A 54,991-nucleotide genomic window follows, 5' to 3' on the forward strand; every position below is an offset into this window, starting at 1 on the left:
TCATTATATCGTTTCACATAGTCATATCTCATATGCTCATTGCTTTTATCATATCATTTCTCATACATATAATAATATGATTCACTTTCAAGTATCACATACACATGTTCTTATAAACTCATAACTTCTTTCACATGTACCTGTAATCAGGTAGCTTCTTTTCACGTAGTTCATGTCACTTTCATATCATTCATTTATCACATAATCTATATATACATTTCTTCACTTATCTCATAGTTATGTATCAATACATATATTTAACTTATATCTTATACATGTGTGCAATTATCATGGACACTTAACATTATCATATAACATTTCATACATTGATACATATCAATATCCAATTATACACTAATCATCATTTTAGACCAAAAGAATTGTCTATTTAAATTCCCCTTGAAGTGCATCGATATATTCTACAGTGCATCGATGCATTCTTTAACATGTGCATCGATGCACTACCCATGCATCGATACCAAATTACCTTCGATGTTTTCATTTTAAATGGATGCATCGATGCACTCCTTATGCGATGCACCAATTGCATTCGATGTTTCTTCTTTAAAGAGTGCATCGATGCACATTCAATGTGCATCGATACATCTTGCCCAGAATTTGCATTTTAATCCCAAAAATCCATTTAATTCAACTCAAATGCTTCATATTTCATCCCCTTTCATATTCCTAACTACATATACTATTTGCACTCATTTCTACTCAATAATCACTTCTTTACCTCTATATCCTATCCATAAGAAATTCAAGAATCATACCCAAATTTTAACATGTTACAAATCCAATTCTAACACTTCATACATGTTAATTAGATTGATGACAAGTCAAATCACTCTAAAAACCTTATTAAAGAACCCTCTTTCAAGATTTCACTTATTCCTTTTTTTTCTTTAATTCCCTCTATTCTTTTCATCTTATTGTTTCAAGATAATTTAAGCTCTTCTTATGCTTAATTATCACATAATAATCAAAACTCAACCTTAAATTTCAGCTAATAAACAACAACAAGAAATCTTACCTTTGCTTGAGCTCTCACGTGGAGGAGGAAGAAGAAAGGGAGAAGAGTTTTCCAGATAACTCTTCCACAAGCTTATCTCTTAATAAGAGATGAGATAATTATCTTTAGTAACAAAGACCATTTTGCCTTTAATCTCCTTTTAGGAAATATCTCCACATAAATTATTGAACTATTCAACTTTTCTACTTTTATCCCCAAATTCTAAAATTTTATAATTTAGTCACTAACCCGGTATTGAGGATGTTACAAATCTCTCCTCCTTTTAAGAAAATTCGTCCTCGAATTTTCATTGTACATACTAATAAAAACATATATTTAAGTTTATGTTGCTTTCACAACTTTATCCCATCTTTATAACTTTAATAATCAGTTTTACTTATACAGAACCTTATTCTTCACCATCTCTTGCACTTATATTTTTCTTCCTCAAAGCTCTCTTTAAAACTGTAAATACTCTTCTCTTGTCTTCATCATATCTATATAATCCAAATACAAAACCATATTCAAATTCATATCATACTTAATTAACTCACTTTATCTTTCTTCCAATCTTTTTAACTCTATGACCTTTACTCTTACGGCTAGTCAATAACAACTGTTCAATCTAGAGCACAAGCCCTAATTAACCAATCATATACATCCAACCTTTCATCATTTCTTAATCTTATATGTACTTTAAGGCACATGATCTTTTCATATTACTTTTATTCTCTTCTCTTTACTTTCCCTCAAACATAAGAATCGTTATTCCTTCACTATATCACATTCTATGATCAACACATTTTTCATCGTGTAATATTATTAGCCAACGCTAACTATTTCTTCTAGAGTACAAACCCTTATTATTTTCACATTCTTGCTTATACACAGTACTACCCCTTGGTTTCATATCAATAACTCTAATTTCATTCATCTTATAAACGTATCACTGATGCACTTATTCTTGAATCCTTTTTCAAATTCTAACCACATCACTTGATCTTTTAACGTTCTTATGATGACATTTGTTCACCATATTCTATATTATCCACGTAATAACGAATTTCTCAATTTAATTTCTCCACTTTGGAGAAATGAACACCTTCTAGCATTATCTTAATATCATTTATCCAAAGGTTTGTAACAATAGAACATTCCTCAAATTCACCCTTGAGCTCGGGTGCTCATAACTCTTTTAACTATTTCGAAACATTCATTGTATGAGTTAACGAAGTATATAATTGAAAACACATTGGAACACCTTTCCACATCATGATTCATTCTCTAATCATATACAGGCATTCCATGAGGTTTTCGCTCTTCTAACTGCATGGCCAAGGCAGGTGAATGCTATTACCTTCAGGTCTATCGCCTTGTGCTTCACTTTGGAAGCTCTCATAGATTCATGTGCTCATATCATTCTTCTATCATACATGTGCATATGATCATCCAAATTCATATATAACATATGTCATTTGCATATGTTCACATATTTTTTATATCATATAAACAATATATCATAAATCATTCTCAAGTATTCACTTATCTTATAACGTAACAATTTACTATTAACAAGACCAGCACACTCCTTACCCTATCAGATCAGAAAATTTTTCACTTTGTGTTGGCATGTGTACTTTTTAAAACACTTTTTGACTTCGTTTTTAACCTAGAATCGGCTAAACCATAGCTCTGATACCATTAAATGTAACAGCCCCAACCCGAATTCGATCTGGATCCGAGTCTGAGGTGTCACATTGACTTTTCAAAACATTTACTTGTATAAAATAGTGAGTAATCTAAAAACTTTTATAACATATAACTTATTCAAAACGTTTACAAAACTATTCAGCTTATACAATTCAAATCTTTTAAATACATGCCAACTAGAACTTTTACTATAAAATACATTTAAATCATTATTTTCTGATCTGAAATTTTGTAAGGAAAAATGCTGACCTGACTTGCACCTCTACAATCCATAAAGTTGTAAGAACCTGCGTGTGAAACACTCACACGCTAAGTCTATGACTTAGTGAGGCGAATAAATATATAATGTAAACCTAACTTGTAATCATGCATGAACAACTATTATATTATCTACACATATATCAAATCATCGCACCTCATGCTTTCATAAAATTACTACATCTCATCATTTATGTTTTTATCTTGCTCCTATACTATTATACTTCATATCTCTTACATAATTCTATAACTTATAACAATTATTATATCATCTATATAAGTCATTTATACTCACTCACATATACATCAACATATATTCATGTAAATATACAATAATCCATCACACATATATCATATCATGCAATTCATATACATATATCACATACATGATTTCACAATTACTCTTATTAGCCCATGTACACATGTGAGAACTGTAGATATGAGTCTATTGAGGTTGTGCACTATGCTGTCACCACAGCTCAATAATTCAACACTAGGGCGCGTAGAATTTGTCCGAAGGACCCATAGATGTCCCAAAGGACTACAGATAACACATATGTCCCGAATGACCACTATGTCCCGAAGGCGCATAGACCCTCGACTTTTGGCATGCCAACTATACCTAGCTCTCTAACACTTACATGGGCATTCTCTTTTTATATCGTTCACATAGTCATATCTCATATGCTCATAGCTTTTATCATATCATTTCTCATATTCATATAATATATGATTTACTTTCAAGTATCACATATACACATGTCGTATAAACTCATAACTTCTTTCACATGTACCTGTAATCGGTAGCTTCTTTTCACGTAGTTCAGTCACTTTTCATATCATTCATTTATCCATACATAATCTCTATCATATATACATTTCTTCACTTATCTCATAGTTATGTATCATATTACAACATGTACCTGTAATCAGGTAGCTTCTTTTCACGTAGTTCATGTCACTTTTCATATCATTCATTTATCACATACATAATCTCTATCATATATACATTTCACTTATCTCATAGTTATATCATATTACATAATTACTTATATCTTATCATGCATAGGGACACTTAACATGTATCATAAAACATTTATTCACTCATATCATTAACATATGTAACATCAATAACACAGACATAACATATCAAACATATGTTCATATATGAATCATGCATTCTACTATAGAAACAGATTTGTCACAAGTCTTATTTCCATTAACAATACACTATCTAATGTGCACTCACTTGGGCCTCACTACGTTCCAATACACTTTATGATTTTCCTCTCTTTCGATCGAATCTTAACTTGACAATCGACCCAGACTTGTTTGTGCTCGATATCTATATAATCATACATTGATACATATCAATATCCAATTGATATACACTAATCTATCATTTCTTAGACCAAAACAATTGTCTATTTCAATTCCCCCTTGAAGTGCATCGATGTATTCTACAGTGCATCGATGCATTCTTTAACATGTGCATCGATGCACTACCCATGCATCGATACACAAATTACCTTCGATGTTTTCATTTTAAAGGGATGCATCGATGCACTCCTTATGCATCAATACCCATGCATCGATACACAAATTACCTTCGATGTTTTCATTTTAAAGGGATGCATCGATGCACTCCTTATGCATCAATGCACCAATTGCATTCGATGTTTCTTCTTTAAAGAGTGCATCGATGCACATTCAATGTGCATCGATACACCTTGCCCAGAATTTACATTTTAATCCCAAAAATCCATTTAATTCAACTCAAATGCTTCATATTTCATCCCTTTTCATATTCCTAACTTACATATACATATTTGCACTCATTTCTACTCAATAATCACTTCTTTAACCTCCATATCCTATTCTCCATAAGAAATTCAAGAATCATACCCAAACTTTAACATGTTACAAATCCAATTCTAACACTTCATAAATTTTAATTAGATTGATGACAAGCCAAATTCACTCTAAAACTTTATTAAAGAACCCTCTTTCAAGATTTCACTTATTCCTTTTTTTTCTTTAATTCCCTCTATTCTTTTCATCTTATTGTTTCAAGATAATTTAAACTCTTCTTATGCTTAATTATCACATAATAAAAAAAACTCAACCTTAAATTTCAGCTAATAAACAACAACAAGAAATCTTACCTTTGCTTGAGCTCTCACGTGGAGGAGGAAGAAGAAGGGAGAAGAGTTTTCCAGATAACTCTTCCCACAAGCTTATCTCTTAATAAAGAGATGAGATAATTATCTTTAGATAACAAAGACCATTTTGCCCTTAATCTCCTTTTAGGAAATATCTCCACAAAAATCATTGAACTATTCAACTTTGCTACTTTTATCCCCAAATTCTAAAATTTTACAATTTAGTCACTAACCCGGTATTGAGGATGTTACAAATCTCCCCTCCTTTTAAGAAAATTCGTCCTCGAATTTTCATTGTACATACTAACAAAAACATATATTTTAATGTTCTTATGTTGTTTTCACAACTTTATCACATCTTTATAACTTTAATAATCAGTTTTACTTATATAGAACCTTATTCTTCACCATCTCTTGCACTTATATTTTTCTTCCTCAAAGCTCTCTTTAAAACTTGTAAATACTCTTCTCTTTGTCTTCATCATATCTATATAATCCAAATACAAAACCATATTCAAATTCATATCATACTTAATTAACTCACTTTATTTTCTTCCAATCTTTTTAACTCTATCATTACTCTACGGCTAGTCAATAACAACTGTTCAATCTAGAGCACAAGCCCTAATTAACCAATCATATACATCCAATCTTTCATCATTTCTTAATTCTTATATGTACTTTAAGGCACATGATCTTTTCATATTACTTTATACTTCTCTTTCAATTCTTACTTTCCCTCAAACATAAGAATCGTTATTTTCTTCACTATATCACATTCATATGATCAACACATTTTTCATCGTGTAATATTATTAGCCAACGCTAACTATTTCTTCTAGAGTACAAACCCTTATTATTTTCACATTCTTGCTTATACACAGTACTACCCCTTGGTTTCATATCCATAACTCTAATTTCATTCATCTTATAAATGTATCACTGATGCACTTATTCTTGAATCCTTTTTCAAATTCTAACCACATCACTTGATCTTTTAACGTTCTTATGATGACATTTGTTCACCATATTCTATATTATCCACGTAATAACGAATTTCTCAATTTAATTTCTCCACTTTGGAGAAATGAACACCTTCTAGCATTATCTTAATATCATTTATCCAAAGGTTTGTAACAATAGAACATTCCTCAAATTCACCCTTGAGCTCGGGTGCTCATAACTCTTTTAACTATTTCGATACATTCATTCTATGAGTTAACGAAGTATATAATTGAAAACACATTGGAACACTTTTCCACATCATGATTCATTCTCTAATCATATACAGGCATTCCCTAAGGTTTTCGCTCTTCTAACTGCCTGGCCAGGGCAGGTGAATGCTATTACCTTCAGGTCTATCACCTTTTGCTTCACTTTGGAAGCTCTCATAGATTCATGTGCTCATATCATTTCTTCTATCACATATCACATGTGCATATGATCATCCAATTCATATCATATAACATATGTCATTTGCATATGTTCACATATTTTTTTATCATATCATATAAACATATATATCTCATAAATCATTCTCAAGTATTCACTTATCTTATATAACGTAACAATTTAACTTATTAACAAGACAGCACACTCCTTACCCTATCAGATCAGAAAATTTTTCACTTTGTGTTGGCATGTGTACTTTTTAAAACACTTTTTGACTTCGTTTTTAACCTAGAATCGGCTAAACCGTAGCTCTGATACCATTAAATGTAACACCCCCAACCCAAATTCGATCTGGATCCGAGTCTGAGGTGTCATATTGACTTTTTAAAACATTTACTTGTATAAAATAGTGAGTAATTTAAAAACTTTTATAACATATAACTTATTCAAAACGTTTACAGAACTAATCAGAGCTTATACAATTCAAATCTTTTAAATACATGCCAACTAGACTTTTATACCATAAAATACATTTAAATCATCTATTTTCTGACATGAAACCTTGTAAGGAAAAATGCTAACATGACTTGCACCTCAACAATCCATAAGCTTGTAAGAACCTACGTGTGAAACACTCACACGCTAAATCTTTGACTTAGTGAGGCGAATAAATATATAATGTAAACTCTAACTTTTAATCATGCAGGAACAACTATTATTATCATATCATACACATTATATCAAATCATCTAACTCATATGCTTTTCATATAACAATTATATACATCTCATCATTTATGTTTTTATATTCATATTCATGTATAAGTCATTATATCTCTTACATTCATATTCTATAACTTATAACAAATTCTTATATCATCATATATAAGTCATTTATGCTCACTCACATATACTATTATACTTCATATCTCTTACATTCATATTCTATAACTTATAACAAATTCTTATATCATCATATATAAGTCATTTATACTCACTCACATATACATCAACATATATTCATGTAACAGATACAATAACCCATATCACACATATATCATATCATGCAATTCATGTACATATATCACATACATTGATTTCACAATTATCTCTTTATTAGCCCATGTACACATGTGAGAACTGTAGATATATGAGTCTATTGAGGTTGTGCACTATGCTATAACCACAGCTCGTATAATTTCCAGTAGGGGCGCGTAGAATTTGTCCCGAAGGACCACGTAGATATCCCAAAGGACTACATATAACACATATGTCCCGAAAGACTGCGTAGACCCTCGACTCTTGGCATGCCAACTATATCTCTAGCTCTCCTAACACTTATATGGGCATTCTCATTTATATCGTTTCACATAGTCATATCTCATATGCTCATTGCTTTTATCATATCATTTCTCATACTCATATAATAATATGATTCACTTTCAAGTATCACATATACACATGTTCTTATAAACTCATAACTTCTTTGACATGTACCTGTAATCAGGTAGCTTCTTTTCACGTAGTTCATGTCACTTTTCATAGCATTCATTTATCACATAAATAATCTCTATCATATATACATTTCTTCACTTATCTCATAGTTATGTATCATATTACATAATTTAACTTATATCTTATTATCATGTGTACATATATCATGGACACTTAACATGTATAATATAAACATTTATTCACTCATATCATTAACATATGTAACAATCAATAACACAGACATAACATATCAAACATATGTTCATATTAATGAATTCATGCATTCTACTATAGGAAACAGGTTTGTCACAAGTCTTATTTCCATTAAACATAATACACTATCTAATGTGCACTCACTTGGGCCTCACTACGTTCCAATACACTTTATGATTTTCCTCTCTTTCGATCGAATCTTAACTTGACAATCGACCCGGACTTGTTCGTGCTCGATATCTATATAATCATACATTGATACATATCAATATCCAATTAATTTACACTAATCTATCATTTATTAGACCAAAAGAATTGTCTATTTCAATTCCCCCTTGAAGTGCATCGATATATTCTACAGTGAATCGATGCATTCTTTAACATGTGCATCGATGCACTACCAATGCATCGATACACAAATTACCTTCGATGTTTTCATTTTAAAGGGATGCATCGATGCACTCCTTATGCATCGATGCACCAATTGTATTCGATGTTTCTTCTTTAAAGAGTGCAGCGATGCACATTCAATGTGCATCGATACACCTTGCACAGAATTTGCATTTTAATCCCAAAAATCCAGTTAATTCAACTCAAATGCTTCATATTTCATCCCCTTTCATATTCCTAACTTACATATACATATTTGCACTCATTTCTACTCAATAATCACTTCTTTAACCTCCATATCCTATTCTCCATAAGAAATTCAAGAATCATACCCAAATTTTAACATGTTACAAATCCAATTCTAACACTTCATACATGTTAATTAGATTGATGACAAGTCAAATTCACTCTAAAACCTTATTAAAGAACCCTCTTTCAAGATTTCACTTATTCCTTTTTTTCTTTAATTCCCTCTATTCTTTTCATCTTATTGTTTCAAGATAATTTAAGCTCTTCTTATGCTTAATTATCACATAATAATCAAAACTTAACCTTAAATTTCAGCTAATAAACAACAACAAGAAATCTTACCTTTACTTGAGCTCTCACGTGGAGGAGGAAGAAGAAGGGAGAAGAGTTTTCCAGATAACTCTTCCCACAAGCTTATCTATTAATAAAGAGATGAGATAATTATCTTTAGATAACAAAGACCATTTTGCCCTTAATCTCCTTTTAGGAAATATCTCCACATAAATCATTGAACTATTCAACTTTTCTACTTTTATCCCCAAATTCTAAAATTTTACAATTTAGTCACTAACCCGGTATTGAGGATGTTACAAATCTCCCCTCCTTTTAAGAAAATTTGTCCTCGAATTTTCATTGTACATACTAACAAAAACATATATTTTAATGTTCTTATGTTGTTTTCACAACTTTATCCCATCTTTATAACTTTAATAATCAGTTTTACTTATACAGAACCTTATTCTTCACCATCTCTTGCACTTATATTTTTCTTCCTCAAAGCTCTCTTTAAAACTTGTAAATACTCTTCTTTTTGTCTTCATCATATCTATATAATCCAAATACAAAACCATATTCAAATTCATATCATACTTAATTAACTCACTTTATCTTTTCTTCCAATCTTTTTAACTCTATCACCTTTACTCTTACGGCTAGTCAATAACAACTGTTCAATCTAGAGCACAAGCCCTAATTAACCAGTCATATACATCCAACCTTTCATCATTTCTTAATTCTTATATGTACTTTAAGGCACATGATCTTTTCATATTACTTTATACTTCTCTTTCAATTCTTACTTTCCCTCAAACATAAGAATCGTTATTTCCTTCACTATATCACATTCATATGATCAACACATTTTTCATCGTGTAATATTATTAGCCAACGCTAACTATTTCTTCTAGAGTACAAACCCTTATTATTTTCACATTCTTGCTTATACACAGTACTACCCCTTGGTTTCATATCCATAACTCTAATTTCATTCATCTTATAAATGTATCACTGATGCACTTATTCTTGAATCCTTTTTCAAATTCTAACCACATCACTTGATCTTTTAACGTTCTTATGATGACATTTGTTCACCATATTCTATATTATCCACGTAATAACGAATTTCTCAATTTAATTTCTCCACTTTGGAGAAATGAACACCTTCTAGCATTATCTTAATATCATTTATCCAAAGGTTTGTAACAATAGAACATTCCTCAAATTCACCCTTGAGCTCGGGTGCTCATAACTCTTTTAACTATTTCGATACATTCATTCTATGAGTTAACGAAGTATATAATTGAAAACACATTGGAACACTTTTCCACATCATGATTCATTCTCTAATCATATACAGGCATTCCCTGAGGTTTTCGCTCTTCTAACTGCCTGGCCAGGGCAGGTGAATGCTATTACCTTCAGGTCTATCGCCTTGTGCTTCACTTTGGAAGCTCTCATAGATTCATGTGCTCATATCATTTCTTCTATCACATATCACATGTGCATATGATCATCCAATTCATATCATATAACATATGTCATTTGCATATGTTCACATATCTTTTATCATATCATATAAACATATATATCTCATAAATCATTCTCAAGTATTCACTTATCTTATATAACGTGACAATTTAACTTATTAACAAGATAGCACACTCCTTACCCTATCAGATCAGAAATTTTTTCACTTTGTGTTGGCATGTGTACTTTTTAAAACACTTTTTGACTTCGTTTTTAACCTAGAATCGGCTAAACCGTAGCTCTGATACCATTAAATGTAACACCCCCAACCCGAATTCGATCTAGATCCGAGTCTGAGGTGTCACATTGACTTTTTAAAACATTTACTTGTATAAAATAGTGAGTAATTTAAAAACTTTTATAACATATAACTTATTCAAAACGTTTACAGAACTATTCAGAGCTTATACAATTCAAATCTTTTAAATACATGCCAACTAGACCTTTATACTATAAAATACATTTAAATCATCTATTTTCTGATCTGAAATTTTGTAAGGAAAAATGCTGACCTGACTTGCACCTCTACAATCCATAAGCTTGTAAGAACCTGCGTGTGAAACACTCACACGCTATGTCTACGACTTAGTGAGGCGAATAAATATATAATGTAAACTCTAACTTGTAATCATGCATGAACAACTATTATTATCATATCATACACATTATATCAAATCATCTCACTCATATGCTTTTCATATAACAATTACATACATCTCATCATTTATGTTTTTATCTTGCTCCTATACTATTATACTTCATATCTCTTACATTAATATTCTATAACTTATAACAAATTCTTATATCATCATATATAAGTCATTTATACTCACTAACATATACATCAACATATATTCATGTAACAGATACAATAATCCATATCACACATATATCATATCATGCAATTCATATACATATATCACATACATTGATTTCACAATTATCTCTTTATTAGCCCATGTACACATGTGAAAACTGTAGATATATGAGTCTATTGAGGTTGTGCACTATGCTGTCACCACAGCTCGTATAATTCCCACTAGGGGCGCATAGAATTTGTCCCGAAGGACCACGTAGATGTCCCAAAGGACTACAGATAACACATATGTCCCGAAAGACCACTATGTCCCGAAGGACCGCATAGACCCTCGACTTTTGGCATGCCAACTATACCTCTAGCTCTCCTAACACTTACATGGGCATTCTCTTTTATATCGTTTCACATAGTCATATCTCATATGCTCATAGCTTTTATCATATCATTTCTCATATTCATATAATAATATGATTTACTTTCAAGTATCACATATACACATGTTCTTATAAACTCATAACTTCTTTCACATGTACCTATAATCAGGTAGCTTCTTTTCACGTAGTTCATGTCACTTTTCATATCATTCATTTATCACATACATAGTCTCTATCATATATACATTTCTTCACTTATCTCATAGTTATATATCATATTACATAATTTAACTTATATCTTATTATCATGTGTGCATATATCATGGACACTTAACATGTATCATATAAACATTTATTCACTCATATCATTAACATATGTAACAATCAATAACACAGACATAACATATCAAACATATGTCATATTAATGAATTCATGCATTCTACTATAGGGAACAGATTTTTCACAAGTCTTATTTCCATTAAACATAATACACTATCTAATGTGCACTCACTTGGGCCTCACTACGTTCCAATACACTTTATGATTTTCTTCTCTTTCGATCGAATCTTAACTTGACAATCGACCCGGACTTGTTCGTGCTCGATATCTATATAATCATACATTGATACATATCAATATCCAATTGATATACACTAATCTATCATTTCTTAGACCAAAAGAATTGTCTATTTCAATTCCCCCTTGAAGTGCATCGATGTATTCTACAGTGCATCGATGTATTCTTTAACATGTGAATCGATGCACTACCCATGCATCGATACACAAATTACCTTCGATGTTTTCATTTTAAAGGGATGCATCGATGCACTCCTTATGCATCGATGCACCAATTGCATTCGATGTTTCTTCTTTAAAGAGTGCATCGAAGCACATTCAATGTGCATCGATACACCTTGCCCAGAATTTGCATTTTAATCCCAAAAATCCATTTAATTCAACTCAAATGCTTCATATTTCATCCCCTTTCATATTCCTAACTTACATATACATATTTGCACTCATTTCTACTCAATAATCACTTCTTTAACCTCCATATCCTATTCTCCATAAGAAATTCAAGAATCATACCCAAATTTTTAACATGTTACAAATCCAATTCTAACACTTCATACATGTTAATTAGATTGATGACAAGTCAAATTCACTCTAAAACCTTATTAAAGAACCCTCTTTCAAGATTTCACTTATTCCTTTTTTTCTTTAATTCCCTCTATTATTTTCATCTTATTGTTTCAAGATAATTTACACTCTTCTTATGCTTAATTATCACATAATAATCAAAACTCAACCTTAAATTTCAGCTAATAAACAACAACAAGAAATCTTACCTTTGCTTGAGCTCTCACGTGGAGGAGGAAGAAGAAGGGAGAAGAGTTTTCCAGATAACTCTTCCCACAAGCTTATCTCTTAATAAAGAGATGAGATAATTATCTTTAGATAACAAAGACCATTTTGCCCTTAATCTCCTTTTAGGAAATATCTCCACATAAATCATTAAACTATTCAACTTTTCTACTTTTATCCCCAAATTCTAAAGTTTTACAATTTAGTCACTAACCCGATATTGAGGATGTTACAAATCTCTCCTCCTTTTAAGAAAATTCGTCCTCGAATTTTCATTGTACATACTAATAAAAACATATATTTTAATGTTCTTATGTTGCTTTCACAACTTTATCCCATCTTTATAACTTTAATAATCAGTTTTACTTATACAGAGAACCTTATTCTTCACCATCTCTTGCACTTATATTTTTCTTCCTCAAAGCTCTCTTTAAAACTTGTAAATACTCTTCTCTTTGTCTTCATCATATCTATATAATCCAAATACAAAACCATATTCAAATTCATATCATACTTAATTAACTCACTTTATATTTTCTTCCAATCTTTTTAACTCTATCACCTTTACTCTTACGGCTAGTCAATAACAACTGTTCAATCTAGAGCACAAGCCCTAATTAACCAATCATATACATCCAACCTTTCATCATTTCTTAATTCTTATACGTACTTTAAGGCACATGATCTTTTCATATTACTTTATACTTCTCTTTCAATTCTTACTTTCCCTCAAACATAAGAATCGTTATTTTCTTCACTATATCACATTCATATGATCAACACATTTTTCATCGTGTAATATTATTAGCCAACGCTAACTATTTCTTCTAGAGTACAAACCCTTATTATTTTCACATTCTTGCTTATATACAGTACTACCCCTTGGTTTCATATCCATAACTCTAATTTCATTCATCTTATAAACGTATCACTGATGCACTTATTCTTGAATCCTTTTTCAAATTCTAACCACATCACTTGATCTTTTAACGTTCTTATGATGATATTTGTTCACCATATTCTATATTATCCACGTAATAACGAATTTCTCAATTTAATTTCTCCACTTTGGAGAAATAAACACCTTCTAGCATTATCTTAATATCATTTATCCAAATGTCTGTAACAATAGAACATTCCTCAAATTCACCCTTGAGCTCGGGTGCTCATAACTCTTTTAACTATTTCGATACATTCATTCTATGAGTTAACGAAGTATATAATTGAAAACACATTGGAACACTTTTCCACATCATGATTCATTCTCTAATCATATACAGGCATTCCCTGAGGTTTTCGCTCTTCTAACTGCCTGGCCAGGGCAGGTGAATGCTAATACCTTCAGGTCTATCGCCTTGTGCTTCACTTTGGAAGCTCTCATAGATTCATGTGCTCATATCATTTCTTCTATCACATATCACATGTGCATATGATCATCCAATTCATATCATATAACATATGTCATTTGCATATGTTCACATATCTTTTATCATATCATATAAACATATATATCTCATAAATCATTCTCAAGTATTCACTTATCTTATATAACGTAACAATTTAACTTATTAACAAGAGAGCACACTCCTTACCCTATTAGATCATAAAATTTTTCACTTTGTGTTGGCATGTGTACTTTTTAAAACACTTTTTGACTTCGTTTTTAACCTAGAATCGGCTAAACCGTAGCTCTGATACCATTAAATGTAACACCCCCAACCCGAATTCGATCTGGATCCGAGTCTGAGGTGTCACATTGACTTTTTAAAACATTTGCTTGTATAAAATAGTGAGTAATTTAAAAACTTTTATAACATATAACTTATTCAAAACGTTTACAGAACTATTCAGAGCTTATACAATTCAAATCTTTTAAATACATGCCAACTAGACTTTTATACTATAAAATACATTTAAATCATCTATTTTCTGATCTGAAATTTTGTAAGGAAAAATGCTGACCTGACTTGCACCTCTACAATCCATAAGCTTGTAAGAACGTTCGTGTGAAACACTCACACGCTAAGTCTAGGACTTAGTGAGGCGAATAAATATATAATATAAACTCTAACTTGTAATCATGCATGAACAACTATTATTATCATATCATACACATTATATCAAATCATCTCACTCATATGTTTTTCATATAACAATTACATACATCTCATCATTTATGTTTTTATCTTGCTCCTATACTATTATACTTCATATCTCTTACATTCATATTCTATAACTTATAACAAATTCTTATATCATCATATATAAGTCATTTATACTCACTCACATATACATCAACATATATTCATGTAACATATACAATAATCCATATCACACATATATCATATCATGCAATTCATATACATATATATCACATACATTGATTTCACAATTATCTCTTTATTAGCCCATGTACACATGTGAGAACTGTAGATATATGAGTCTATTGAGGTTGTGCACTATGCTGTCACCACAGCTCGTATAATTCCCACTAGTGGCGCGTAGAATTTGTCCCGAAGGACCACGTAGATATCCCAAAGAACTACAGATAACACATATGTCCCGAAGGACCGCATAGACCCTTGACTTTTGGCTTGCCAACTATACCTCTAGCTCTCCTAACACTTACATGGGCATTCTCTTTTATATCGTTTCACATAGTCATATCTCATATGCTCATAGCTTTTATCATTTCTCATATTCATATAATAATATGATTTACTTTCAAGTATCACATATACACATGTTCTTATAAACTCATAACTTCTTTCACATGTACCTATAATCAGGTAGCTTCTTTTCACGTAGTTCATGTCACTTTTCATATCATTCATTTATCACATACATAATCTCTATCATATATACATTTCTTCACTTATCTCATAGTTATGTATCATATTACATAATTTAACTTATATCATATTATCATGTGTGCATATATCATGGACACTTAATATGTATCATATAAACATTTATTCACTCATATCATTAACATATGTAACAATCAATAACACAGACATAACATATCAAACATATGCTCATATTAATGAATTCATGCATTCTACTATAGGAAATAGACTTGTCACAAGTCTTATTTCCATTAAACATAATACACTATCTAATGTGCACTCACCTGGGCCTCACTACATTCCAATACACTTTATGATTTTCCTCTCTTTCGATCGAATCTTAACTTGACAATCGACCCGGACTTGTTTGTGCTCGATATCTATATAATCATACATTGATACATATCAGTATCCAATTGATATACACTAATCTATCATTTCTTAGACCAAAAGAAATGTTTATTTCAATTTCCCCTTGAAGTGCATCGATGCATTCTACAGTGCATCGATGCATTCTTTAACATGTGCATTGATGCACTACCCATGGATCGATACACAAATTACCTTCGATTTTTTCATTTTAAAAGGATGCATCGATGCACTCCTTATGCATCGATACACCAATTGCATTCGATGTTTCTTCTTTAAAGAGTGCATCGATGCACATTCAATGTGCATCGATACACCTTGCCCAGAATTTGCATTTTAATCCCGAAAATCCATTTAATTCAACTCAAATGCTTAATATTTCATCCCCTTTCATATTTCTAACTTACATATACATATTTGCACTCATTTCTACTCAATAATCACTTCTTTAACCTCCATATCCTATTCTCCATATGAAATTTAAGAATCATACCCAAATTTTAACATGTTACAAATCCAATTCTAACACTTCATACATGTTAATTAGATTGATGACAAGTCAAATTCACTCTAAAACCTTATTAAAGAACCCTCTTTCAAGATTTCACTTATTCCTTTTTTTTCTTTAATTCCCTCTATTCTCTTCATCTTATTGTTTCAAGATAATTTAAGCTCTTCTTATGCTTAATTATCACCTAATAATCAAAACTCAACCTTAAATTTCAGCTAATAATCAACAACAAGAAATCTTACCTTTGCTTGAGCTCTCACGTGGATGAAGAAGAAGAAGGGAGAAGAGTTTTCCAGATTACTCTCCCCACAAGCTTATCTTTTAATAAAGAGATAAGATAATTATCTTTAGATAACAAAGACCATTTTACCCTTAATCTCCTTTTAGGAAATATCTCCACATAAATCATTGAACTATTCAACTTTTCTACTTTTATCCCGAAATTCTAAAATTTTACAATTTAGTCACTAACCCGGTATTGAGGATGTTACTACCCCTCACGTCCAAAACACTCTTAAAAGCCAAATATATCTTCTTTCTTAATAGTCTAATTACACTTTTAGTCATTGGTCTTTTGTCCCTTATTTAAAAGTCCCCTTTTTGTGACTAATTGGGCCCCAAAACCAACCTAATTGAGTCCAACAACTTAATTAATAAAATTCACGAGGTCCACTTACCTCTCAGGTAAACCTGAAACTACTAGCCTGGAATCTGGGGTGTTACAAGCGATGAGCACCATTCATCCATACAAAGAATCCATGCATTTAAAATAAAGATATGCATTCATCCAAGGCAATCGAGGAGTCATGTTCGCATATTTGGGGAAATGAATGTCATTATTCATGAATGGTGTGGAGGATGAATTGTATTAATGCAAGTACATTCATGTACCAAGTGCATGAAGGGAGTCGATGAGTCACGTTCACACATGGTGCATGCATTCTAAATGGGGCCAAACCAATTTGGATATATTCCTTCAAATCCATGCAAGAAGATGAAACAATATGTTCCCACAGGGGGAAGTATTCGTCCTAAAGAAAATTCATTTCATTTAAGGATGGACATTCACTCATTCAAGGCTTTATCTTTGTTCACACTAGGCGTGCATTGAATCTATATGAAGGATGAATATTCATCCATGAATGTCCATTCATTAAAGGCTTTATGTACACACCAACGTGCAATGTATCCTAGGCACCTAAGGCTTGTAAATAGTCTTAGCATTTCATTTGTAAAGATAGAACATTAAACTTTGATTTATGAAATATTTGTGAGAGTTTTTATCTTTAGTTCTTAGGTGAACTTTATCTACTTATCAAGCTTATGCTTGTGGCATCACCCCATCTATTTCCACCCTGATACTTGTGGCTCCTATCTCCATTATAGATAGTGGGTCCAAGTCCGCTTATACCACCCCTTAAAGAAGCATATAAAGTATGTGTTTTTGTTCTTTAATAATTGTTCTTTTTTGAGTCTTCTTTGAATACCAACTTCAAAATTCCATCACCATCACAACTTACTTCTTCATCTATACCTTCTGTAGCCATCTCTTTTTGTCATTACATCTACTTCCATTTAACCATTCTTTTGAGCCATCTTGCTTGTGCAAGGATCCTTGTTGCCTTCCTAGATCGAGAAACAATCAAAGGGCAACCTTCATCAATAATAATATTTGTTGGTCCATTTGGTAATGGGAGAGACATTGATTTCTGGATGGATGATTGGGTGCCGAATGTAGGTTCTTTTGCTGCTTATCTCTCGCCGTCTCAAATGCTAAATCTCCCTAAAATGTGTGGTGGACATGGTCAATCCAGATAGTAATGGCAATGGAATCTCTTTCAACATTTGCTTCCTTGGGCTGTTTTATTGCGTGTGGCTGCACTCAAAGGCCCTAAGGCTTCCTTTAAGGGTGATTGTATTGGCTGGTCGGGTTGTGAGGATAAAAAAAATTCACCGTCAAACCAGCTTATATGATTCGTGGTGATATTTCGGACAGTTCGAACAAACTGATTTGGAAGCGAATTCACCATTATCATAGCATACAACGAATTAAGATCTTTATATGACTTGCTTGTCAAGGGAAACTTATGACTAACGAGGAAAGAGTGCGTAGGCACTTCACAACAGAGACTAGATGTCTGATATGCTATGTGGCCATAGAGGATGTTAACCATTTTTTGCATTTCTGTGCTCCTGCTCTTGCCTTTCGGACTGATCTTATCAAGGATAATAAGCTTATAGAATTTTTAAATATGGAGTTCCGCGACTGGATTGGTACTACTATCACAATGGGGGTCGATTATGCGGAAAATTTTCAAGATTGGAATCTATTATTCGGAGCTATTTTATAGAATCTTTATCGAACTCAAAATACCGTGATTTTTAATAATGAAGAAATGAGGGAAGGTTCAGTTATGGGATGCAGCAAACATCTCCTTGCTACTATGCAGAAAGCGTTGAATAGCATCACTATGGTTACCCATAGGGATATCGGTTCAATCACAGGCTCTAATCAATGGATTCCTCTCGTGAGGATTGGTTTAAATTAAACACCAACAGAGCAGTGAATCTGGAGAATCGTAAGGCTTTTTATGGAGGTGTCATTCGCAATAACACCTGGCAACAGTGAATGGATTTTACCAAGTTTATATGGGTGTGTTCAGTTTTAGAAGCCGAGCTATGGGACATTTATGAAGGGATGTGCATAGCTTGGGATTTGGGTATTCGCCATACAGTGGTTGAATCGGATAGCTTGAGGGCTATTCAAATGATGAAGGATTTGAACGAGTTATTACCACGTTCACCCAACCTCCACAAGAAGTCCATGAGTGGATGCATGTTGATGCTATTGTTAGAACACTTACCGGTCGAGCACATAAACTGACTGGGGATTAATTAGTTTCTACTAGTTTATGTCTAGTTCCATTTTGCTGGTTTCATTTCGTTCTTCTTTGCTGTGTATAGTTGTTGATCGAGAATTTCTCGCTCTAACTTTTGTAATACTACAAAGGTATTCTTTTTCTTCGACTTAGATTAGGAGAGTTTTTACGAGACTTTTGGTTGTATCCCTTTTTTATCAAATAAAATTATAAAATAGTAATTAATTATAGAATATTATTTTGTTGAGTTACCGATTATTAAAATTTATAAAATAATCATTCAACTATTAATTTAGTAATCAGATTTTAGTATATCACAATTAACATGTTAATGTCCAACTTAAAAGAAAGTCATTTTTTAATAAAAAAATTTGAAATATATGAATAGTCGGATGACCATGTTATAACTTTTAATTGTTAAAGAACTCAACAAAACATCATCTTATAGTCGAGAGACTATTTGTAAACTTTACCCTAAAAATTATTTTAAAAAAAGCCTTTAAAAATTAAAATAATCTATAATAATATCTTTGTTAAAATTTTAATGGTAGGTGAACCAAATAAAAAAATTATAATATTAATGACAAATTTATTAATAAATAACTTAATGATCAAAAACAGAAAAGTGATAGGTTGTGACTAAAGGGATAATTTTCCTTTTCTTAAATTTATTTATTTATATTTTCATTTATTTTGTGTTATCTTAAAATATCAAATTCAAACTTAATTGAAGGATTTATAATAATATTATAGATTTTAGAATATATATATATATATATATATATATATTATTTTAATTGATTATTTCTATCAAATAAGGCTATGGATTATAATATTATTACAACTTGTATAATATATTCTTGTTGGGAAGTAGAACATAGATGGCCGGAAGAAAAGCAAAGAATGAGATGGCTAACTTCCCATAAATAGACGTATGAGTAGGGGTGTTCATTTTTTGGTTTTAATCGAATTAAACAATCGAATTGAATTAGTTCAGTTAATTTGGTCGGTCATCGAATTAGTTCGGTCGAGGAACGGTTAATAATTTTTTTAGAATTCGGTTAACGATTAATTCGGTTCGAAATCGGTTAATTAACCGAAATTAAATTTTAAATATATTATATATAACATATAGACTCAATCCAAACTATTTAAAACTCAATTAATAATTTAAGATTCAATAACTTTTAAACCTAAATCAATATTAATTAATTTAAAAAATCCATATAAATTTTTTATTTTATAATTATATATTATTTAAATTAATTGTAAATTATTTTTTTAATTAAAATTATTCAATTTTTATATAATTTAGAAAATTTTAAAAAAATTTGGTTAATTCGAAAATTAACCGAATTAACCAAAATTTATTCGGTTCGGTTAACAGTTAAAGAAAAAAAATTCGATTAATTCGATTAATAGTAATTTGGTTCGGTCGGCCACCGTTTTAACCGAATGAACATCCTTATATATTAAGTGTCTAATCGAGTTGATGAATCTTATCTTTATCTTCACCGAAAGCAAAAGCGACCATTTTTCTTTTTTTGTCCTACATAGACGAAAAGATTAATATATGACAACAAATCTTCATCTCCAAAGGCTAAACCATATATGGCTGGCCTAGCAATTTCCAGAAATACCATTATGGTCATTGTCCTAACATTATTACACAGACAGAACTAATAGTTCATCATCCCAAATCAAAGTTGCCTGAGGCAGAAGAAAATACCTGAAGAGATAATATCCAATCTTCCACTGTATCTTTAATGGCGACCCGAGTTACAGTAACAGGACAAGTATGACGTATTCTATGTGCTCGATAAATTAGTCCAAGTGCAGTGTATTATCAAGAATATACATTTGTTAGAGCTTAACAATCATTATGATTTAGTATAGAAAAAGGATTTTGAAGAAAGATGTTCAAGAATTCAATTTTCCCTATAAGGATTACAAAAATGAAGCTAAAAGAAGTATTTTACAAGCTACCTTTCGGTTTTTATCTACTAATAATAACAGGTGACCATTGAAATTGTCAAAGATTGAGCAATACATTTTGCGACACTGCAAGATTCCAGGTCCACCTCAAGTCTAAATAGAACAAAAGAGTTTAGCTGACAATGGAGAAGAGGCAGTAAGTTCCACAAAATTCACAAAAAGCCTCATTCTTTTCTTTCGGTTGACGACATAACGTCAAATGATGGTTCAAGAAAGAATGACAAAGTTCAGCTATTATCCCGGCATCATCTCAATTTCAGTGGTATCCAAGAACAAAAAGAATGAGTTGTTAATTAATGTACTTACCATCTGCAACATACAACTTTGTATCATTTTTGGATCATTTCTTCAGCAAGCCTCATGATCTCTTCATTTCTTTTGCTCTTCGCATAACCATTAATCAACACCTTATAAGCCGCTAAATCAGGTTCAAAACCCTGGGTTATCATTGTATCAAAGACATCCTTTGCCTTATTCATTTCACCAACTGCGCAATACATTTTGATCATTGTCCTGCAAGTAAATCCATTAGGCTGCACACTATGTTGATCCATTACCTTCAATACTTCACGAGCTTTATCGTTTGTTCCTTGTTTGATAATAGCATCCAACAAAATGTTAAAAGTTCTAATAAAAGGAACAATATGCTCGGCGACCATCTTACTGAGCAGTCTTGTTGCTTCTTCGCATTCGCCTGATTTGCACAATCCACATATCAAACATTCGTAGGTGACAGCGTTAGGTTTTACATTTCTCTGACTCATTACTTCCAACAAGGAAATGGCTTCTTCTGTTCTTCCTTCCTTGCATAAAGTATCGATCAAAGAATTGAAAGTTACTGCATCAGGATGGACTCCTTCATTCATCATTCTATTGAGCAATCTTGTTGCTTCTGCCCATTTATTTGAACTGCACAATGCATGAATTAAACAATTGTAGGTGACAATGTTGGGTATTACATTTCTCTGACTCATTAGTTCCATCATGGAAATGGTTTCTTCTGTTCTCTTTTTCTTGCATAAAGCACCGATTAAAGAACTGAAAGTTACTACATCAGGATGGACTCCTTCATTCATCATTCTATCAAGCAAGTTTGTTGCTTCTTTCCATTTATTTGAAGTGCACAATCCATTTATCAAACAATTGTATGTGACAATGTTGGGCTTTACATTTCTCTGTCTCATTACTTCCAACATGGCAATGGAATCTTCAATCCTCTTTTCCTTGCATAAAGCATCAATTAAAGAATTGAAGGTTACCACATCAGGATGGACTCCTCCATTCATCATACTATCAAGCAAGCTTGTTGCTTCTGTCCATTTATTTGAAGTGCACAATCCATGCATCAAACAATTGTAGGTGACAATGGTTTTACATTTCTCTAACTCATTAGTTCGAACATGGAAATGGCTTCTTCAATCCTCCTTTTCTTGCATAAAGCATTGATTATAGAATTGAAAGTTAGTACCCCAGGATGGACTCTGCCATTCATCATCCTATCGAGCAAGCTTGTCGCTTCTTCCCACCGTCCAGAATGAGAAAACCCATGAATTAAAGAATTATAAGTGATGAAACATGGTTTCACCCCTGTACGAGCCATTGGTTCCAGAATTTCCATAGCCTTTGATGACTTCCCCTCCTTGCACAAAACATCTATTAAGGAAGTAAAAGTCACAACATCAGGTGAAATTTCATATGCAATCATGTTTTCGAAGAATTTTGTGGCTAGTTTCCACTTGTGGAACTTGCATGAGGCATGAATTAGCATATTATAAGTGACAGCATCGGGCTCTATGCCTTTTTGGGTCTTTAAATTGAACAGAGATATTGCTTCTTGGATCTTCCCATCGTTGCAAAGAGGAGCAATAAGAGCATTTAAAATATACGCATTAGGAGAAATCCCCTTGTTAACCATGACAACTAATAAACGTTTTGCTTCATCCCATTTGCCAACGCTGCAAAAACCGTTGATTAAGGAACTAAAAGTAACAACATCTGGCTCAATTCTCTCATCTAAAATATCTTGAAAGATAATCAAAGCCTTATACATTCGTTTCTCTTTACAAAATCCACCAATAATTTTACTATAGCACATCACATCAGGTTCAAAGCTTCTATTCGCAATCATCTTTATCAACAAAACAACTGCAAAACAAATATTCCCAGAGTTACAAAGCCCCCTGATAAATTACCGTAAGTGTATTGATCACATGGGTAATCGTTCTTCAATATTTTCCAAAACAACCCCATTGCCTCTTTAATCTTGCCCTCGTCGCTCAGTCCAAGAAGCAGAGCATTCATGGTATAATGTTCAGGTTGAAGACCCATTTTTATAAGAGAAAATCGCCTTAGTGACCAAAAATGCCTTATAATATACGATTTTAACCAACTTTTTTTGGATTTGCCAAAATGACCAACAAAATCGCAACGCAAAATAAAAATCGCAACGCGATCCCCAGAATCGCAAATCAGTTTCCAAAATCGCAACGCGATTCTTGAAAATCGCAATGCGATAGTACAAATTCGCATTGCGATTTTCCAAAATCGCAACGCGAATATGAAAATCGCAACGCGAACACATAAATCGCAACGCGTATCCGTAAATCGCAACGTGTATCCGTAAATCGCAACGCGTATGGGTAAATCGCAATGCGTATCCGTATATCGCAACGCGTATCCGTAAATCGCAACGATAATACATAAAATCGCAACGCGTATCCGTAAATCGCAACGCGATATTTAAAGCGCCATTATAATCGCTACGCGTATTTTATTTTCAAATTACAAAAACGAATATTAAGACAAAATCCCGTAATCGCAACTCATAACCTAAAACCTAAAATCACAACTCAGTCCCATCTCCATCTCTCACTCTCTACGGCGAAGAAATCCGTCCCCATCTCCGAAGATTTCCGTCCCCATCTCCAGCGAAATCCCTCACAACCATTCACGGTCAGAAATCCCTCACAATATTCAGAAATGGAAAATCAACCTCCGAGGGTTAGTTTTTTTAATTATTTTTATTTTGAAATGTTTGCATTATTGTAGGTTTTTCATATTGAAACTGATGATAAGTTTACTGGTCATTTCAATAATAGATTAACCATTTCACTTAGATTTCATTTCGCGTTACGATTCTGTCGTTGCGATTTTCATTTCGCGTTGCTATTCTCTCGTTGCGATTTTCAAGTTAGTATTTGTCTTTGTCTTTGTTCTGTCTTTTGGTTGAAGTAATGCAATCCATTCAAGTTTCAATTTGCAGAAGAGTCGCAACGAGATAAATGAAAATCGCAACGAGAGAATGACTGTCGCAACGAGAGAAATGAAAATCGCAACGAGAGAATCGCAACGCGAAATGAAAATCGCAACGAGAGAATCGCAACGCGAAACCAAAATCGCATTGCGATTTTCATTTCGCGTTGCGATTTTCATTTCGCGTTGCGATTCTCTCGTTGCGATTTTCATTTCTCTCGTTGCGACAGTCATTCTCTCGTTGCGATTTTCATTTCAACCAAAAGACAAAACAGTGTTGCAAATTTTAGTTTCAAGAATAAACTACTACTTTTTATGTTTATTGTTTTTGGTATATCTTTACAGTGTAGTTTTTGGTATATCTAACTTGGTATGTTTATTGTTTTTGTAGAAATTTTTTTCGGCTTCATTGACATTAAGGAATAAAGTTAGCCTAGCCACTACAATTGCTTCGAAGCTTTCACCTGCTCAAAGACAATTGTTTGAGGAAACCTGCTTCGGGCCATGGCTGAGAGTACAGCATCCGGGTGGAGATGCTAATTTGACCCATTTGTGGCTTCAGACCATGACATCAAATCTACCCGACAGTATACAACGTGGTGAGGAAGAGATATGGTTTCATTTTCCACCAGCGTATACTTGTTTTGGGCGGAAGGAGTTCTGCTTAATCACTGGTCTACGATTCGGACACGATGATGTAGGCCGGTACACTCGTCATATCGCCCGCCCATCATGGTTATCCCGGGTTTTTCAGGATGAGTCAATGGAGAAGCCGAACCTACACGTCGACGACCTGAAGAAATTGTTTAATAAGAAAGCTGGTTTCACTCGGATGGATGACGTCGATGTTGTCCGAGTATGCCTTCTACTACTTGTGTATGCCGGCTTTTTAGGCAGAGAGGCCAGACAACCTATTCCTCGGGAGCTAATAATATTGGTAGAGGACCTGAATGCATGGAATCTGTTTCCGTGGGGTTCGTATATATGGAAAGCTACCTGGACTAAGTTGTCTACTGCCTTTGATGACCGCAAAAGTTTGCGTGGCGATGGGTCGAAATACACTTTTTCAGGCTTTGTTTGGGCCTTTAAGGTAAGAATTTCTATATAATGTTTCTAAAATTATAATTAATTATTTAACAATTACTAATTTTGTTATTATATTGTTTGTAGATTTGGATATTCGAGGCTTTCCCCAGCATGCGTACATATGCAATAAAAACGTCAAATGATATTCCCAGGGCTATTTCCTGGAAGAGGAAAACTCTGTTGGATTGGGAAGACTTAATACCATATGCGACAATAAATAATGTAAGTTAACACAAATACTTTCATATAATATAAACAAGTTATTAATAGTAGACGTTTAACTTTGTTTGAGTTTTTATATTTTAGGAGGCCAACATTCCATTACAAAGACTGACACCCACGGAGGAAGAGCTTGCCACTGATTGGTGGCAAGCTAGTCAGAGTTTTTTTGATGGCACGGATGATGAGCAGCATCCACTTCCTCCAATTCGAGAGCCATCACCTCACCTAGAGCCATCACCCGATCGACCCGACTATACACCTCTAGAACGAGAGCCATCACCTATCCCGTCACATCATCGAGCCTCTTCTCCACCATCACCTCATGATAGGCGACCGGCAAAGATGCCACGACTCCTATCTCCCTGTTCTCCACCTCCACCTCCACCTCCACGGGATGAGTCAAGGGAGTTACGTGATGAGGTCAATGCCTTGCGTGAGGAGATCGGTACTCTACGCGATAACGATGGTGCATGGCGTGTGGAGGTGTCAACTTTACGTGGTGAGGTTGCCGCTCTACGTGAGATGATAGTATCGTTGCAGAATGAGGTTCATACTCTACGCAACGAGGTAAGTTTAAGATTTTCCATATTTAACTTAATAATAAATTTACTCGTAATTTCACTTAGATTAGCCATTTCACTTAGATTGCTTAGTAAATTTATTCGGTTGCTGCCAATTCTGCTAAACTGTGTATTCTTTAACACTGTGAAATAGTATTTGTCTTTGTTTTGTCTTTTGGTTGAAAGTAAATTTGTTCGGTTGCTGCCAATTCTGCTAAACTGTGTATTCTTTAACACTGTGAAATAGTATTTGTCTTTGTTTTGTCTTTTGGTTGAAAGTAAATTTGTTCGGTTGCTGCCAATTCTGCTAAACTGTGTATTCTTTAACACTGTGAAATAGTATTTGTCTTTGTTTTGTCTTTTGGTTGAAGTAATGCAATCCATTCAAGTTTCAATTTGCAGAAGAAGAAATAGGTTACTTTCGCAACACGAAACTTAAAATCGCAACGCGAAACCAAAATCGCAACGCGAAATGAAAATCGCAACGACAGAATCGCAACGCGAAACCAAAATCGCAACGACAAGATCGCAACGCGAAACCAAAATCGCATTGCGATTTTCATTTCGCGTTGCGATTCTTTCGTTGCGATTTTCATTTCGCATTGCGATTCTGTCGTTGCGATTTTCATTTCGCGTTGCGATTTTGGTTTCGCGTTGCGATTTTGGTTTCTCGTTGCGATTATCATTTCGCGTTGCGATTTTAAGTTTCGTGTTGCGAAAGTAAACTATTTCTTCTTCTGCAAATTGAAACTTGAATGGATTGCATTACTTCAACCAATAGACAAAACAAAGACAAATACTAACTTCAGGGTATTAGTTTGAAACATATTTTTCTTTGTTATCTGATGCATTTTGTGAACTATGATAGAATAATGACTTGGGTGAATACAATGCAAGTTTGAAACATATTTGTCTTTGTTTTCACTGTTTAAATATCATGTCTGTTTATTTACTGATTTTTGTATTTAATTATTTAGCGGCTCGATAGAGTGGATGCTTTACGTCGGGTTATGCTTGCACGACGGAGTTCACGCATCAGACAGCGTGCACGTGCTATTAAGTCTCCGTACACCCCAATAGTGCGAAGACACCGCAAGAAGAAGCCCGACTCGCCTGTCATCCCTCAAGAGTCCACTCCTATCGTTGAAGAGGCCCCCCTATCATTCCTCGAGAGTCCCCTCCCACCGTTCAAGAGGCCACTGTCATCATTGAAGAGGTCCCTCCCACCATTCAAGAGCCCGATTCACATGGCGTCATATGTAGGCTTCTTGAGAAACCCTCTGACGTGCCGGACATGATGGATTCAAGTTGGCTCTCGTATGAGTTACCGGCCAGTACCATACCGGTATCTGAAGAGGAGAGGGAACAACTACCGGACACAATTCTGGATAACACCCTTTGGGCTAAGACCGCTGTTGATTTTTATCTACATGAGCGGAGCCAGGGGTGTTTCACTGACATATGCAAGCTCACCGATGATATCTATTTGTTGCTTGATCAGTCTTGGTGGGGCGTATTATTAGGGGTCGAAGACAATGGCTATTTCGATGGGGGGGTAAGTCTTATATTTTTCTTATATTTCAATTTGATTAATTTTTTTTAAAATTTATGTAAGTCACTAATATATGTCTTTTTTTGTAAAACAGCATATCGATGCGTGGGTGACACGTCTTCTAATAATAAGAAAACTTAAGAAAAATAAAAATATACGATATACAATTATGCCGACGTCTTTTAACGCCGTTCACTTGAAGAATGCACGAGATGAATCATTTGATTTGGGCAATGGACAAGCTAAACTTTATCCTGCATGGTGGGAGGTCGATAAGGTTAGTATTTATTTTAGATTGAGTTTAAAGGTTTTATGAAATAAGTGCGCAAATGAATGAATTATTACTTATGATTGCAGGTGTTTATCCCTGTTTTGGAACGTAAACCTTGGATTCTCGTCGAGCTTCAGCTCCCATCCCTTAAGACAATAGTGTATGACAGCATGATAAATTACATATCATTGGTTGATTTAAGAGATGTTATTAAGGGATGGAGCTCTCATTTGGCTAAATTCTTGGATGCGATCAATTATTGGACTCGTTCTGGAAACAAGAAGCCAAAGAAGCTCAATATTACAGTTATTAGAGACGATACCGCGCCACAACAAACGAGCGGAGCCAGAGGAGATTGTGGTCCTCTCGTATGCTTGGCGTTGGAGCGTTTGACGACGGGAAGCATCAAGTATCTACCTCCCACCGATAGAGATAGAGCTGCAGTAGGCTTGTGGTTTCGGCATTATATGGCTAAATCGATATATACGAGACACTGCCTACCTGCATCCGCGTTATAAAAATGTCCATAAACAATTGGTAAGTTTATATACTTTTGGTTTGAAAATGTTTGGTTAAGTACCTAGAATTCAATAATTTGCTGTTTGTAGGTTTTAGATGTGTAGAAAGTGTTGTTTGAGCAAATGTTTGGTTTTTGCAGGTTAATCTCAGAAGTGAACTGCGTGAAAATGATGTATGGCTGCAAAAGTTGATTCAATAGTTTAATTGATTGTTTTTTGATTGTTTAATTGATTTGTAAAAGTTGATTCAATAGTAGATGATCGGAACTAAGAATTATTGCTTATTTTTTGATTGTTTAATTGATTTGTAAAAGATGATTTGTAAAAGTTGATTTGTGTAATTGATGCGAACATAATTCTTATTTGTGCTTGTTTAATTGATTGAAATGTAATGGTTGATTTTGTTGATTTCAATCTGCATTATGTTGAAGGCAAAAATGACTATCGCAATGCGAAATGAAAATCACAATGCGAAATGAAAATCGCAACGAAAGAATCGCAATGCGAAATGAAAATCGCAATGCGGAAATGAAAATCGCAACGAGAGAATCGCAATGCGATTTTAATTTCGCATTGCGATTCTCTCGTTGCGATTTTCATTTCGCATTGCGATTTTCATTTCGCATTGCGATTCTCTCGTTGCGATTTTCATTTCGCATTGCGATTTTCATTTCGCATTGCGATTCTCTCGTTGCGATTTTCATTTTCGCATTGCGATTTTCATGTTGGGATTTTCATTTCGCATTGCGATTCTCTCGTTGCGATTGTAATTTCCGTGTTGCGATAGTCAAATGCATGCCTAATAGTGATAACAACTGAATAACAAGAGTTGGTTAAGTCAAAATGGTTGGCCTGAGTCATTAATTCAACTGAAAATGTTAAAAGTTCACACATAAAATCCACATAATACAACGTTTGCATTTAAAAATCACCTAAGTTAACAGTCCCAAAAGGTGAAGCCAATTGTGATTGGGATTTTAAAGATGATTGCCTTTTGCTTGACACCATATGAGCTTTGGATTTTGATGAGGATCTATATTTTGGTAGAGGAAAAGATGATTTTGATGGCACTGGTGATCCACATGTCAACCTTGTATGACCACTTTCCTTGCACCGACTACATGTCGATCTCTTCTTCTCTTCACCCTTAGACGGTATACGATCGTGACTTTTTGGTCGGCCAGGTAGCCTTCTGTCCATGGCTGGTGGCAAAACTGTTTGTAAGTCATCTGGTATGTCCCACTCAGAAGGATGTGGAATAGGGTAGACAATCTCGGCATAAGTCTGTCGATAAACTTCTGTAGTGTAGCAATCCATAGCGTATGCGCTTGAATCATCTTGGTTTAAATGAAGAGCAACTTTTATAACATGGCCACACGGATAACCAGATGTTTGCCATTTCATACAACTACACGTCTTTGCATTTAGATCGACTAGCCCATTTAAGTTATTATCCAGTACTTGAAACAAAGTGTTTGAACATGGTTCAACTCTCCATGACGTTGACTTCACAACACGTTTCGTTATCTTTTTTTCAGTCCATGGTGTAACACGATGTTCCAATGTTCCTGTAAATTTAAATAAACAATACTTAGTAAAATATATAAATATGATAAGTTACGAATTCAAAGAAATAATACCTGCATGGTTTCTTTTCTTGTAGTACCACTGTTGAATAGAGGCTCGAAAAAACTCCATTAACATAGTAATGGGTAATTTCCGGGAATGACGACTTAGAGCGTTGATTGATTCTGCACTATTAGACGTCATGAAACCATATCTTGCTCCAAGTTGATGTACTCTTGACCATCTTTCAAACCCGACATCTTCTACTGTTTGAGCACACTGAGGCAAAACACGTCTTAAACAATTTATATGCTTATTGAAATCTACTGTTTGAGAAAAACTTAGTTGATTACTACCCGCTACTGACCCAACAATACTACTTCTAGGTTCAACAACATACAATGTAACATCATCTTGTGAAACACTAATGTAAGCAATGAATCGTTCAACATCTTCATTGTCGGTTAACAAATAAACTTTACCATTTCTCTGATAAGATAGCCTAAATCCACTTAGGGGCTCTAAATTCAATTTATTTGAAACACGTAGCATTAGAGTTTCATAAGTTAACTTTTGTAAAGACAATTTTAGTTGAAGATTCATGGGTAAAGGCATATATTGTAAAACACCATGAACATTATCCCATGACCCTCCAAAACACAAATCTATCCAAACATGATCAACATTAGATGATTTCATGGTTGTAAATTAATTTACTAAACAGACGAGCTGCGAAACTAAAACCTGTTGCCGGATTGGGAAGGATGTCGTTGGATATAGGAACGGATGTCGCCGGAGAGAGTGATAGATGGAGATGGAATGAGTTGCGATTTAGGGATTTAGTTTATGATTTCAGTGTTATATACCCAAAATTTCAGTGTTGTGATTTACAGATTCTCGTTGCGATTTACGGATTATCGTTGCGATTTACAGATTCTCGTTGCGATTTACGGATTATCGTTGCGATTTACGGATACGCGTTGCGATATACGGATACGCATTGCGATTTACCCATACGCGTTGCGATTTACGGATACACGTTGCGATTTACGGATACGCGTTGCGATTTATGTGTTCGCGTTGCGATTTTCATATTCGCGTTGCGATTTTGGAAAATCGCAATGCGAATTTGTACTATCGCATTGCGATTTTTAAGAATCGCGTTGCGATTTTGGAAACTGATTTGCGATTCTGGGGATCGCGTTGCGATTTTTATTTCGCGTTGCGATTTTGTTGGTCATTTTGGCAAATCCAAAAAAAGTTGGTTAAAATCGTATATTATAAGGCATTTTTGGTCACTGAGGCGATTTTCTCTTTTTATAATCATATCAAACACACAGAAACATAAGTCTACTTTCTTCAAATTGCACATACAACGGATCCAAAGTTCCTTGCAACGATATCAGGTTGCAATTCACTATCATCTGTTTACACATGGAAATAACGAGTGCATATTGTTTCATCTTGGAGACTGCTCCGAGCAGATGGTTGAAAGCTACAATTGAGGGCAAGGGTCTCATTAAAATCATGAAATTGAAAAAACCAAGAGCTTCATCAAGCTCAAAGGATCTCGATTTACACTTATCTATGACCAATGTCTCCAGATGGGTGGGTTTAGACATATCCACATTCACATTTTCAACAGAAGCAGTGGAAAAACTTGAAAGGAAACACGTAATGGGCAGTTTAGAAAAGGAAAATGGAAGAGAATTACCAGGGAAAGGTAGAATCAAAGCAGGAATCGCGGAGGTTATTCCCTTCATCGTATGTAAAACGTCAAATTACTGCCACGACCTGGATACAACCAGTTGAACCCTAAAGCTCGAATCCAGAAATGATACTGATGGTTTACTGACTGATATTTTGAAATTTTTAAAGAATAGGGACCAAGAATAGAATGGACCATAGATTAGGGACTAATATAGAATTATTATAAGTTTAAAGAAAAATTTAGAATGGTGGTTTAAATTTTGGGAAATCTATGAAATTATTTCAGGTTAAATTAACTAACTGCGACAAGCGGAAGGGAAAGTGAAGATGCTCTGAAAAAGAAGAGCGAAACAGATAATACAAAAAAAATCTTCATCTATCAATCTTTTGTATTTTTCTATTTTTTCTTAAAAAAATCATTGTTAAATGTCTTGAAATAACCGATTCAAGTGTCCAAATTGACGTTGAAATCAAATAGGGGGAAAATGGAGGGAGTTTGGGAAAATTTCATGAGAAACAATCAAGATACCTTCAAATCCCTTTTTCAGCGCAAGAAATCATCCAACGACGAAGATTCTCTAGCAAGCGCTCCTACGCCCATCCCTCAGCTCTCTTCTCTGGCAAATTCCGTCGTCTTTCGCTGTTCCAAGTACTCTCCCTCTCCTTTCTCTATACAACATATTTCACTGCACAATGTTCATTAATGTTGAAATCCCATATTGGAATCAGTACTCGGATCAAAATCTCAGTTTGGGTTTCTTAGATGATCAGATACTAATTTAGATGTTGTTGCTGCAAATGCAAAATCTATGCATTTTGTTCTTCAATGATAATCAGTACAATTTGCTTAAAAATTTATCTGAATGTGCTTTTATTTACTCACCTTTGTAGGATTCTTAAGATTCCTACTGAAGAGTTACAACATCGTTTCGATATAGAGCTTCCAGAAAGTGTGAAACAGCTTTTCACATACGCCAGGAACTTTTTAGAGTTTTGCTCATACCAAGCATTGCATAATGTCACTAGAAATCCAGATTATTTGAGTGACACGGATTTCCGTCGGTTAACATATGACATGATGCTTGCATGGGAGGCCCCCTGTGTTGAGTTTGAACGTGGAACCAAAGTAAGGAATGCATTGGAGTTGTTTTCCACACATGATTTGTTGATTAAAAACTTCGTGGATGATTTTCAAAAAAAAAAAAAAAAACTTCGTGGATGAGGTTTTTTCAGGGTTTGTGGGTTGGGGGTGTGGGGTTTAACAATGGTCTATGAAATTCTCTTTGTCTTGTAGGAAACTTCACCCAACAATGACGAAGTCGAGGATGACGAAGATGGGGCATTGTTTTATTCAAGTCCCATAAGTATGGCTGTTCAGGTTTGATTTTCTATTTTTGCTAGTTTCATAAATTTCATTTGCATAAATATGGCATTGTTTTATTCAAGTCCCATAAATATGGCTGTTCAGGTTGTACTATTCTCCGCTTGTACTGTCTGCACAGTGTTACTGCCATTCATCCTTGGCTTGATAATTCTTGATCCTTTTAGTTACCTGGGATGTGCTTTAAGTGACCGCTATATTTAGTGAGCTAGAGTTTTAAAGTCAAGGGACGAATAATGTTACTTTTTCATAAATTGCATTTTATTTCATAGCTTTATTTTTAGTATTGTCCATTTTTTTCTAACTTTTCCATTTTTATGTATTTTTTTATATTAAATGCTGTCACTATTCCTTTGATATGCTAAAGATTTGAAAAAGAAATTTAAGAAAGTAAAAGAAAGAAAAATTAAAGGCTAGAATTTATATGTAAAGAAACCAAAATGTTGGAGATCAAAATTGAAGGCAAACATTTAAGCACAACAGAAAGGAATATAAAAGATGAAGATAATTAAGTGAAGAGGAACAAACGAAATAAATTCAGTAGAAACTTCAAAACAAATCGGAATAACATGGAATTTAGGATATTTAAAAGGTGCAGAATTTATAAGAATAAAAGGGAAGGGGTGGCCCGGAAGCAATAATATTAGTAAAGGCTTATTAAATATGTTGCCTTATGAAATGAGTTTGAGGGGGGTGATCATATTCGAAATTCATTTTTTACTTTCCTATCAGGTTGATGACAAGAAAACTGTTGGGCGAGAGGCTTTTGGACGAATAGCTCCTGCCTGTGCTGTTGTTGCAGATATAATAACTGTTCACAATCTTTTTGATGCATTGACAAGCTCTGCAGGCCCTCGACTTCACTTTATCATATACGACAAATACCTCCGAAGCCTTGACAAGTATGGATGCATTGTTGTTTTCTGCCTATTTCATAAACTCTACGGCTTATGTGATTTAACTGTTGTTGCAAGAAACATGAATTAAACAAGAAGGGCATTACTAGGGTTAGGACTTATAAATACTTGTCTTTTAATACTTTTTTTAAACTTTACATCTTTTACTATTTGTTTTAAATATTTTAAACTTCTAAATAAATGGATCATGAAAACTAAAGTAATCATTAGAGCAAATTTTCATGAATCGAGGTATATAGAACATTTAATTAATTGGTCTCAGTTGCTATCAATTCTAAGGATTTTGGGCTTTGACTTCTTGGCATCTGTGATCAGATCAGATAAATTAGCGAACAAGTCTACTTATAATTTTTTAGTATTGTGATTTTTTTGGCTACTTTGACATCTGAGCTTAAACTGTTGAGATAATTGTTTATCATGGATTTTTCTCATCCTTAGGGTTATTAACGCCGCGAAAAACACTTTGGCGCCTTCACTTACCAATCTTCCACTCTCTGATGTGGAGATAATTATAGATATTGAAGGTGGCGTTCCAACTCAACCTGTTCTGCAACATGTTGGAATCTCGGCATGGCCAGGTATGTCAATGTTCTGAAAGTTTATCACTATGCAAGTAAACCTTTAAATGTACTTTCAGTGTTCTTAAAGTTGTTAAGAGTTAAATAATTTCCCTTCACAGGGTGGGGCTTGTATGATATCAAGGTAGGCCATATTATCTATGGATTCATAGAAAAATATTATCTTCATATAAATGTATCAAATGGTACTGACTTTTATCGGTTGATGTCTTTCATGTCTAATGTATGGATGCATCAAGTAGTACTGATATTTATGTCGATGAAAAATTGTTAATGTTAAAATTTTAAACCTTTACATGTCTCCTTAATATGAAAACCCATGTGTAGTAAAGAACTAATCCATAGAAATTGGTCATGCAACAGAAATAATTTTTAAATCAAGATATCTTGTCAGGTTCACTGAAGCCATTGATTCATATACTTCAATTGAGAGGCTCTAAATTGTTTCAATTGCATTATCTTTCGGTTGTTTATGTGTTGAGTTCCTATTTATTCAGGACGGCTCACTCTAACCAACTTTGCTCTGTACTTTGAGGCTTTGGGTGTTGGTGTATATGACAAAGCCGTGAGATATGATCTGGCAACGGACCTGAAGCAGGTCATAAAACCTGAATTAACTGGGCCACTAGGTGCTCGTCTCTTTGATAAAGCTGTTATGTACAAATCAACAACCGTGTAAGTTATCTGTCAGCATAATAACCTGGAAATCTATAATTTAATCATTATTGTCTTCTTTAAAATAAAATAGAATTTCTGATTTTTCTTTGGAAATTTTTTAAATCTATTTACAGCACAGAGCCTGTTTATTTTGAGTTTCCTGAATTTAAAGGCAATTTTCGTCGGAACTTTTGGTTGGATATATCTCTGGAAATCCTGCATGCACACAGGTTTGCTAGAAAACACAACTTCAAAGAGACTCAGCAGTCAGAAGTAGTAGCAAGGGCTATATTAGGTATATTTCGCTATCGTGCACTGAGAGAAGCTTTTCAGTTCTTCTCATCCCAGTATAAAACCTTACTTAGTTTTAACCTAGCTGAGAGCATTCCTGGAGGTGATGCGATTTTGGAAACTCTTGCTAATCGTATGGCACATTTAAATGTTGATAATTCCCCCGGCACTGTAAAACACCCTCCAACTTCATCACCTTTTTCCCTTCTCGCGCTTAGTCAACTTGGATTCATCCCACAGAAGAATGCTATTCTGGATGGAGAAACATTAATGGTTGGAGATTTCTGTGTTGGGGAAACACATCCCTTAGAGATAGCAGTGAAGAAAACTATATCTGACACAGGTAGGGCTGAAGCTGCACAGGCAACTGTGAACCAAGTGAAGGTAGAAGGAATTGAAACAAATTTAGCTGTAATGAAGGTTGGTTATTGCAATCTCCCATCTATTAGATTTGGTTTCAGGCCATAAAAACTGTCATCTCATATGATTGGCTATTTTGATCAAGTAATTAATTTATTTGTCCGGATGAAGTTGTTATCAGAAGTATTTAATTCATTTTGATGTCTATGTTGATTTAGGGAAAGTTTTGTTTTGTCATGCTCCTAGAAAACAGCCCGAGTGTTCAATTGAATACTGGGCTGTTTGTTGTACTACACCAACTGATCATCAGAATCATTTTGAACATTTGAGTAGGATGTTAAAAGTTCTCTCTTTTTTCTTTTTCTTTTTTAAATTTGTAGGAACTGATGCTTCCTTTTATTCAATTAGCTACGTGTCTTGTGCTTCTGTTTTCATGGAAAGAACCTTTTAAGTCGACTGTCTTCCTGATGTTGACCAGCTTTGCAATTATAAGGTAAAAGTTGTCTTTGACTGGTCTTTTTACTCTTTTATATACTCTCTTTCAAGATGCATTAAGAACAATACATGATCCCCTTCTGTATGTTCTGAAAGTTGAAAAATGTACAATGGAATTATTTACAATTTATATTAGTGGATCACTTAGCTGTTCATTTCCTGAATTTTCTGCATGCAACAACATTTGATATTTCATTTATACATTGAGGGCGGTTTCATGTCCTTTCGAGGCATATTATAAAAATGCACCATAAAGGCCCATTTGTGTGTATTCAGTTTGGTATTGGTGTTTCTATTTAATATTCCACTTCTTGTTATTGCATAGACCAAACCAAATGATATAATGAACCCATTAATTCTGCTGTGCAGGGGGTGGATTTCATATATATTGGCATTTGCTTTTGCATTCTTTGCAATGGTCATGCTATGGAATCGGGTTTTTAACAGAGAGAAGCCCTTAGAAGCCTTTAGAATAATAGCTCCACCAAATCGAAATGCAGTTGAGCAGCTGTTGACATTACAAGAAGTTATCTCTCAATATGAAGCACTAATCCAAACCGGGAATGTTATTCTTCTCAAGATCAGGGCTATCTTATTTGCTGTCTTACCACAGGTGCATGTCCCAGCTATACTTGCATCAGATAAAAGAAAAATGAAATATGCTAAATATAAAGCTAATAAAGCGAGGTAGCATAGTTTTCCCATCCCCCACCACAATGAACTGGAAAAGAGAAAAGAAAACATAAATAGCCTTTTTGAGTTTTAACTTATATCTTCTTCTTGTACATTTACACATTAACAAGTTTCTTGTTTTACTAGTATTATCCGCTGCCGCTAATTGAGTCAGTTATTGGCCTTTTTTATCGGCTTGATTCTATAGGAGGGTAGCAAAGAAAAAGGAGGGCTAGGGTGGGATTTTTTTGGTTAGGCATTTTATTCTATTTTTCTGAACTCATTGGGAAAAAATGGCATTCTAGCGTTCCGAATTTTTTCTTCATGAAGTTCGAAAATTTGAAAGTTCTGTAGCTAGTTTTGTATATGCTGTAGAAAATCTAGCTGCATTGGTTGACACAAGAGGGACATAAGTTGGTTAAATGAGTGTATTCAGCCCCACTTAACTGTTAAGACACTGATATCTCATGACAAACAATTTATTAAAAAGCATATGGAAGATGACTAGACTACTTTTTTAAGAAGAGATGAGAAGATATGTTACTCGAACTTTGGGGTGAATGTTAGATACCTGCATGTGTATGAAACGGGCATACTTAGATTATCGTCAAGTACCCAGGTCTTGTTCTTTCTTGAGTTTCTTGCAAGTCAGTATGAACTTAATTGGCCCCAGAAACAAACTGAATGAAGTTTCTTTTAGTTAATTCTTTATCGCGGAATTTTGCTTAGCTTCTAACTGTATATTCTCCGCGCAATCTGTTTGCCAGGCCACCGACAGGGTTGCTTTTGCATTGGTTTTCTTGGCTGTAGTGTTAGCTTTTGTGCCATTGAGATTCTTGATATGGTTTGTGTTCCTAGAAGCTTTTACACGGGAAATACCGTATAGGAAAGACAGCACTAACCGATGGCTACGAAGGCTTAGAGAATGGTGGTTTAGGATACCGGCAGCACCGGTTCAGCTCATTAAAGCCGATGATAAGAAAAAGAAACTATAAATTGCTGTGAACCACACTCAGATTGGAATATTTTTCAGGTCTCTCTCTCTATATATGTATCTCATTTCTGTTTAATTGTTCTCCGTCAAAAGCCCGCATAATGCATATGGCACTTGCACGGTCGATCTCCGCCACGAATCGACCCCACCCTTTATCCCCTCTTTACTTGTCTAGCATTAACCCATGGCAAAACTTGCATATTTTAGAAATTTAGCTTAAGCGTTTTGGCAAATCTTCAATGGAGTTCCAAGTGTTGACATCTATATGTGTGTGTGTGTTTAAAGACAGTTCCTTAACTAGCAAAGAGTAAGCTTTTAATTTTGTTATAAGAAGAATGATTTACTTGTCTACAAATAGAAAGGCTGGTTATATGCTGCATATGTTATGCTGTAATAATATTGTTTATATCCTTTGATTTATGGTCTGCTTTCCCCTGACATTTCATTTGTTATCTCCACTAATGTACTAATTAGATCTTGAAAGGTTGAATCCTAATCTTGATTTTTTTTAAGTTTGTGTCAAACTCAAAATAATATTTTTAATATTAGGATCTGCTCATACAATGTAAATATCTTTTGTTCTACATGAATTAGGATCGTTGGATGAGTGAAAAACAGGTAACTGAGATTAATAGTAGGAAATAAAAAGATATTCATTAGAAGAAAAAATTATAATCTAATTTTTTTGGATTTGCGAAAATGACCAACAAATTCGCAACGCGATCTCAAATTCGTAACTCGAAATCCAATTTCACAACGCAAATATGTAAATCGCAACGATAATATGTAAATCGCAACGCGAATTTGTAAATCGCAACACAGAAGTCAAATTCGCAACACGGAATTTCAAATTCGCAACGCGAATTTATTTTTCATAACACAAGTTTCCTTTTCGCAACAAGATTTTCTAAATCGCAACACGAATTTTGAATTCGCAACTCGATTTTCGAATTCACAACACGAATTTTAATTTCGCAACAACTTTTATTTTCGCAATACAAATATTTTGAGTATATAAACTACGCAGCAGCAGCAACTCATAACCTAAATCCCTAAATCGTAACTCATTCCTTCTCCATCTATCACTCTCTCCGGCGACATATGTTCCAATATCCAACGACATCCTTCCCCATCTCTAATTTTTTTTTACATAATTTTATTTCTATATAATTTTTCAATGATTTCTCTCCCAAATTATCAACTATCAACTTAATAAATGTATGTTTTTCTCGAAGTTAGTAATGATATCTAGTTTATAGCTTGTTTGTTTAGTAAATTAATTTACAATTTGTAGAATGAAATCACCTAATGTTGATCATGTTTGGATAGATTTATGTTTTGGAGGGTCATGGGAGAATGTTCATGGTGTTTTATAATATATGTCTTTACCCATGAATCTTCAACTAAAATTGTCATTAAAAAGTTAACTTATGAAACTCTTATGTTACGTGTTGCAAAGAAATTGAATTTAGAGTCTCTAAGTGGATTTAGGCTATCTTATCAGAGAAAATGTAAAGTTTATTTGTTAACCGACAATGAAGATGTTGAACGATTCATTGCTTACATTAGTGTTTCGCAAGATGATGTTACATTATATGTTGTTGAACCTAGAAGTAGTGAAGTTGAGTCACTAGCGGGTAGTAATCAACTAAGTGCTTCAACCCCCGTTTATGGTGCTCACAATGTAAAACGTTGTTATCAACCTTAAAATTTAATGGTTCCACCATAATTTCATCACCAAGAAAATTTCATTTCACAACATTTCCAATATCAAACACAATCTCAAAACCCACAACATTTTCCTAATTCAAATCCCAATCAACTTTCAGCACCAAATTTCGGTTTTCGTATTGACCAGTTAGACGATGATGAGCCAACAGAAAAAATTGTGAGTACTAGTAATTATTCAAAATTTGATCTTGGTCAATACCCGGATTTTGATGATGTTTCAGAAGAAGAAACAGACCTTGCGTGTAATGATTTTGATATTGGTCAATACCCGAATTTTGATGATAAAACAGTCGTTGCCTCCGAAGATGTTGTTGATGATAATGAGGAGGAAGTTACGACTGTGAATGAACATGTTAAACATCCATTCTGTAATTCATATAACCCTAAAGAAGAAGAAGAAGAAGAAGTCCCTGGAGAAAAGAAAAAGAAGAAAATGCCACGGGAGTATAACTGGAATATGCCAGAATTACTTCAGATACTGGAAGAAGAGTTGGTAAAGATAGCAGTTGATTGTTACACAAAAGTTATTCGTGTCAAGAAAGATGATTGTTTTGATACAAAGGAAGACTTGAAGATAACTTTGTATACGAAATGTGTGGAAGATAGCTATCAACTAAAAGTTAACAAATCAAGCAAAGATCATTTCGAAACAAAGTGTATGATTGATAAAAACTGTACGTGGCGTATGATTGCAAAGAGGATAAAAGATTACAAAATTTTTCAAGTTAGGACTTTTATTGATAAACATACATGTTCAAGAACCCAAGTTTTTCCTCACCATAGACAGGCAAACAAAAAGGTGTTGGGTGGTTTTCTACCTGAGTTAATGTTTTTGAATGGTAGGGTATATCGGGGACATGAAATTATGACTGACATGAATGTTCAGTTCAAGATTAATATCTCATATTCTCAAGCTTGGAGAGCCAAATGTTATGCCTTGGAATTGTTGAGGGGGTCGCCAGAAGCATCGTTTGCCCAACTGTCGGCTTATTGTCACAATTTAAAGCTGAAAAATCCTAGATCGGTAACTCATATCAAAACAGATAGGATGGACGCTTTGAGTTGTTGTTTATCGCCATTGGTGTTGCGGTTAGTAAATCAATATAATTTTGTTGACTCATTTTTGTTAGTAACATGCATTTCACATTTAAATGATTATATTTATTGTGTATATTATTTTGTAGAATCGTTCGTTTATTACTTGCATACGCCCAATTATTATAGTTGACGGAGCACATTTGAAAGGTCGATACCTTGGAGTAAACTTATTAGCAGTAGCCATGGATGCTAACAATGGGATACTGCTAATAGCTTACGGGGTTGGCAAATCTGAAACCTCTGATTCATGGACATGGTTTATGGGGCATCTTAGGGATTGCATAGGTTCTATTAGCAACCTGACAATCATATCCGATAGGGCAAATTCAATTGACAATGCTGTTAGAAGGTGTTTCCCAGATGCTTTTATGGACTTTGTGGTGTTCATTTGTACAGAAATCTAAAATCAAGGTCTGCTAGTATAAAAAATCACAAATGGACATACTGGAAGGCTGTAAAAGCTTATCAGGAAGTGAATTTTAATAAGCATATAAATTGTTTAAGACGTGTTTTGCCTAAATGTGCTCAAACACTAGAAGATGTCGAATTTTAAAGATGGTCAAGAGTATATCAACTTGGAGCAAGGTATGGTTTCATGACGTCTAATAGTGCAGAATCAATCAACGCTCTAAGTCGTCATTCCCGAAAATTACCCATTACTATGTTAATGGAGTTTTTTCGAGCCTCTATTCAACAGTGGTACTACAAGAAAAGAAACCATGCAGGTATTATTTATTTAAATTCGTAACTTATCATATTTAATTTAAATATCGCTCTAGCCATAAAATGTCGAAACCACAACCCTACTGCACCTCTATCTCTATTTGTGGGAGGTAGAAACTGTTTACTTCCTGTAGTCAAACGTTCCAAGCACATGCATATAAGAGGACCACAATCCCCTCTGGCTCATTCCGTTTGTTGTGGCGTTGTCTCGTCTCTGATCATTGTAACTTTGAACTTTTTTGGCTTCTTGTTTCCAAATTTAGTCCAATAATCAATCGCATCCAAGTATTTAGCCAAATGAGCGCTCCATCCCTTACAAATAATATCTCTCAAATCAGACAATGGTATGTAATTCAACATGCTGTCATATACAATCGTCTTCAGGGATGGGAGCTAAAGCTCGACGAGAAGCCAATGACGACGTTCCATAACAGGGATAAACACCTGCAATCATAAATAATAATTCAATTGCGCACATCAAATAAAATTTATGAACACATTTAAAATATTCAAAAATAAATTTAACCTTATCGACCTCCCACCACGCAGGATAAAGTTTAGTTTTTCCATTACCCAATACATATGAAGCGTCTCTCTGATCCTTCAAGTGAGCTACGTGAAAAGACGAAGGTATAATAGTCCATCGCATATTTTTTATTTTCTTCAATTTCCTTATTATCAGAAGACGTGACACCCATGCATCAATATATTGTTTTATAAAAAAATACATATATTAGTGAATTTAATAAATAAATTTAAAAAATTAATCAAAATGCAATATAAGAAGAATATAAGACTTACCCCCCATTCGAAATAGCAATTATCTTCAACCCCTAATAACACACCCCACCAAGACCGATCAAGAAACAAATGCATATCATCGTCGAGTTTGCATATGTCAGCGTAACACCCCTGGCTCCGCTCATGTAGATAAAAATCATCTGCGGTCTTAGCCCAAAGGGTATTATCTAGAATTGTGTCCGGTAGTGTTCTCCTCTCCACTTCAGATACAAGAATGGTACTGACCGGTAAATCATACGAAAGCCAACTTTCATCCATCATGTCAAGCACGTGAGGGGGTTTATCAATATGTCAACATATTATGCCATGTGAATCGGGCTCTTAAATGGTGGGAGGGACCTCTTGAACGATGACGGGGGCCTCTTGAACGGTGGGAGGGGCCTCTTGAAAGATGATAGTGGCCTCTTGAATGATAGGAGAGGCCTCTTGAACGATGACATGTGAATCGGAATTCTTCTTACGGAGTCTTGGCACTATTGGGGTGAACAGAGACGTAATGGCACATGCACGACATCTGATGCGTAAACCTCGTCGTGCAAGAAATACCCAATGTAAAGCATCTACCTTATGGGTCCGCTAAAAATAAATTAATACATAAATTAGTAAATAAACAAATAAATAATGCCAAAAAAGGTTATTTGCATTTTTAGTATAGTATTAAACAAACTTACCTCATTGCGTAGAGTATGAACTTCATTCTGCAATGATGCAACAATCTCACATAGAGCGACTACCTCATCACGTAAAGTAGATACCTCACTACGTAAAGCACCATTGTCATCGCGTAAAACCTCTACCTCACCACGTAAAGATTGTACCTCATCACGCAATGCACCATTGTCGTCACGTAAAGTACCGACCTCCTCACGCAAAGTATTGACCTCATCATGTAACTCCCCTAACTCATCTCGTGAAGGTGGAGAACAGGGAGATAAATGTCGTGACATCTTTTCCGGTCGCCTATCATGAGGTGATGATGGAGAAAAGGCTCGATGATGTGATGGAATAGGTGATGGCTCTGGGTGTCGAGCTGTAGAATCGGCTCGATCAGGTGATGGCTCTCGAAGTGGGGGTTCTCATCATCCTTGCCATCAAAAAAATGCTTACTAGCTTGCCACCAATCAGTGGCAAGCTCAGCCTCTGTAATGGATAGTTGGCCTCCTAACAATATAAAAGCTCAAACAAAGTTAAACGTCTACTAGTAATAAGTTGTTTATATATGGTAGTATTTGTGTTAACTTACATCATTCAGCGTCGTATATGGTAGTAACTCTTCCCAATCCAACAGCCGGATCCTCATCCAAGAAATAGCCCTAGGAATATCATTTGAATTTTTGATTGCATATGTCCGCATGCTGGGAAAAGCCTCAAATATCCAAATCTACAAACAATATAATACACAAACATTAGTAATTGTTAAATAATTAATTATAATTTTGGAAACATTATATAGAAATTCTTACCTTAAAGGCCCAAATAATGCCTGCCAAAGTGTATTTGGAACCATGGCCACGCAAACTTTTTTGGTCCTCAAAGGCAGACGACAACTTTTTCCAGGTAGCTTTCCATAGATATGAACCCCACGGAAACACGTTCCATGCATTTAGGTCCTCTACTAATAATATTAGGTCCTTAGAAATAGGTTGTCTGGCTTCTTTGCCTAAAAATTCGGTATGCAAAAGTAATAAAAGGATACTCGGACAACATCGAGGTCATCCATCCGAGTAAAACCATCTTTAAGAAGTAATCTTTTCAAGTCGTCGACGTGTAAACTGGGCTTCGCCTTTGCCAGTTCAGGAAAAACCCGAGATAACCATGATGGGCGGGTGATATGACTAGTGTACCGACATACTTCATCGTGTCCGAAGCGTAGACCAGTGATTAAGCAAAACTCCTCCCGCCCAAAACAAGTATACGCCGATGGAAAATGAAACCATATCTCTTCATCACCACGTTGTATCCTCTAGGGTAGATCGTTAGTCATGGTCTGAAGAAACAAATGGGTCAACATAGCATCTCCACCTGGATGTTGTACTTTTAACCATGGCCCGAAGCAAGTATCCTCAAACAATTTTCTTTGTACAGGTGTAAGTGTCGACGCAATTGTAGTGACTAGGCTTAATTTATTCCTTAGAGTCAATGAAGCCGAAAAAAATTTCTAACAAAAACAATAAACATGCCAAGTTAGATATACCAAAAACTACAAAATTATACACTATAAATAGACATGATATTAAATAGTGAAAACAAAGCCAAATATGTTTCAAACTAGCACGGTATTCACCAAAGTCATTATTCTATTATAGTGAACAAAATGCATCAGATAACATTCTAGAAGTAAGCACTTATATAAACATTTAAAAGGACAACATATAGGTTTAGTGCAGGTTCAAGGACAACATAAAGAGTAGTAGTTTATTCTTGAAACTTAAATTCGCAATACTGTGAAGTTAGTATTTGTCTTTGTTTTTTGGTTGAAGTAATGCAATTCATTCAAGTTTCAATTTGCAGAAGAAGAGTAGTTTCTGAAACTTAAAATCGCAACGCGAAAATGAAAATCGCAACGCGAAAATGAAAATCGCAACGCAAAATGAAAATCGCAACGCAAATTTCATTTTCGCAACGTTGCGATTTTCATTTTCGCGTTGCGATTTTCATTTTCGTGTTGCGAATTTAAGTTTCAAAAACTATTCTTCTACAAATTAAAACTTGAATGAATTGCATTACTTTAACCAAAAGACAAAACAAAGGTAAATACTAACTTCACAGGGTTAAAGACAAAACAAAGACAAAAACCGAATGAATTTACTAAGAAATCTAAGTGAAATGGTTAATATATTATTGAAATTACCAATAAATTTATCATCAAATTTAAATATGAAAAATCTAATAATAATACAAAAATTTCAAAATAAAAATAATTAAAAAAACTAACCCTCGGTGGTTGATTTTCCATTTGTGGCAGTGAATGGTTGTGAGGATGGCTCTAAGATATGGAGATAGAGGGGGGTCACCGTATATGTGGACGAATTTCGCCAGAGATAGGGACGAATGTCGCCATAGAGAGTGAGAGATGGAGATGAGACTAAGTTGTGATTTAGGGTTTTAGGTTATGATTTACGATTATATTGTTTACATTTGTGTTGCGAAATTAATATTGTATTTCAAATTTGAAAATAAAATTCGCGTTGCGAAAATAAACGCGCTTTGCGAAAATAAACGCGCTTTGCGAATTTGACTTCTGTATTGCGATTTACATAATCGCGTTGCGATTTACATATTATCGTTGCGATTTACCTACTCGCGTTGTGAATTTGAAAAACCGCGTTGCGATTTTGGAACCTGTGTTGTGAAATTAGAGTTCGCTTTACGAATTTGAGATCGCGTTACGAATTTGTTGGTCATTTTCATAAATCTAAAAAAATTTGATTAAAATCGTATATTATAAGACATTTTCGGTCACTAAAATTATTTTCTCTTAAAATAAACCATACAAAAAATCTAAAGAAAAACCGGTCGACCGAACCAATCTCAGCAGTATAATTTGCTTATCATATTCATACCAGGCCCCCAAAAAAAGCAAGAAAATCTGTCAGATTCGTTTCTTTGTTTGATAGGTCAGAGAGAGAGAGAGAGAGAGAGAGAGAGAGGCCATTGAAATCTGTCATATTTTCGCAGTTTCTCCCTTGGTTAAAGGAATTCAAATTCCTGTTGAGAAAAAGGAGCAAGAAATTTCCATATTTATATTACACAAACAAAAGATAAAGGAATTCGAGTTCCTCAGAGAAAGAAAAGGGAAAAAAAGCAATGGATTTGGATCAGTGGATAGCGAAAGCTAAAGAAGGGCAGCACCTTTCGGAAGACGAGCTTCAACTTCTTTGCGAATACGTACCTCCTTTCTCTCTCCCTCTCTGTTTAGGGCTTTTATTTTGTGTTGGGGGGATTGGGGTTTGTGTGGCTTCTTTTCGTGATTCAGAAATTAGGAGAAATTAAAATTAAAAAATGGATGTTTCATGTGTTGGAATTAAGTTGAGGATTTTTTAAACGAGTCAAGAATTGCAAGAAAATGCCAATTTCACGTTTGTTATTGAAACTCATGCCATATTAAAATCTTAAATTGTTTAATTTCTTTAGTATCAGCTGTTCGCATTGCTTCTAAAAAAATTTCGGATAACTGAGTTATTATTAATTTATTATTATTAACTTTTTTTGCTGTTACTGTTTTCTTTTATGAAAACAAAGCTTGACCTGAATAACTGGCATCCTCGGGGAATCTTGGATTTTAATTGGTTGAAGACTTGTACGAGTTGACAGTATTTAGTCTTTATGTTATTCATTGTAGTAATGTAATTTGATCATTGCTATATCATCAACTTGCAACTTTTGTTTTCTTTTAAGTTTTTTATTGTGTGTGATTTAACGAATACTGCTTTACTTACAAAACATTACAGGTAAAAGAAATCCTCATCGAGGAGTCGAATGTGCAGCCTGTCCATAGTCCAGTAACCGTCTGTGGTGATATTCATGGCCAGTTTCATGATCTGATGAAACTTTTTCAGACAGGAGGTTACGTGCCGGATACAAATTACATTTTTATGGTATATTGTCAACCTCATTTCATGTGATGGAAATTATTGTGGAAATTCTTTGTGACGTCGAATGTACAACTAATGGGTGTTAAACCTTCCTATTCCTTTGGACAGGGAGATTTTGTTGATCGAGGTTATAATAGTCTTGAAGTTTTCACTGTTCTTCTGCTTCTTAAGGCAAGGTATGCCTTCTGGATACACACTTGAGTATAATCTTTCTTGGGGGTTTATCTACTGTTTTCAATCATATAATTTGGTGCATTATTTCTCTGATTTTGATTTGTTCTCAGTTCGCTGTGTATTCAGTGGCTAAATTCTGAGACCCCTTATGTATAATGTAACCCCAAGTTGAGGTGTATCTAACTATTATTGTCAATGCTCATTCTGATTTGCTTTGAAATTACTATTATTTTCCTACTTGTGGCCAAAATGTTCTTATGGAATTACTATGGTGATTTGGCAGCAAGATAGTAGGATATATTGTCTAGAATATCCTATTTATATTTAGAAAACACAAAATACAGAATTCAATATTTAAGAATTGGTCTTCTGCTGTTGTTTTTTCTATGCATTTGATAAGGAAATTATTTTTCTGGTCCTATTTTTAGTTGGTTAGGTTATCCAATGCTTTTTCTTATTTGAAATTAGAGGTAACATTAATTTTTGAACGTTTTCTGAATCCTAATTCCTAGGTATCCAGCTAATATCACTCTCTTGCGGGGGAATCATGAGAGCAGGCAGCTAACTCAAGTATGTTTTCGGATTATACTGGAAAGGAATATGATTGCAAAGACCTTATAGAATGATTGCAAAGACCTTATAGAATGTGTGCAAGTGCTTTTGTGTGACTTTAAGTGTGTCTCACTGATATATCTATTCCTTTTTATTTTTGGTTCTTTGAGGTCTGTTTTTCTTTGCCCCCCTCTTTCTGCTGAAAGGTTTGGATGCCTTTCTAAGGACACATTAATGAAAACATAAGGTTGGATTTTGAAATTAACATACTGAATCCAAGGACTGACATTTTTAATGTGTATACATTATTAGGTTTATGGTTTCTATGATGAGTGCCAGAGGAAGTATGGAAATGCTAATGCATGGCGTTATTGCACTGATGTTTTTGACTATCTTACACTTTCTGCAATTATAAATGGGACAGTAAGCATTCTCTCTGTAAACCATCTATAGCTAAGAACCTTACTTAGACATCTTTAATAGGTCTAATATTTTCTATTTTGCAGGTTCTATGTGTACATGGTGGCCTTTCTCCTGATATACGTTCAGTTGATCAGGTATTTTCTTTGTTTTTGGTTGACTGGTTTTTTATTTGCAGTAATACTAAAATTTACTTATGTTCGCTTGTGCTTGTCATGGGTTGTATTTGTAGAGCATTTTCCTGTAAGCCAGATGTTTATTTTGATCATAACTTGTGTATTTGAAGTTCAGGATGGCTTTCTTGTAGCAAAGAAGGAACGGTTTTGTAGTAAACTGATCTTATACTTCATTAGGGATCAAATCTAAACACAGCATGTATGGTGCCTTATTTCCTATTTTTTCTTTGAGGGAACTGGGGAAGGCAAATTTATAGTCAACGGAAGGGTAATTTCTTAAGAAATAATAGGAAGGTTATAGTTCTTAGGTTTGGATGGGTTTCCCCTTTGGCTTCATATGTTTATCAGGCAAGATTTTTGGCTTCTGACCTTTTATATGTTTCTGCAACATTATGCAAAAACTAGGTTCGATCATAAATTGTATTTTATTTGGTTTCTTTCTGCTGAAGAAGTAACTGGCTCTTTGGTCGATAACCATCGTTTCACTTTGGTGCTATTTTATATAATAAGTACTAATTTCTATTTATATTAACTTTTAGCTTGGGGATAGGGAAAGGGTTGTAGACTTGTAGTAGCTGGGACTAAAAACTTCATATCTGCTAGATGTCACTTAAGGATAATTACTTGAACCAACCGAGTTAAGCTCCATTTTATACTCTCTTTATTTTATTATATCGTGATTGATGCATTTTTTATTTCTCTGCTTTTATGACAGATGAGGGTAATTGAGCGGAACTCTGAAATTCCTCACGAAGGCCCATTCTGTGATCTCATGTGGAGTGATCCTGAAGATATTGAAACATGGGCAGTCAGTCCACGCGGAGCGGGATGGCTATTCGGGTCCAGGGTCACATCGGAGGTAACCGATCTCTTCTCGATCTACACTAATGCTGAAATTATAATTTTAATCTCTTAATGTGTTGCAGTTCAACCACATAAATAATATCGAACTTGTTTGCCGAGCTCACCAACTTGTGCAAGAAGGTCTCAAGTATATGTTTGAAGATAAAGGCCTAGTAACTGTGAGACACCAAACTTTCAGCTTAGATCTTTTTAGCTTAATGGTATCAAGAAGATAATGGAGTTTCTTGATTATTGAATTTTGCAGGTGTGGTCTGCACCAAATTATTGTTACCGTTGTGGGAATGTAGCTTCTATATTGAGTTTCAATGAGAATATGGTAAGAATCTATTTCTTTTTCTCGTTTTTCGCTTTCTCTTATTTATTTTTGTAGGTGTGTGCAGTCTTCTTTTTATCAAATCTAACTGGCTGATTGGATTAGTTTAACCGAAACCTGGTAGGCTGTTTGGTCCTGTGTATTAATCGTGTAACACCCCAACCCGTATCCGACCTGAATACAAGTCCGAGATGTCACATTAACTTTTAAAAACGATATTCTTACAAAATATCAAAATATTTGAACTCATTTTAAGAAAATACGATCATATATTGTTGAATTGTGTTTGTTATAAAATTTTGAGGCAAAAACATATTTATGAACAGTAGAATACGATATGAACAGTACCGTGAATAGTAATGAACAGTACACTGCTACATTACTTTCGTAAAACATGTATAAAACTCATAAAATTTAAAACGTTCATCATTATACATTTACCATTTACATATATACGTTTAAAACATTTCAAAACTTGATCAGAGCATATATAATACACATCTTTTTAATTTATTATATGCCAACTAAATTTTTTCTAACAAAATACATGTAATTTGATCTACATTTTTGATCTGATCTTCGGTAAGGAGAACTGACTTGTCTTGTTCCAATTTACTTCTCTTTTCGCTTTCCAAACCTACGTGTGAAACAATCACGCTAAGTCGATGACTTAGTGAGTCATATAAAACATATAAAATAACCATATATCATTTCATATAAACAAAAACATACATATGCAAATACTATCATATCATATAAAAACATATCTCTCATTGTATAACCAATGCACACATATACATTTATCATAAACATATTTATCAGTAATCATCCTATTATCACTAATTCTTTTTTATTATATAAGCATGTGTTGAACATTTTCATATACATCATGGAACACATATATCATTTCATAACAAAACACACATAATATCGTATAATTCATATAATGCATTTTGTATCATAAAAACAAACATATACATCATATATATTGTATTTGATATTATCTCTTTATTAGCTCATGGTACACTGGTGAGAATAGAAGGTATGTGAGTACATTGAGGTTATACACTATTATGTTGTCACCACAACTCGTATAAATGTCCCGAAGGACCTATCCAGATGTCATAAAGAACTTCGGCAACTGTCCATAGGTCCCGAAGAACCTAGGTAAACTATCCATATGTTCCTTAGAACATAGGTATATTGTCCATATGTCCCGAAAGACATAGGTAATTTTGTCCATATGTTCCGTAGAATATAGGTAAATCCTCGACTCTTGGTATGCCAACTATACCACTAGCTCTCATATTATATAACATGGACATTATCATTTGTAACATTTCATATCACTTATTCTTTCTCTTCTGTCACATATTACATGTATGTGTAAACATATATCTCATATACATATAACTCATAACTCTTTAATTTCATATCATGTAATACCCTTACAGAGTATTATATCTTCTTATCATGTATTTCATGTCACATGTTCTTGCTTTCATATAATCACATAGCTCATGTCAATTAGTCATTTATGTTCACATATCACATTCATATCACATAGTCACATTTCATATAACACTGATATTACATATTCCTATAATTACTTATATCAATATCACATATATCACAAGTGCATGTATTCACGTAGATCGCTTCATATGCTTATATTATTTCTCATTTGTTCATGTAAACTTATATGTCATATCATGTAATCTATATCACATGTTGCATATAATAACATATTTTACTTTTATGTAATTCATGTCACTTTTCATATGATTTCATATTCATATGTCATATAGCTAGTATCACTTTGCATGGTTTCACATAACTATATATATCATATTTTGTTCACATATATTTCCCATATATATACATCACATATTCATATCACCTCATTCTTTCACATAGCTCTTTATCACATTTCATGTAATCACATATTTCTTCTCTCCTATTTATTCTCAAATATTCACATATACATATCGTTTCATTATTCTTATTATTATTCTTATCATCACCATTAATCCCTTTTTCTTACCATATTCATATAGGCTTACGGTTTATCACCTATCAATAGTATATGTTCATATAATTCCCTTTTATCTTATCAGTAAGTACTACTTATTTTATCTCATCTTTCCATTTATTTACATAAGCCACATAGCATTTACAAGAACATATCCACTCATATAATCAAGCATACATACATATCCCCAACGTTGTGGTAACTACAGAGGTATTAAACTACTCGGCCATACCATGAAGCTATGAGAAAGGGTGATAGAGGCTAGGTTGAGACAAGTTACTAGGATTTCGGAAAACCAATTTGGCTTTATGCCAGTCAGGTTTACTACGGAGGCGATTCATCTACTTCGACGGCTTATGGAGAAATATAGGGAAAAAATAGAGATCTTCACATGGCGTTCATTGACCTTGAGAAGGCGTATGATAGCGTTCCTCGAGATACGATCTGGAAGACCTTGGAAACGAGACGGATCCCAACTGGTTATATCCGGGCGATTCGTGATATGTACTGTAGATCTACTACATACGTCAGGACTATAGTTGGCGATACCAAGGCATTCTTAGTGGAAATCGGACTCCACCAGGGGTCGGCTCTTAGCCCTTACATCTTCGCCTTGATTATGGACGACATCTATTGTGCAACACCAGACAGTGTTCCATGGAGTATGCTTTTCGTTGACGACATTGTCCTACTTGCTTAAACAAAAACTGAGCTGAATAGTAAACTTGCTACCTGGAAGACTGCTCTGGAAGAAAAATGTCTAAGGATCAATATTGGAAAGACAGTATTTATGTTCAAACTTTAGTGGGAACCAAAACGATGAAGATGTAAAAGTATGCATAGAAGGACACGTTCTCCCATCAAATGATTGTTTCAAGTACCTAGGGTCCATGATACATAAAGATAGGGGTGTGGATGATGACGTTACACACCGTATAAAGGCGGAATGGCTAAAGTGGAGGGTTGTTACTGGAGTTTTGTGAGACAAGAATGTACCTCAAAAACTTAAGGGAAAATTTTATAGAATGGAAATAAGACCAGCGCTGATGTATGGATCAGAATGTTTGGCAATCAAGAAGGATCATGTAAGGAGGATGGAGGCCGTAGAAATGAGAATGCTTCGATGGGCATGTGGTAGGACTCTGTGAGACATGACACTAAACTCTGCTATTAGGATGTCCTTGGAGGTGGTGCCTGTATCCGAAAAATTGAGGGAGGGAAGACTACGGTGGTTTGAGCATGTCCTTAGGCGACAACCGTCGGATGCAGTCAGGAGGGTAGAGTCGATTACAGTCGACGGTGCCAGAAAGAGAAGACGACTAAGGCGGAAGTAGGAAGACTGCTTGAGATCTGATTTGAAGGATTTAGCCCTTACCGAAGACATGACCTTTGGTAGGAAAGTATAGAGACTTAAGACCAGAGTAGCAGAGTAGTGCGGGTCACATCCATTGGGTGTATCATCTCTGTCTTCTTTAAATGCCTTTGTAGTAATTTTCATGATTTCTACTTTTTATACGTTTATGTCATTGGAATTTATGAAGGCTTAGAACTAGGGTAGTAGAGTATTGTTGCTTTAGTTTAGGTTTTAACCCATTTGACTTTATTCATTCTCATAGCTTGCTATCGTTGACTTCTGTGTATCATTTTCTTCATGTTTCCTCTTTTTAAATTTAGGCGGGTCTTAGATTTCTGTCTATATGCAGATATTTTTACGCAGGGATTTATTTGCAGGGATTACTTCTCATTACAGACGCGCATATGAAGACTGCATATGAAGACTATTCAACTATGTATTTATTTATTTACTTATACATGCATTGCATTTTATCTTTATTTTTAATTTTCTGACTGTCGGAGATCTTCCACGGAAATTGCTCTCAACCTGGCGTTGGGGGCAGCCTACTACCCTACCTCCCTCTTATCCCATTGCATATGAGAATAGGGTTTTGTTGTTGTTATGTAAGCGCGTGCACGCGCACATACATATATATCACACAACATATAGAACATGTTAAACATATTACATATACATATAATCATGTAATTCATGTCATATATAATAACATTTTAAGAGTTACTTCTTACGATAGTAACTCCGTCATTGACTCATCACAAGCCAATGTTTATTCGCTAACATAAGTACAAATTAAATTGCACTCACCTTAGCCTTGTTTTGATTCGATCCTAATTCTTTGATTGTTCTGGAACTTGTTTAGGCTCAATATCTACATAAATATAACATTTCAAAATAATTATCAGAAGCCTAAACCTTAAGCTTGATGTAAATAACTTAAGTTGGTTTAATGAACTAAAATTTCATTTTTCCATTAGAGGGGAATCGATACCCCCCAGGGGTATCTGTTCCCTATGCACAATCTGAAATTTTCGTTCAAGCCCAGAAATCACTGTTCATTGCACGAAAATTTACTATTTTCACTTCAATTCTTCATGTTTTATTCACTTTTCTATTCTTAACTCAAATATACATATTTAAACTAATTTCTACTCATTTATCATATCTTAAACCTCAAAATCTTCTCTTTATGAACTTCAAAAATCATACCAAATATTCAACATGTTTT

The 54,991-nt window shown here is 34.2% G+C and overlaps 3 protein-coding genes across 3 annotated transcripts in view; 2 read left to right on the forward strand and 1 right to left on the reverse strand.

Moving 5' to 3' along the window:
• Window positions 1-22,177: 22,177 nt before the first annotated feature.
• On the reverse strand, window positions 22,178-24,176 carry LOC120142862 (pentatricopeptide repeat-containing protein At1g63400-like). The gene is made up of 3 exons (XM_039157344.1): window positions 24,041-24,176; window positions 23,235-23,993; window positions 22,178-23,124 (listed from the first exon to the last, which is right to left on the reverse strand). Exons 1-3 carry the CDS (start codon window positions 24,174-24,176, stop codon window positions 22,178-22,180), a joined length of 1,842 nt encoding a protein of 613 aa, XP_039013275.1.
• An 8,704-nt stretch (window positions 24,177-32,880) lies between these two features.
• Window positions 32,881-39,315, forward strand: LOC120142623. The gene is made up of 10 exons (XM_039157160.1): window positions 32,881-33,234; window positions 33,477-33,711; window positions 33,880-33,963; window positions 34,699-34,868; window positions 35,322-35,461; window positions 35,959-36,136; window positions 36,253-36,829; window positions 37,150-37,262; window positions 37,634-37,877; window positions 38,704-39,315. Exons 1-10 carry the CDS (start codon window positions 33,071-33,073, stop codon window positions 38,929-38,931), a joined length of 2,133 nt encoding a protein of 710 aa, XP_039013091.1. The 5' UTR covers window positions 32,881-33,070; the 3' UTR covers window positions 38,932-39,315.
• Window positions 39,316-46,874: 7,559 nt separating this feature from the next.
• LOC120142719 (phytochrome-associated serine/threonine-protein phosphatase-like) overlaps window positions 46,875-54,991 on the forward strand; it is a 13,279-nt gene continuing 5,162 nt past the window's right edge. Inside the window, exons 1-9 of the mRNA XM_039157232.1 lie at window positions 46,875-47,171; window positions 47,735-47,881; window positions 47,987-48,054; window positions 48,565-48,622; window positions 48,917-49,027; window positions 49,111-49,161; window positions 49,916-50,059; window positions 50,127-50,222; window positions 50,309-50,380. Coding sequence (XP_039013163.1) covers window positions 47,091-47,171; window positions 47,735-47,881; window positions 47,987-48,054; window positions 48,565-48,622; window positions 48,917-49,027; window positions 49,111-49,161; window positions 49,916-50,059; window positions 50,127-50,222; window positions 50,309-50,380 — 828 coding nt within the window. The 5' untranslated portion in view covers window positions 46,875-47,090. The remainder of the gene's footprint in view (window positions 47,172-47,734; window positions 47,882-47,986; window positions 48,055-48,564; window positions 48,623-48,916; window positions 49,028-49,110; window positions 49,162-49,915; window positions 50,060-50,126; window positions 50,223-50,308; window positions 50,381-54,991) is intronic.

This window comes from Hibiscus syriacus, unplaced genomic scaffold (genome assembly GCF_006381635.1).
Source record: "Hibiscus syriacus cultivar Baekdansim isolate YM2019G1 unplaced genomic scaffold, ASM638163v2 tig00110831_pilon, whole genome shotgun sequence".
Taxonomy (NCBI): domain Eukaryota; kingdom Viridiplantae; phylum Streptophyta; class Magnoliopsida; order Malvales; family Malvaceae; genus Hibiscus; species Hibiscus syriacus.

Excerpts from the sequence above, each read along its gene's own strand:
- LOC120142862 (XM_039157344.1), bottom strand. The coding sequence starts at position 24,176 with ATGGGTCTTCAACCTGAACATTATACCATGAATGCTCTGCTTCTTGGA. Across the intron at positions 23,994-24,040 it reads ATGTGATCAATACACTTACG|TTGTTTTGTTGATAAAGATG; the intron begins GTAATTTATCAG and ends TTTGTTTTGCAG. Across the intron at positions 23,125-23,234 it reads TTCCATGTTCGAACTAATGA|GAGTCCATCCTGATGTGGTA; the intron begins GTTAGAGAAATG and ends TGATGAATGGAG.
- LOC120142623 (XM_039157160.1), top strand. The coding sequence starts at position 33,071 with ATGGAGGGAGTTTGGGAAAATTTCATGAGAAACAATCAAGATACCTTC. Across the intron at positions 36,137-36,252 it reads ATGTACAAATCAACAACCGT|CACAGAGCCTGTTTATTTTG; the intron begins GTAAGTTATCTG and ends ATCTATTTACAG. Across the intron at positions 36,830-37,149 it reads CAAATTTAGCTGTAATGAAG|GAACTGATGCTTCCTTTTAT; the intron begins GTTGGTTATTGC and ends TTAAATTTGTAG.